Source organism: Poecilia mexicana, unplaced genomic scaffold (assembly GCF_051168715.1).
Source record: "Poecilia mexicana isolate PSO_F unplaced genomic scaffold, ASM5116871v1 scaffold_11, whole genome shotgun sequence".
In the NCBI taxonomy this organism is placed as follows: domain Eukaryota; kingdom Metazoa; phylum Chordata; class Actinopteri; order Cyprinodontiformes; family Poeciliidae; genus Poecilia; species Poecilia mexicana.
In genome coordinates this window covers 5,791,757-5,863,845 of record NW_028263380.1, presented here as the reverse complement: position 1 = coordinate 5,863,845, position 72,089 = coordinate 5,791,757, and positions in this window count along the sequence as shown.

The window sequence follows — 72,089 nt, the reverse complement described above, 5'->3', positions numbered from 1 at the left end:
CAAGTGTTGCGAAAAAGCAAAAAACAGAATAAAAGTTTAAGAGGGAAACATTTTTCAAAGCACTGCAGCCACAAATAACTGCCTATAATTTGCTCTTTTCTATATAAAAAGACAGAATAGTTATCTTACTGATCATGAGAGGCCAACACATGCTGCTGTAAAAGAACTAGAATAATTTTTTTTATTTTATTGGACATTTCTTTACTTTATTGGATATCCATGACAACAGGTTTTCTCCGAGTCTCTTTCAGTTTGGTCAAACCTTATTATGGAGCGTTGTTTCAAATCAATGTTATATATTATTCCTGTGATCATTTATGCTGTAAAAAGCAACATAAAATAATATTTCATCAATATAATCATAATACAACAAGTAATGACTTGAATATAAAAGTACATAATGGGAAAACCATCACAGATATGAAAATTCAATCAAACACATGAACTCACACCAGTCTGTGGGATTCATGTTTTATGTCAGCTGATTAAAAGCCATCATCTCATCTTATTTTATGACTTTTCTAAGTTATTACTCTTGTAAGAAGTATATAAATTGAATGCTAAATATCAAAGAGAATCATTTTCAAGGCAGATCTTGGAACCAAGCTCAGTATGAAGTGAAATTATACCTCAGTAAACACTGATGATATTATTCTGTACAGTTACAAGAAAGAGCTTGGAAGGAGAAATGATTGCATTACATATCAACATCTGTTAGATTAACCGCGATAAGATTTGTACAGAGATAGTCACAGCCAGTGCATCTTAATGAGCTTGGCGCTCAAATGGTGCCTGACATTTTGGGTTCTTGCTTTAGGGATCATGATGTATCCTAAAAGTAGTGTCATGACTTAAAGCTGCAGTATGTAACCTTTATGAAAAATGTTTTTTTTTACACATTTGTTCAAATTATCATTATGGTTTTAGTCTGTAGAAGCGGCTAATTGTACCAAAGGTGTCTCTACAAAGGATGGACATAGAGATGCTACAAACAAATGTGAATTAGATTTTTATTTTTTCATTTTTTAAAATAATGTTTCTTCCATCTTGCAATTATGCGCTACTTTGTGCCAGCCCGTCTCATTAAATCCCGACAAAATACCAAATACCTGGGAGCCCTTAAGATTTAATTAGAGCTGTACTTGAAGTTTGTGCAGGATAAGATGGGATGTTATCCTCATCAGTGAATTAGCGAATCACACCAACAGCCTCTTATCTCTAAAAATAATTTCACAGATGGTGACAAGATATACTCATCATGAAAGTGAAACAAACACGTTCGCAGAGTTGAAACAGAAATCTCTGGCTGATACTAATCGTGAGACGTTTTTTTTTTTTTTTAATCTCAGCACAAACAAACGTTGGTTGCTTTTTTTCTCCGTGTCGGTGCTGTGAGGCCTTCAGCAGCTGGCACGTACATGTAACAACTTGCCCTTTTAATGATGACTCTTCTCGATTAAAAGCGAGATTTTACATATCGGGCCCATGAAGCCTTCCCGTCTGAGAGTGGAACAGAAGCGCTTTGGAGCAAGCCAGCACGTGCCCTGCGCTGTGCCGCGCTCCTGCACACCTTTCCCGGTGGTGATCTGCTGAAGGTGATAATTCATTCCCTTCAAACCACCACCCCCTTTTTTTTTTTTTTTCCTCTTTTACCAAGTCTCTGCACTCCAGCTGGCAGGAATATCCACCTCTGGATGGTGTCGGATGGGTGGGACGCTACATTGTTATTGTTACATTACATTGTTAAGTTTCACTGCTGCCTGACGAGGAGCAATTGTCTTGTTGTTGCAGCCTGACGCTGACGGTGTTTTCAGATGCAGACAGTGCCAGCTGTCGACAAGAAGCTGAGCTGATATTTGTGTTGGGGGAATAAAAACAGGGGGCCCTGGCATGAGGCCAGGTAGTGTTTTAGACAGACAAACAGACAGGTGGGCAGGCTGCAAGAATGGGAATGCAATATTCATCAGGTGATAGCGCTGTATTATTTATTAAGTGTGAATCGGCTAACAGGCCGCGCCCTGGAGCACGCCCATAAGGCGGGCAATATATGGACGGATTTCCCAAATGGACCGGCTGCAATCTAGTAAGAGTGCGACAAATGAGAGGCCGAGTTTCATCTGCAATCCGCTGCCGCGGGGGGGGGGGGGGGTGTTGTGGAGGGATTACGCAGGTTTGAGTGCAAACATTTCATTTCTCGCCTGAGCTCTCCCCGTTATTTCTTTCAGGTGAGCGACACCGCGCTGCCTGTGTAATTTGTTTCCATTCCTGTGAATGGAGTTAATCAAATCATTTGTTCCCTCTAATGTACCGTCTGTACTCGGTGTGCTCAGGCTGCCCATTAACATGTGGAACCTCCTGTCCAAATTGTTAATAGCGCGGCTTTAAATAGCCGTGGAATGGATTAATGATGGAGGTAATCATTTACGGTATGCCTTATTAATTTGTGCCGCTGTTATCAGAGCGGTTATTTCATCTGTCAGTCTTTATGGGGGCTGATGGAGGTGCTGCTGGAGTCTAATTTTCACCGGAAGGATCAGTATTATTGATCCGCCTTACCTTTCATCCCTTTGCACTGTTCATTTTGACCGTACTGCCATTACCGACCATTAGTGACTGGCCTGAGATCTGATCATAGGCCTATTCAAATCTGCACAGCCTCAAGTATAAAAACACTAATAGTACCAGTAATAATTTCCCAATCACTTGTGATAATATGTTATATGGCCATGGGGTTGCTGAAAAATGAAGTACTTTGGAGTAGCTGAGGCTAACAAGCTAGCTAAAACTAAACTGAAAAATAGGCTAATTCTGAGTCCATCCAGATTATTTTCAAACTACTGTAAAACACTGAAGGCAGAACAATCAGGTAAGATGCTGTGCAGTTGATGAAAAATCAAAAAGTTGATTTTGTTCTTAGAAGAGCTTGAGAGCATCATCGAATCGCAGCTAATCTGGTGAGCTCAGCAAATGCGAACATGAACGTTGTTTAGCAGGACAGAATGTTTTCGCCAACAACTGTAACCAGCTGATATGAATGTTTTTAATGTTCAGTTGAGTCAAATTACTAAGTTAGCATAAAAAGACAAATATTAGAGCTGTGGCTCACTGTGAAGACGGTCTGCTCAGAGCCATGTGCATTCTTGAACAGTTCAGTTATGGTTTCATCCGACCAGAGAAACTTCTTCCACTTGTTTGCTGTGGCCGCTAAACAGCTTGAACCAACATATGAGATGTCTGATAGAGCAGTTGAAACAAGTGGAAACTTTGCCTGCCGTGGGTTCTGCTCTGCTTACCAACAGGCAGATGGAGGAAAGAAGAAGAAAAAGAAAAAAAAGGGCAACAGGATGAAACATGGACATAATTCAGAAAAATGTAGTTTTATGTCAGAAATGAACTGAAATACAAAGATTATGATATGAAAAAAAAGTTTTTAATTCTTAGGTTTGTATGTTCTTCTCAAACTAAATGCCTCTGAATGCAGATGTCTTCATTAATAAAATCCAAACAGTCATTTAAACACTGATAATGTGTCTAAATCATACTCCATAATCTGCAGGGATTTTACAAGGCTGGCAGAGTTTCACAGACTGACATCAGCGTGATTGCACGCTTTTTCCCAAAACTTAATAACTCAGCTTTTCGTGACCGCAAGATTAATCGCCTTTCGGAAACAAGGTGGAACCCTGACCGGGAACCAGCAGCTGTAAAAACCTCCGAAACAAAACCAGACTTGCAGCAAACTCTTTCATAAAACAACACACTCTCTCTCTCTCTTGCTGTAAACGATCATCTTGCCGGAAAGGTTGTGAGGTGCGTTCACCAACTGATTCATCTGAGATTTACAACCTTGAAGATAAGACAGAGGAGTTCTATACAATTAGTCGCTGACATGGAGTCTATGTGCTGTGAAAGCAGAGTGTAGAGGGTGTAGAAAATAAAATTCATGTATGATGATGTAAACTGAATAAAAGTGACATCCAATATACTAAATGAGACATAAAGAAATATTCACTTTAAGATTTCTGTGGTTTTTGCTTTTTTGTTGCACTTTCTACAGCCTTTGTGGTAGAAACAGCCATTTTCAAATGATGACTTCATTTTCTGCTGAAGCTTTTTTTTTTGTGTCACTTTAAAATCTTTTTATTTTTTATCCATCAGGATTTTCTGAAAGATATCCAGATTCTGAAGGAATAGAGCAGCCCCATAGCATCATACTGCCACCACCTTGATTCACTGTCAGTATGGAGTTTTTTTTTTTTTTTTTTTAAGTCCGAGATGCGAGCCTTCCAAAAAGTTCAATTTTGTCTCGTCAGTTCAAAAATATTTTTTCCAAAGGGATCATTAAGTTTCAAGAAAATGCAGATATGGCATTTTATCAAGTAACTGTTACCTTCAGTTGTTAAAAGATGATAGCTTAAAAGAAGTTTGACTTCACGACTCTGTCTCTTTAAGAAGCTCCTGCTCTCTCGGAAACTCCACATTCAGAACGTCATCATAGCAATGTTCGTCTTTATGCCATTTAGAATCGTTCTTATTAGCATTGTGTGACGAGCTCAGCAGACTCTCAGTTCCACCTGGTGATGGCTAATTGCTGCTGCCACTAGTGTGAAGGAGCTGAGCTGGGGAGGCGTGTGAGAGGGCTGAGCTGTGACGGTGCAGCTCAGAGAAGTTTTGTGCAAATAGACAGGGCTTTGTGTGAGCAAGCTTTTAGGCACCCCTGAATGGTTGCCATGGGAGATTTAAGGATTTCTCAAACATGCATGAAGGAATCACAGTAATCAAAGGTATGTTTTCATGAGAGAATAACGCTATAAAATGATATAAAGCTAAAAGAAAATAGCTGATTTTACGTGTTACTCCCCTTTAAGATGTTAGTCTGGGTTCTTTTGGGGCCTTCTGGATGAGTTGTTTATGCGGTCTTGGATCTTGGCTGACCAGTCCTGGGAAGCTTCACCATTGTTCAATGTTTTCTCCATTTCTGGACAAAGGTTGTCCAAGCAAAAGTTAATGACTTTGCAAATCCTCATTCTCAAATTTCTTAAGTCTGGGGTATGAGGTGTCGCCTTTTGAGATCTTTTTGCCCACTTCATGTTGTCCAACAGTAATTTCAAGAGGGTAAAAGACAAGCTAAATAAAAAAAAAACGATGGTGATATGTTCATATAGCTTCAGAGCCATTCGGATAGCTTTTACCCCTAATAAATGAAACCATAATTCAAAACTAAATTTGATATTTCTTGATGATATCCATTTCTGACATCAAAATTTGTGAGTTGAACTGAAACATTTAGCTATGACGAGTGTTGAATGAGCTATGAATGTCTTACAGTTACACTTTAATGCACATAAATCTGTTCTGGAGCTAACAAGGCCTTAGGAGATATCTAAAAATGTTCCTATGTTCGCTCGCCTTCCTATACATTTGTGCACAAAGCTGTTTTACATGTTCAGAACTGCAAAGAAAGCAAAGCATTGCGAGCTCATTTACTGCACTCATTAAGCCAATTTCTGCTTTTCATGCGTCCCTCCTGTTACTATATTTGCATTTTTCCATCAGCAGAGCCTGTGAAGCATGAGGAGCTATTAGAACATTCCTGTCTTGAAATAAAAAAATAATAATAATAAAAAAACATGTCTGAGTTTAAAGGGGAAAAACAACTCCTCTCTTATTATCACATGCATCATTACAGCTGAAGAGCATAAAAGTCAAACGATCGAGAGATGAAAACATTTGCTGGAGTTCACATCCGAGTTTTAAAAAGACGATACTTTCAGAGAGGAAAATAAATAAATGTAAGTGGACGCACACCCCTAAAAAAAATAAAAAACCCACACAAATACGGAGCGTCGGTGTCATAACTATTCCACATCGTCGGAGAGCCCTCCAACTTCACTTCAAAGCTCTCGGGCAGACAGTGGCTAATGATGAACACTCAGATGAAGAGCAAAGAGACAGCCATCCAGACTCCACATTAAAAAGGCCTCATCCCATCTTCTGTGTCGAGATAAAAGACAAGAACTCGTGCCCGGCTGCAGCTAATGTGCGTTTAAGCACTCATCCATACATACATAAATGCGCACAGTGGCAGACACACTTATCATGCAAATGTGGAATAATTACAGTCTTGTCTGCGCGGAGGGAAGTTGGGATGCCTTTTGAAGATAGCGATCCTCAAAAGATTCATTGATGTTGTGCTGGTTAATGGAGGAGAGAAGCCAAACTGGTATCTCTACTGTTTCTGTCTCTCTTTTTCCCCTAAAATAAAAAAGAGGAGGGGAAAAAATCTGCATATCCGGTATTGGTTTGGGACAACTGTGTCTACTTTGCTTTGCTGTGAAGAGGCCTAGAGCAGGTGCACAGCGAGGCATCCAAGTCACATCGGGTGGTGATTCAGAGCAAACTTCTCTTGTCTTAGATTGGTTAGAATTATCTAAATTATTTCTATTTGCTGAATGCCAAAAAAATCTAGTGAGAAATTTTTTTTTGTAACTTTCTTCAAATTGGGATAAAGCTTATGGTGAACTAAAGAGCTAGTTTAAAGATATCCTAGGTGCACAAAGGAGCGTTATCACACGTCCTTCCTCTCACCAGCCGTTAGCCAGAATCACTGCTCCTAACAAACTTTAAGTCAATACATTATTTACAATCCTGGTGTTATTTACAATTTTTACATTTGTTGTTTTTTTTAAGTCTTATTTTATTCTTTTCTATTCTTAAAAAAGACGTACTGCAACATTCACCTAATTTTGTAATCTTTCAGATGAGAGACGGGTCTTTGTGTTGATCATGTTCAGCACTAATCTGGAAAACTATTTTTTGCCCACTTTTTTTGTCTTTTTTTGAATCATGAGAACTGACCTGAACACTAGTTTAGATGTAATTCTTCATTCTTTTATGAACTCCTGGGTTGAGTTTCTGACGAACTCTTGGAGCAATTTTGTTCAGCTGGTCACTCCCTAGCATTCCAGTAGACATGATCTGTTCATCTCTGCGATCCTTTAGCCTTTCATGTTGTCTGACAGGCTTGATCTAAGTGAAATTGTGATTGTGCAGGTCAAGAGGTAACTGGGGCTGAGTCTGGCTCTTGGAACTAAAAAATATGGTTCTGCAGGGGGGAAAGCTGTTCATGATTTCACAAGGAGGGCAAAAACTATTCAACAAAGAGTCAGGCTGGTTTGGATAGTGTTTTGCCCTTAATTAATTCCTGTTCTTCCTGATTTATTTTGGTTATTTATCTTATTTAAGTAAATTCCTAAGTGGTACAGACCTCCAAGTGATAAATCTCAGTTTCAGGCATGTTAGTAGGTAATTCAGTTGTATTTTAGAAGCATTGCATTCATGGGTTCAATTCGGGAACAGAAGTGCAGCCTGCTTCGACGGTCGCCTTGCTCCGAGTTCATTGATTCGGCTGTAATGTAATCCAGGTGCAGCCTAATGTCTGAATCTGGGAGGGCCGGCCACACAGCAAGTCACCACCAGCCAGCTGCACCTATACAAGAAAAATAAACTGTAAGTGTTTCTTCCTTGGCTCTGATGTCACTCAGTTGCTGCTTGTTGGTCACTGTTGCATGTTTGATGGAAAAGTGTGCATGTCGTTCATCCATAAATGAAACCAACACTCCGGAGGGGGAGGGGGAGGGCTTCGGGGGGGGGGGGGGCAGGAGGGAGTTTATTTCTGGGGGCTTAAGAGAAGTTGCCTTGGAAAATGCAGCCACAGTCGGATTACTGCCAATCTCAGGACGGAAGAGGGCTGAGACATGCCAGCACATATATATGCATACAAATGACCATGGAGGAATTTAAAGTCAAACAGAAGCCACCACACAGGCTCTCAGTCCTGCACAGGAAAGCACACAAACTAATTGGCCAGCCCATTAGTAATTTATTAAGCTTGTCCTTGTAAATTTTATCAGGTGTCCAGCAAGGGAATAGATTTATTGATTCGCCCTGCATTCATCAGGCCCAGAAAGCGGAGCAAGCAAGAGACAGAGTGAGAAAGAGAGACGGCAGGTGAGACAGAGAGGGAGAGAGAGAGTATATTCATCAGCGTCGGGCTTCCAAGCAGCTTTGCATGAGATCAAGCTGGAGTGTGTTGTGATTCCCCCTGGGTCACCTCTATATTCCACTTCATTCACGATTCTGCCTCGCCTCAGCTCATCAGTGTGTGCCCACCGATCAATTGTTCTCATAAAACACCATCCAGGCTTTGGCTTAGGCTTTCACATGAGGGTGGAGGCAGAGAAGAAGGGAGGAGGAAGTCTTCCTGTCAAATTTTACCTTAACCCCAAGGAGCCGCAGACAAGCTGCAAGGCAATCAAGAGAGGGCAGGGTCACGGATACGTGGGAAGCTAATTCTGAGAAATTCAGCTGTAAAGGAAACACAGACTCTGTTGGGCAAGTTATGTACAATATGCATGAGGTTGTGCCCTCATTACTATACTTCCTTTGGCCCTCTTGTTGCCAGGGATTCCTTTCCTTTATAAGGTATGGCTTATCGACTGTAAGAGAAACGTACTGTATGTTCTTGATGAAACACAATCGTTTAGCCTCTGTGGACATTCTGTCTTGCCTTTTGCTAATCTCGCTTAGTTTCAGATTACAGTACTTTTAGCCTTGATAAGGGACACATGACAAAAGACAGAAGAGCAGAACAAATGTTCTACCAAATGACACACCAAGACCCCAACCTTTCCTTTAGCAGTCTCTTTCTGCGTGATTAGTAGTTTTCCAAAAGCAAAGGATCTCTAAGATTAAATCCGATGCTTTGTAAAGGTACTTATCCTCTTGACCCTTTTTATATTTTGTCACATTAGAATCAGTGTTTCAATAGGATCTTGTGTCAATGACCAATACAGAGCAGTGCAAAATGTACAATGTACAAAGTTTTATCTGAAAAGCATTCTTTTCAGTCTTGTCTAATTTAAAACGCTACCAGTTCCCTTCAAATATCGTTTTAAGTTATAAGCAGAGTAATTCTGTTTTATTCAACCAGTTGTTATTCAGTTGCGGGAAAAAGTAAAGCAGGTTGAGGTTATAAGCAACATTCTAAGTTTTGGACATTTTATGGAGAACTTTTTATTCCATCATCCAAAACTGGAAAGAGGCTGGCACAACCCAATCAGTGTCAAATGATTGGCAGATTGGCACTGATTGAATCAGTGACAAATCAATGACAAAGTTCAATCTTCAAGGTTCAGCCAAGATGTTGAAGGGATCTGTTTTGGTGATGTCAGAATTGGGTCTCTTCTTGTTGCAAATGATGTGGTTCTGTTGACTTCATCAGACCGTGATCTCCGTCTTTCATTGGAGCATTTCACAGCTGAGTGTGATGGGCATTAACACCTCCAAATCCGAGACTATGGAAAAGTTTAGAATGCCTTCTCTGGGTCGAGGATGGAACTGTTGGCCCTCTTGCCTCAAGTGGAAAAGTTCAAGTATCTTGTTCACCAATGACGGAAAGTGGAGAGGCATCTGCAGTAATGTGAGTGGTGCAATGGTGATCTGCTGTGGAGAGAGAAATGAGCCAAAAGGCTCAATCTATGGTAAATCCTTCTACTCTCATCACAAGCTCTGGGAAATGACCAAAAGAACAACATCACAGATACAAGTGGCTGAAATGAGTTTCCTCCGCAGGGTGTCTGGACTCTTCCTTAGAGATAAGTTGATAGGTTTGGTCATGTACAAGGGGCTTAGAATAGAGTTGCTGCTCCTTCACAGGAGGCTTGAGAATCTGATGAGGTTTTCTGGGCATATCTAATTGGGAGGAGAGCCAGAGGAAGACTTATGAACTATGTTTCTCAGATGGCCTGGGAAGGCCTTGGAATTCCCCCGGAGGATCTGGGTGAAGTCAATTTGGAAAGGGAAGTGTGGGTCTCCCCATCTAGACTGGTGCCTTCACAACCCAAACCTAGCAACATAATGGATTAAGTGGAAGATAATGGATCGACAACTTCAACCCTGCCCTGACATGGCTGTCCCCCTAAACTCAAAGGTCACAATAGGAAAACCTGTCAACAAGAGAGCTACTAGTCATGCAGTCCACTAAACCTGGCCACTTTCCAAGAGGAAAGCAGAGAATCATTGAATTGCAAATGGCTATAAGAAGCCCCACTCACATTTTGGTCCATCGTGAAATCTAGTGGCCTACTTTCAATTAGCCCACAAGATAATTGCGGTTCACCAACTTTCTCCACCCAATCTGAACTTGAGGTACTTTTCAGAATTGGATGGGTGAAAAATGATGTTTCTAGATCTGCAAAGCCGTGGTAGAAACACCCTACAAGACTTGCAGCTACGATTTCAATGGAAGCTAGTGCTACAAAATGATGACTCAAGTGAGCTGAATGTGATATTCACATCACACACAATCTCAATTTAATGTGATTAAGTTAGTGGTTATAGTGTGACAAAATGTGGAACAGCTTAAGTCATATGGGTACTTTAGCAAGGTCCAATAAGTAAGAGTTTGATAAGGATGCCAAGAAAATTTGAAGTTCCTGTTGGGATTAGAAGCAGTAATTCTATGATTCGTTGTGCTTGAGTACATTTATGCACCTTTGTGGTTGGATGGATAATTTTTCAGATGTTTGGGCCTGTAAGTTATAACATCATGACAGGGAAGCAGCTTGATAGTAAACAGTGGGCATCTGAACTGCTTTACAGGACAATGCAAACTCAAACCTTCCCTAGTTTTCTGACTTTAGATGTTTGGAAGGAATCTTTTCTGAGAAGAGGGGTAATCAGAAAGTCTTTGATCCAAGATTCCTGTCCCTCCAGGCATTGCCTTGACTAGCATTGTTTCAGAATTTCCCAGCATGGCTCACTTGGAGGTTTGGTAGACCGCTTGAAGTGAGATTGGCGAAGGAACCCTGCATCTGGGATTTGGGAATATAAATTCCTAATCCTCTGCAAGGCTGCCTCTGTCCCTGCTCAGGTTAAAACTTGCAGGTTGAGTGGTGCAAACATACATATGCTAAGACATATGGACAGAAGCGATAAGGCTTGTGGGTGCTTTAAGTCCATTACAGTACAGTCTGCAGCCATTTAGCCTCGGGCTTTTTGCTGCTGTATCCTTTTTTTTCCCCCTCAGCTCCACCAGTATTCATGATGTTTAAGAGAGAGTTACGCTACATGTTTGGCAGGATGTGAATGTTTCTTTTAAGCCCCAAAGACCTCTGTGCTTATTTCATCAAACTCCAGGAGGACTGCTTCCATAAAACATGTTCATTTTTATGAGGAACTGAAGCTTTATTTCTCAGAGACAAGATGCCATCTAAACTTTCTTCTTTATATATTGTCTTTCCTTTCTTAGTGGCATATTCGTTCACTTCCATTTGAGTTTCATCCAAGTTCAAAGTGTACATACAGTAAAAATTACTTTACCCTTGTACATCTTTCTCATTGTTGCTTTTATGAGGCACAGGTGAAATGTATAAGCAAAAATCTTTAAAGTAAATCCTTTTTGAATTTTGATTGCCACATTTGAAAAGGTGGCGTTAATTTCACTAACCGTGACATGTCCTGATTATTGCAAAATCTGTAGTATCAGAAAATTACTTTAATAGGACCAGTACAACATCATGAAGCAGACAAAAAGACCTGAAAAGGAGAAAATAATGTCGTAAACTAAAGAAACAGATAAAGTTATTGACATATAGCATTCTGGAAAGAGCTGGAGAGTCATTTGTTCATCCAGTAACAGCAGCAGGTACCCTTCCAAATAGCAAAGAGAAGATGAAGGTTTTGGAATGACCTAGTCAAAGTCTGGATTTAAATCAGAACAATATGCTCTGGTATGACCTTAAAGATGCCACAAAACTATTTCAGCCAATGTAGCGCTGGCAGCAACTAGCAACTTGTCAAGCGATACCAAATTGAGAGTTAATTTACAATTAGAAATGTTGATGTATTTTACTGGGATTTAATGTGACAAAACAACACAAAGTGGGGCTAATTTGTGAAGTGGAGGGAAAGTTTTTACATAACAAGGTGACATGTATATTCTATAGTCTGACACCATTTTAACAAAATCCAGTGCTAAAAAATGTCTTGATAAGTGAACTTAGTGTACCTGTAAAAAGCCTGGCTGTGTGTAATTTACTCTCAGTGTAAATCCAGCAGCTCAGCGAACGTCTTTAAAGCGCACTGAACCTGGACAGAGCCAATGGACACTTAAATAAATGGCAAATGGCTTGTACTTGTATAGCGACTTATCGACAATGCTATAGATCTTATTCGTGCGTTTGAAGGGTCTAGTTAAAGTACAGATCTAAATCTGTACTTGAAATTGATGGTCATTCATTCAGTCTAACTGAGCTTTAAATGTTTGGCAAAGAAGATCTACTAAGCACAATCAAATACAATGAAGTTTGTGGTTTAAACTGTAAAAAATGTCCAGTGGGGTTGAATAGTTTTGCAAAAACATTGACAGAAAGATGCATAGATTTTCGATCAGAGATGCAACAGTACCAAAATCTAAGAAATTTATGCTCAAGTCTGACATATTTTGAGAAATTAATTGATAAATTATTTGCTGTACCAAAAAAAAAAACATTGGAAAACGGCGTGGAAAATTTGTGTGGAGACAAAGTAGATGTTGGTGCGAATGCAGAACTGGAGGGAGAATGTAAATAACGAGAATAGAGGAGGAGGTGGAGGAATGGAGGAGTGTGTGGTGGTAAGCGTTCCTCTTGTTGACCCTGCAGTAGGGGCACCGCTCCTTCCATCTGCAAAAAATAATCCCTCGCAAACACACACTCAGCTATGCATGAACACAAACCTCACCAAAAAGCCAAAAAAAAGGATTAATGATATTCCAAACACACACAATCAGCCAGAATCCATCACTTCTGGTTTCTGCAGGAGTCCAGACGTGCCCGTGTGTGTGCGTGTCACTTTGAAGACCAAAAGTGCCTATGTGCAACTGCAAATCTCTGTTTGCTTCGTTCTGTCTGGGGCACCATATGTTACCCACAAATTTGTCTTCACCCCTTTAAAAAAAAAAAAAAGCTCATCCATATGCATGTTAAACAGTCTTAATTAATACCCCACATACATGCGTACAGTACGGATACACCCACACTTCCTGGGAGAGGTAGTGTGATTTCCAAACCGGCTCCTCACTAGGCAGAACACTTGAGGAGCAAGTTAATTGACATTGACTATTCATATATACACAGCGGGTTTGCTGGGCTGTGGGCAGATGGTCTTTGTAAGCTTCCATTTAAACCAGCAGTCAAAAATCACAAACCATGTTGCTGTATTCTTCTTCTATAAAGGATCCTCCGAGGAGCTGTTTTGGAAAGTGTGTGCAACCCACCAGATGGATGCAGAAGGATCTGCACGGCCTTACGAAAGGTGTTCGGTAACCTTGGAGCGTTTTTGTATTTTTGTGACATTGCAAATTTCAGTTTATTTTATGTGACTGGGTGACACAAAGCAGTGGATAGTGGTGATGGTTTTCAAAGTTTTTCCCCAATTAAGGTCCAAGAAATGTGGCGTGCATTTGTATTCAACCTCCACAAGCCCATATGCTGCAATTACAGCAACAAATTGCCCATTCTGTGTTGGAGAGAGTATTTCTGAACAGCAATTTTTAAGGGTGTTTTCACTCCTGGTAGTCCAGTAGACTCAATTTGATTGGTGACCAAAATTGCAACATTTTGTTGCATTTTCAGCTGGTGCAGTTTGCTTTCATACTGCACTGTATCAAACGAACCAAAATCTTTGAAAAACCTGTTCCCCTCCTCACCTGCGGTGGCGCTGCACCAAGAATTACTAAAGAAAGCCACATGAAAATCTCTGAAGAAGCACACCAAGCACAAGTTTGTTCTTCACAAAATGTAAACAAAAATGTAGTTGTGTCAAATTTCAGTCGTTTCAGGGTTTCTTTTTATCTTTGGTAAAAGACAGTTTTTGTTTTTTTTGTCATACATTTGCAATACATTTTGTCCACTAAGATTTAATCAACTGGAATTCTATGCACAATTCAATTCAATTAAAAAAAAAACTTTCATTATCCCAGAAGGGAATTGAAAATGCTAAAAATACTAATATAAGCAAAGATCATCAGAGCATATGGAAAGCACAGCATTCAGTAGAATTTGTATTTTAATTCAGCAGCGTATAACTTCTCAGACGAAACCAAAACCCGGATGACAACTGAGTCACTTCGCTCCATTTTTACTTCTGTTGAGCCTCAATAATCCATATTTCTATTTTAAACAGTACATTTTCAGACATGTTGAGATACCAAGTCAATACAGAACCAGTGTCGTGATACCAATAATAATACTAATACCAATATTGATAACCCAAATATGATAAGTCATCAAACTTCTCAGCATTTCTGTGTTTTTTCCTTTGAATTATTTTGTTAAAACCTAGATCAGAATTTAGAAAAAGTTTATAGAAAAAATCTACAAAATACTTAAACCATATGATGAACAGAAACAACAGAAAAACAAAGCATCTTTTTCTAAATAAAATGCAAAAGCAATAATTTGTGAGAAAAATCACAGGATTTTTTTTTATGTTAGAGATGAATAACTACAATACAAAAATGAAATAAAATTCCAAAAGGGAATCTGAATCTAAAGGATCAATCTTGTCACTCTAATATTGATCTGATACCGATATCAATATTTTGGATCGATCTGCCGCTCTCTGTTTTATGTTCATATTGCTGAAGTCAGGACACAGATGCCATGATGAGTCGTTCTGGGGCTGCATTTCAAATAGCTTTCTTCAATCTCCATCTCCACACTGACATGGCTGTTTCCCACTGATTGCCCATAGGACAGCTCCATGCATGTATAATTCACAAGCTTTGACTGGTCTTATTTACATGATTTTGTATTAGACTGTACAGTGGATGCCAGAGTCAAATTTTTTTTTTTTATGTGTTCAAAGTAAAAGAGCGCTCTGATAGTGTTCAGTAACTCCTGGCTGTGTCTGTTGATTAATAATCAGAGACAGACATGCAATAAACATGATGCAAAGAGGAGTTTCTGGTAAAAATGAAAGGATAATGGAGTATATAATATAGGATTTATGAACACTGGTGTCTATCAGCCGTAAAAATTGGCTGTGGTACCTTCAAGTCACACATTTTGTGTCTGATGGGTAGGCTGTCGCCATGGCAACCCAGATTTTGGGGGTTTGCAGGGTGATAACAAGGTGGGGACGTGTTTAAAGAGAAGGGGGGGTCTGAGGGAAGGATGGGATGGGTATGCTCAGAGGGAGTAAAAATTCTGCTAACAGAATTTGAAATGTCCCTCTGCCTTCAACAAAAGAGAAGATACTCATACAATTCTTGCATCCTCTCAATTTTTTTTAACACCTTGCTTTTTTACAGTATTTTTCACAACAAAATGGAATGATAAAAAAAAAAGGAATTCAAACAATGTCCAAAAAATAAGTCACACAAAAATGCATTATTCAGTTTAAAATAAAACGCAGCTGAATGAATAGAGTAAAATGTAAAGTGAATGCTTTTAGGAATCGCATACCGCATGAAGCCTCAAGCAATTCTTCTTTAAAAGCTTGTATAGGCTCAAATTTTGTCAACGCATGTACAGCGAGTGAGCATTACGCAGCAAATGGAAGCAAAGCACAACCACAAAAGGAAAACTAAATAAATTACATGACCTGCTAGCATGAAATTTGCCTGACAGACTACTTTAAAACGGATGCTTTTTAGCATTTTATTGATTTGCTCTTTGCTTTCTGTTTTCCGTCCTACTCTAATGTTGCTGGTGTGTTTGATTTAGCCATCACTTACACTTTATGAGAATTGGGGTGGGGGGGAGTACTTTGTTAGATATGAAATATTTCTGACAAAAGTGAAATCCACTATTCGGATTCTGTTAGGACAGGCCTTCGTCTTGTGAAGTGCTAGCTATTAATCCAAACTCCGAATACGAAGTTGAATGCTTTGAGTCTGTGTCCATGTTGACTCACACATGGACTTACACATGACACAATGAAACTCTTATTTTGGTGACACAAGATTGGTTGACCAGACACAACCAAAGCTTATGCTGATGTTCACCGTCTCTCAGTATTCAGCTTGTATGAACCACAAATCTGGAACAAACTCCCAGAAAACCGCAGAACTGCTGAAACACAGAGTTCCTTCAAATCAGTGCTAAAAACCAGCCAGTTGAACATGAATCAACGTGTCTGATTTGTATTTGATTGCTTTTGATTGTTTATGTCACAATTGGTGAGGGTATGATGCTTTATGGTGTAAAGCACTTTGAAGTGTCTTGATGCTTAAATGTGCCATCCAAATAAACTTAGCTTGATTCTACCTTAATTTGCAGGAAAAAACAAATGAAAAATATGAGTTGCACAAATGCCAACACAAGGCATGGTCAGCTTCTGAAAAGTAAGGTTGATTAAACTAGACATATCAACAATGACAACTCAATGAGGAAAGAACAAGTCCTGTGCAAAGCTTTAGCCTTTAACTGGTTCTGTGTAGTTTTCTGGACAAATACCCCTCAGTCCCCAATTTTGTCGAGACATTTGGTCTTCATTATGGTGCAAAGCACACAAACACACATACACACACACACACACACACACGGTTTTCTCAATCTTCTCTGAGTCAAGGCAGATACTATCTCAGTCTTGGTAATCAACTTGTCACCCCCGCCATCCTATGAACTCTGCATTGCTCACTCACACACACACACACACACACACACACGCACACAAAGAGGCCAGCTAATCAGGAAGAAGTCAGCGGTCCGGCGTGCCTGAAGCCTGCTCGACAGGAAGTTACAGCCATGTCACAGGAAATAGGATGTGTCTTTTCACCGGACTGCAGGATCCCTGCGATTAGGGCGAGCAGATGGAGCTGTCTCGACGCATTACACCTACGCCTGCGCGCGAAAACAGTAAACACTCACGCACGGGCCACATGCAAACAGACGCTTTAAGCGAAGTGGACAGCGGATGGAGTTACGACATGAATCCACCGACACACACAAGAAGGCGTGTTAAATGTTAGTTTTATTATGGAAGGTAACTCCCTCCTGTTGGTTTGTTTGGAGCAGCACTCAGGGTGAAGGTTTGGGAAAAGTGCAAGACAAAACCCCGTGGTTTATGACAGAGAGCTGGTGGAGCACGGCAAGCAAGCAGACAACACAAAATCCTGATTGAAGGGAAGAGAGACAAAAAAATGTTTCGTGAACAGATGAGTTATTATACTGGATTGTTTTCCTGCACAGATGTCTACCTTCATAATTAGGATTGTGACCTTTTGTTTCAGAAAAGTGGACATATTATGCTTTTATTAAGAGTTCATAAATAACACCTTGAATGGTGACCAAATGGATTCATGCCTCAATTGTTTGACAAAATGCAAGGTAGCACATAACGGTGATCTGGAATAAAACTGAAACATGGATTTGAAAATTTTGACAAATACAAATCTGACAGATGCGGTGTCCATTTGTGTTCATCCCACCTGAGTCAATAGTTTGTAAAACCAAACATTTTCTTACATTTAGCTTCGAACATCTAAAAGGCAACATTTTTGACCATTTTTAGCAAAATCATCCCATCAACTTTGACTCTGATTATCCTGCAATCGTCATGTTTTACTGTAGGAGATCTGTAAAGGTGATGTGCAGTTTTAGTTTTCCACCACACATTTAATCTATTTATTTTATGATGTTCTTTCAACAATGGCTTTCTTTTTGGCATTCTTCCATGGAGGCCAGAATTGTGGCATGCAAGACAAATTATAATATGTATTATTGGTGTTGAAAGATTACTTAATCTGAGTATTTGATCTTTTGCATTTTCTCCAGAGTCACCTTGAGCCTCTTGGCTGTTTTTCTTTTTGTGTGGTTTGTTTAAAGTTTGCAATATACAACATCTCCACTGGACTGTTTGTGTTCCTACATTCTCCTTATACTGTTTGTTCGCTAATGCTCTCTGACAGACGTCTGTGGTCTTCATAAAACATATATGTATCCATACTAAGAATAAGTTACAGGTAACAGAATTTCTCCAGGTTTCACCAACTCATATTTAAGACTTTGTAAGGCCATTAAATGAAATTTAATCTCATCTCCACAGAAATGTATGAACGTCGTCCAGTCAGCTGCCAATACATTTGCACTTACCCATGATAGATGCAAAACAGCTAGCTGGCTAGCTAGCAGGGGTATATTAGCAGCTAGTTATCGGTAGCCTCAAATGCCTCGAGTCACAGAACGCAAACATGTCTGAGTGTGACTTTTACTTGACAGAAAAGTGCTACAAGAAAAAAAATATATAAATAGATAAAATAGTCCTGCCAAAACAAAATTTAAAACCTGTGTTTAACATGTTTAAGGTCGTGTTTTTTCTAAGACATTTTAAGGCCTTAATTTTAAATACATGAATTTAAGACTTTTTAAAGATGCGGGGACTCCTTGGGTAGTGTCAGAAAGATAGATTTTATTAAGGGGTATCAGAGTAAAACTGGCTTAATTTTTCTTCTGTTTCACAGCTAGGCTATACTTTGTGTTGGTCGACTACAAACAATTCCAATAAAGTACATTAAGATTGTGGTTCAGATGTGATAAAATGTGAAACACTTCAAGGCGAATTAATACTTTTGCTTGTGTGACAGCAAGAGATGAGCACACTTTGTGATCTTAATCATCCACTTTTATCTTACTTTCAGGTTTTGAAAGAGACTATTAGTTTGCATTAGTAAAAACCCTTCTATATGGGACTCCGATTTAATTAAATGCCTTTGAACTACACCCTTAATCATATCAAAGCTGGACGACTCAGCTCGACAAATCCACAAACCAGTACGTTGGTTTGAGCCTACCTAGTGTACAAACAAGATACTCCCCTAAGAGCCATTTAGTAGCATTAGTGGAAATCTGATTAGCGCTCATCAGATTAGTATGCCAAAGATAATACCACATGCAGCCGTGTAAATCTAAACAAGCAGCAAGGTGGAAGCTGATGTAGGTTTTTTTAAAACGTCTCCAGGGTAGGCGATGGTAGAAGATAAACATCTAAGTAGAGGGGTTGTAGAAAGGTCAAGAAATCAGAGAGAAAGATAGGAAAACTGACAGAGACAAACAATCCAAAGAGAGAAAGTGATGCCATGCCATTGCAGCGTGTCCTGTTGACGTCCCTCCCGTCTCGTTGCAGGGCCTTGCTTCACTTGCTTTATTTAGACTCCGAGCAGTCTCTTCCTGTGACCCCTGGAGACCTCGACTCGCTCTGAACCATGACACAATGTCTTCTTGGAAGAGCGTGTGGGAATCGGGCGAGAAGTCCAGACTCTCCTGTATGAAACACTCATCTGCTCGACTTCGTCACCTGTGTCCACTGTGATTGAAAACCTCGTGACACAAGCAGCGTCCTCTGATTTGTACGCCCTCATGTTTACAGACAGACAAAAAAAAAAAAACTTTTGGTGTTTTACATTAGCGATACTTTTAGATTAAACCCACCATTTAGATTCATGTAGCGAGTTACATCAAAGGAGAGGAAGCTAATGATTAAGCTTATTAGCATGCTATGGCAAAGGAATGTCGAAGAGAAGAGATATGTTTATAATTGACCAACAGAAGTCAGACACATGGACAAATCGAGTCATCTGTACGATGAATCCCTGTACTGTCCTTGTATAATTAGTGTGTAGGTATCTGGTTGTAGCTGAGTGATAATGAAGGGAGCTTGTTACACGCTTGGAGAGACACTTAAGAGGTGCTAGGGCTTTCATTAGGCTTTGGTTAAAGGGATTCTTAGCCATGCTGGCAGCTGTTAATTGCTGCTCAGGAGGATTAAGACTGTATAAGACTACAGTGTAAACCCTTATGTGTGTGGGCGGCGAGCAACAAAATGTATTCAAGTTGAACCTACTGTCAAAGGGCCAAACAAACTTCTGGATCCCAGCTGTTCCTTATTTAAGGCAGCAGTCGGCCAAAGCTAAAAACATATGCAGCCTAATGATCCAGGCCCTTTTTAAATGACCATATAAAGTATAATAACACTGTGTTTGAGCAAATGTTTGCTTTAGGAACAGACGTCTGAAACCGTGTTATTTCTTCGTCTTCTTGAGACATCCACAGACAGTTATTCCCACTGTTTTCCCTAATATATAATACTTAGAAAATTATGTAAACACATACAGTGATGGAAAAATTTCCACATCTGTCAATGAGCTCACTGGGGAAAAAAATGAGCACATCTGTGCTGCTTCCATTGGATTTAAAGGGCAACTGTACTTGATTAGCAGTACATTAATTGATAATCAACTCCATGACATGGAAATGGCCTGTACCTGCATAGCCAAAAGCATTTCACACTACATTTAACCAGTCACACACACATTCATAGGTTGATGGTGGGAAGCTACTGGATAATAGCCAAAGCTGCCCTCCAGGCAAGAAGGGTGAAGTCTTACCCAAGGACACAACGACAGAGGCGGAGGAAGTGCAGATCAAACTGGCAACCCACCGACTGCAGAACAAACTCCTACCACCATCGCCGCAATGACAGCTGGAGTTCTGCCAGTTTGCTACAGCAATGCCAGGAAGGAAAGACATCGTCAGCGTTCTTGGACAAATGACTGATGTCGCCTATCAATCAAGTAAGGCTAACAACACCATTTGCAAAGTATTTGTGACTTGCATAAGATTACATAAAAGTGGAAAATATTTAAGGCAGTTGTCAATCTTCCCAGAAGTGGGCACCCAACTGAGTTCATAAGGTAAAGAAGTAAAGAGAATCTCCAAGGAGCACCGTCACAGAAAACTGCAAGCAAAACATATCAGTTTCTTTTCTGGATTCATTTCAGTCTCTATCTTGCATCGGCTTCAAAAGTCCAAAGTGTTCTCTGTTAGCTTTGATCAGCCATTGGCTCCAACACCTACTAGTTTGTCTCGTTGTTGTCCCAGTAACAAGTCCTGTAATAACCTAGAATGTTCTGTGGTAGTCTCTGGTCCGCTTGGTGTTCTTATATGCATTCGAAATGTGCTACAGTTCACTTCAGCCGAACTGAGACCTACGCATTTAGGCGGACCAATTAATTTTATGGTCCAAATCAGCTTGATTGCAGATTCACACTTCAAAAAAGAACCTGACTTTCTAGGCATACAAAGTAGAAGTTGATTACGGCAGACTAGACAGGTCTGTTCTTAATACGCCCTAAATATCTGTTTTAATTTTAGTTATCTTTGAAATTTGACTTTTTTCAACACAGTTTCAAGTATGGTCAGACATTAACAAGCTTCTGTGTGCAAAATACACCAAACTCTATTTTAGGGAAACCCAGTAAAATTATTTGAGATGAAATATTCAGCCAATGACATCACCAGTTACCTTTCACTGCTACCTTGTTGCATGTATCAATCCTCCTACGGTAGCCCTACAGGAACAAATCAAATACTCCAGACTTTGGGCATCAAATTTTCTGTTTTCTTTTGACACCTTAAAGAGAACAATGATATTTTTAGCGCAGGCAGTTAAAATCTACTGCATCCTACACATCTTGGAGCGACAATATGTAAAATGACACTTAATCAGAGGCATACAGCGCATCCAGGCATACATAAAGAGATATAAATACATATGCAGACTAGAGGAGTTCACACAAACACGTAATCTGTCAATGAGACGCAGTAACTGTGAATGTGCTGACTGTGCAGCGGAGCCGTGACCCAGTGCCTCTGACTCACAGCAGCACCGCATGAATACGCACACACACCAATGTGCGCTCGCTCTCATCGCGTCGTGGGGACAGCTGAGATAAGCCGGCGTGCGTTTGTGCAGCTTCAACAGCCACTTAATCCCCGTCAGCCACAGGAGGAGGGGTGCGGGTGAGGCGAGAAGGAACGAGGAACCGAGAGAGCCCCCCCGCTGATGATTTCAGCAGCAGCCTTATCTCACCGGGCTTTGTTTTGGACACAGAAGGTTTTATCAGCAGTAAACATTCAGGAAGACGAGTACGCAGCCCTGGTTCGCCCTCTGGGGAGCGACTTTGAGTGGATCCAGACGGTGCTTCTGTGAAGTAAACTATTTCTGTTACATCCCCCACAGTTCATCACCGTTCTCTCCCTCCGTCTCTCTCTCTCTCTTTCTCGAACACACATACAGATCATTAAGTGCCTCCCACTCCAGATTGTGCCCTCCCTCTGCCTCTTTCTAGATCCGTTTCTCTCACTGCTCTCCGTCTATGTCACCTCGGTTCACCTCAAACTCTGGCTCCATATCCTCATTTCAACTCATAGCAGCATTCAACTCCGGAGGAGGAAGAAAGGGAGGGAGAGGGTTAAAACAACAAGGAGTGGGGAGTCAAAAAAAAAAAATAGATGAGGGTAGGTAAGGGTGGGATGGGAAGAAGGAAGGAGGCAGGAAGAGGAGGGGAGGGGAAAAGGGAGAAGAGGGAAACGAGGACAGCAGGGTTCAAACTGGTCCAGAGTGACTGAATAGAGAGAAAGAGAGAGAGAGAGAGAAAAGCAGCGATGCAGACAGAGATAAGGAGATGTTTACACTGAGTGCTATGGTCAAACACTATTAATCAAGAAGCACACACAGTTTTACTTTGTGATTAAACAAAGAGGGCTGGTTGGAAAATTGAACAGCGTAGGGGAGAAGAGGAGAAGAGAGAGAAAATGGAGAGAGCCAAAAGATTTGCTGCTTGCGAACTGAAAGGGGTGACCTGAGGATACACTCCACAGTCACGTGGTTCTGCTGGCAGCTGCAGAGTCAGGCTGTTTTATATGCAGGACGCCCGCGAGAGTCACTGCAGCATGGCTGAGCGGCGCTGCGTCTCCCTGCGATCATAAAACGTCATGTACTTGCAGCGGGGTTTAGTTATCACAGGTGGAAGTTTCAGGTCAGGACAGAAGTTTACACACTCACAGTATATTATTATCGTAAGTGTTTTTTAATGGGTTTATATTGTCCTGTGTATTATCATTAAAATGATAAAAAGCTGGATTTTTCTCTAATTTCGCAAAACTAAACTAGCGTTCTTAGCCCTAAATTTCTGGAGAATAACTTACACTGCTCATCACCTAGGTAACAACATCATCCCTATTGTGAACCAACGTAGTGGCAGTATCATGCTGTGGGGATGCTATGGGACTATTTCACGTTAGAGATGCTAATCTTTCAGTATCTAGCGATTCGATTCAGAAACCAATCGTTCTATTCAAACGTTCTAGAGATTTTCTTTAAGTTATGTGACTAATAGCACTGTAAACAAATAGTAAATGTATTTAAAAGAATTCAATTCCACACTATATCAAATTTAATCTGTTAATACATGTTTCTGTATAAAACTCTGTAACTTAAATTACCAGTATTAGCTTAGCTTCCTGGCATTTCTTATGAAAAAAAAAAAAGAATTATTCAAAATGTAATGTTATAAAAAAAAAATGAAGCAGACTAAAAACCTGCTATTAACCATTTTCATTCAATTCAGAATTCCTAGAACTAGAAATTGTGATTCTCTATAAAATCGATTCCCCCCCTCCCCCCCGCATGCATTCAGTTCTTATGCTTCGGTAATCTGGAACAGACTTCCAGAAAACTGCAAAACATGGAGATCCTTTAAGTCAAGGCTAAAAATGCATCTGTTTAGAGCTGCCTTTGATTAACCATAAATGATTCATTCTACTCTGTGTTGAAGGTTTTCAGTACTTCTCTTTATTTTCCCACTGTAGTGTAACATTTCTTTGTTTATTGTGTTATGTTTTTATCATATAAAACACTTCAAGCTACCTTATGGCTGGATTATGTTATGCAAACACACTTGACCTCAGCCCTGAAGCTTGGTGGCTTAGACATTCATGGAGTGGGTGTCACTATATAGTATTTAAATAATTGTAGGTCAATAAACTCTACAACTTATTCTTAGTTTGACATATCAGCCTGGCTAAGACACAGATTTAACTTGATAGCTAGAGAAAGAGTACTGTTCAAGATAGATGGTATTATCAGCTTGTCAGGTGAGTAAACACCAGGAGTGGGACAGACTAAGTCGCTCTGATAAAACGTAGCTTCTGAATGTTTCTGCAACACTAGCTGCTGTCTTGTTTTTGTTACTACCAGATGGATAACTTCCCCACAGAGCAGCTGTCACCTGCTTTACTCTGTTTCTTTACACATAAGACTCTCTGGTGCTACTAGCTGGCAGCCCGAGTGGGGAGCACAAGTGTCTCAGCCAGAGAGACACTTTTGCAAGAAACAAGTAAGAAACAAGTTAAACCTCCCCTTGAACAAGAGAAATGGTGAGAAAAGAATTTGAACTACATTTTAGCCAATGATCATTGCAACAACAACAATCTGGCAGAAAATAAAAGTTCGTCTTGGTCTTAAAATGTTGGACATTTATTAGAAAATGGGAAACAGGTGTGTGGCGAAAGATAGGAGAAAAGTAAACTTGGAAACAAAAAATGGGAGAGGAAGAGAAAAGGTATCCAGATGCTGGTGGAACAGGTGGAGAAATGTGTCCGACCCAATCAAAACATGAGTTCAGTGCGTCTCTCAAAAACACTCATGGCGCTAAATAATCGTCTGCCGAATTGCGCCTCACAAACGCTGAATATCCGTTTGCCGTCACCGACGCAAAGCGTCATTTTGCACAAACACAGACATCCTCGTTCTGCTAATCTGTTTTCAGCTCCTCCGCGGTGGTCTCAGAAACACTTCTGTTGCACGTTCACTGTGACAGTGCGTACAAAGCGGTCTGGCTTCACAGAATCCCGTCCTTATTTTTAGCTGGCTGATGAAATGTTGATGCAACAACTCGCATTTGAGCGCTGAGGAGTGGGAGTGGTGTGAGTTGGCGCTGACTGGCCTTTCTGAAAGTCACAGCATCATCAGTGTTGCTTCAAAAAAAAAAATGTCTTCACTTGACAAGAAGCACACTTTCAACCCACTTTTAATACATGTGGGATGATGGTTGTGAGTCTTCCTTTGGATCAGAGACATGGGTAAAGCAAAAATGTCTTTGTAGAAGAGGATGAAGCAAAGGACTAAGAATAAAAACAACAGATAGAAACTAACTGGACCACTCAATAGGTTTCTTGAATTTCCAACTGCATGAGATTTTATCCAGACTTCATTTGTTGGTCATATTTCACACCGTTTGAAGACAAAAACAGAGACATTTGCTCCGTGCAACACAGCAGCGGTCACACAACCACAAACGGGTGCTTTATAAATGGGAGCAGCAGATGGTGTGGCATTTCTTGGAGGTTGACGTGGACACGATCTGCAGACATGTCAGAAATTTGAAAGCCGATTCAGAACAAACAGTGCAGAAAGAATGGAGGCTGGTCATCGCCAAGTAAGTTAGCATCACAGCTGACTTGGACTCGCTCTGTTGGGCAGAAACATGAGATGCTAGTAAACATACATTTAGCATTCAGAAGTGTTCAGATGATTTTCGTTCCTTTTGGCAATAGAAAGAGGCCAAGTGGATGGCAAAGTCTGAATACGTGTAGGATCTTTGGTTAAGCCTGAAATATCCAAGGAACTGTTTGGCAAATTGTTCTCTCAGATTATTGAGTATGGTATAAAAGGAATGCAGCAATTTGGCATAATTTGGTTTGTCCATACTTCCTAGAGCTGGGATTTGGCTGAAAAAAGTATCACAATAAAAGCATGTCACACAAGTCAAGATTGATAATTATTGATTAGTTTGCATTTGGCGTAATTCTGGTTTTTTGGACGTGTCCTTATGGCAAAATATTGCAACACTGAGCATCAACCTAAACATACCATCCAACCATGAAGCAACCTCAGCAGGGAGAGAGAAACTGGTCAGAGTTGCAAAGATTGTTCATCAAATCTGACCGAGCAGACTGACTATTTAGCCAAGATGAACAGGGAAACCGTTCAGCCTCTAAATGCTTACAGCAGTGGTTCCCAAACTTATCCAACAGCTTTACTCAACTCAGTCGGTTAGTTTGGAAGGAAAAACTGTGAAAAGTTATTTGCGTTTTGCTGGTTTGCTGCCGTGATTCTAACACAAACCTACGTAGCTCCGCCCAGCAGCAGCAGGTCTCCTTCACAGGTGTAAACCCAGCGCGAGCGTCGTAGCGCTCATGTTGCATTTAAAGGCGGCTCGGAAAAACAGGTTACAACATGTTAACAACGGATTAAACAGTTTTAACTGCTGATAAAAGTGATAGAGGACACAAATATGGGAAGTGTGGAAGCCTCTACTGTATTAAATTGACATAGGAATAACAGAGAGCTGGCCATTCTAAGGTAAAAACCCAGCGCATACAGTGTTCATGTTTTGTTTTTTTTTTCATCCAGACGCTTCCTGCGCCCCCCCTGCAATGACACGGCGCCCCCGCTTGGGGGCGCGCCCCACAGTTTGGGAACCTCTGGCTTACAGAAACTTCACTACAGTGAAGCGGGAACTGTAGTAAAAGATGGCTGTGCTAACTGAATGTGTGCGACACCCTTTTTTGGTTTTGTTTTGTGTAAATAATTACTGTTCCTTTCACTTTACAACAACGTGTTACGTTGTGTTAATCTGTCATATACTATCCCCTTTAAATTGTGGTGAAATGCAGAAAAAGCTCAAGGGTGTACGATCGGATTTGAACCGTAAATCTTCAACTATTGGTGGAAAAAATGGGCCTGGTAAATGTTGTTCTTTACAAAAAAATTAGCATGACTGCACAACACAGGGAGCGTTTCTGGCATGCTGATGCCAATTCTTTGCCTAAGTGCAGAATTACAGCCCCCTCCGGTGTTTGAAGGCAAACAGCAGCCAAACATTCAGCCTCAATTTGTCCATTTATGTACAGAGCTGAATCTGATCGCTATTTTTTATTATTATTATTATTAAAAAACACAGTAAATTTACCACATCCAACCATTTTGTGTCACCTGTTTAAATCTAAGACAGTAGATAAGTGTGCTGCTTGATTGGGGGTGTGTGTGTGTGTGCGTTTGTTTGTAATACCTTGTGGGGACGATTTTCCTGACATATGCTACGTTGTGGGGACCAGTCGCTCCTCGTGGGGACCTGAGCCTGGTCCCCACGAGGGGAAACCCTGTTTTTGGGTCAGGGGTCAGAGTTAGGGCTAAGGTATGAATTGAGTTTTGGTTAGGGTTAGGGTTAGGTATGTGATGGTTAGGGTTAGGAAAAGGGTAAAGGTAAGGTTTAGGCTGTAGAAATGAGTAGAAATGAATGGAAGTCAATGGAAAGTCCCCACAAAGATAGCAAAACAAACGTGTGTGTGTGTGTGTGTGTGTGCGTGTGTGTGTGTGGGCGTGGTTGCTGCTGTCTCATACTCACACACTTCTTTTCATTTTCACACACTCAGCAGTCGTCCCTCCCCACATCTCTGTCTGTCTGTCTGGAAGGAAAAAAAAAAGGGGCTGTTTCCACGGCGACTTGTTACCATGACGACAACCACCCCATCCTTATCCCCATTTCTTCTATTAAGCCTCCTGCCTCAATGATCCACCCCATCCACGCGAAGCCCCCACCTCCATTTCCTCATTCCACATCGTCTGTCATCTCACCCCATTTACACCCCACCAAGCCCATCATCCCCCCTTTCTGTTTCACACTCCATCTCCATGTCTCCTCCTGGATCCTCAAGAGGGCAAAAGCAGAGGAGGTAGAGTGGGTTGAGGGGACGGGGGGACCGTCCCTGACACCATCCTCCTCCTCTCAAACTCCTGAAGGTAATGAAGGAGGAGAGCGGAGGGGTTTGCAGGAGATGGATGGAAAAGATGGAGAGCGCAGCAAAGGGCGGAGGTCGGAATCCCCTCCTGGCGCCCCACTGTTACTGTGACCCTATTTTCCCGTCCGCCAAACAAGCCAGGAAAAAAGATGGGCCTTGTGCCTGAAAACACAGACACATACACACCCGGCAGTGAGAGACTCGTGGCGCAAAGGTAGCTGCGGGGCACACATCTGCTGGCGGACATGCGTTGGGGAAGGGAAGATGAATCAGGTCGCACAACACCGCCTAATGATCTCTGAGGGAATCGGATGGAGGGGTGGGGGGGACAGCAAATATCTTTCATGTCCGTGTCATTAACCTGGGGACTGAATGGGTGTGTGTGCGTGCGAGCATGTGTCGAAGGGAGTTAAAGCAACTTATCATCAGGCTCAGGTGCGACACCCCACCTCCCTAGTCGTCAGACGTGCACACATACGCGGGGAACCATGGGATTTTCCTCCTCTCAACCAGATGATGGGAGCAGATAAAGAGAAAGTGGGCCAAACAAACAACAGCCGCTGCTGAGTGTGGATATATTAGAAAGAAAGAAACTATATAAACACAGAAGAGCACAGGCGTTCCACATGACGCGGTCCCCAACACAATGACAGGATGGGATATCCTGTTTTTGTTGTTCTTTCAACTGCAGACCCCTCAAAAAAATGAAGGAATAACAAAATAAGACGTGGTTCTGGCTCTGAGCACACTCATTCGCACAGAATTAAGAAAAAGGAGCAGTTTAGAAAGAAACAAAAAAATAAAAAATACTCAAGACCACCGACTTCTGCCAAAGCACAACCCCCATCTGTCTGCATCCCGTCCCATCCATCCAAAGACAACAGAAAAGGGTTTTCCAAGAAACGGCAGAATGCGAAAGAGACGGGAGACGGAGTCGTGGAAAGAACAACACAGCGATGTGTGCTGAAACACCAGCGATTAAATATAGCTTCGGGGAACAGGTTGTCTTTGGGTGCATGAGTTGGGTTAGATTTTCTGTGACTGTAACTCCAGTCAGCTGCATCACCCCAGTGTAGCTGGGGCCAAGTCAAATTTGTAGCCAACTGACATCCAGACTCTCACAAGAGAAATGTTTGCCAAGTGAACTGCCCTCTGTAAAAGTATTCAAACAGCTGTCATGTCTCAATCCCAATATTCAATTAACTATTTGGATTTTAAGGGAGCATTCACACCAGCCTTGTTTTTTCTGCTTTAATCAAACTCTAATTACTGGAAAGTCCAGTTTGTTTTTGGAGGTGTGAATGTGCAATCGAACTCTTTGTAGACCAACAGAGTGAACTCTGGTCCGCCTAAAACGCTGGGTCTCAGTTCGATTGAAGTGTTTTTAATGTGTATGTGAATGCCAAGCGAGAAGGAGACCACTTCCAAAGTAGGAAGTGGACTAAAACAGAGGGTAGTCTGGGTAAATTTAACCAAAAGCAATGTGGGAGATTGATTTAGCCCCCCGACTGTAATTTAAGGAGGATACAAATCTGGTCCTGGAGGCCATTTAATTTTCTAAAAATAATTATTTTTAAAAAATCACAAAGGAAAACTTTAGGTACAAAACAGGTTTTGTTTTGTTTTCTTTTTTATCTCACAAGGACTTTTGACTGGTTGACTTTGGCCTTCATGTCACTTTCAACACCATTATATTAGAGGCTCCAACAAACTTATGAAAAGACAACATTACTAAAAATACAGACAGAAAAAAATGGTTTACATTTTAGAATATTTGTGTGGGAATCAGCAAAATAATTTGGATGCTTTAAGAAGACGGTTTCTAGATGTGCATAGCTAAGATAATGTCACTAAAGTTTGTCCTAATACGGCACCTTTAGCTGACTAAAACAACATGCCACATTTTTCACATTTTAATTTATAAGACATTTTTGAAAATTATATATCTAGTTTTGTTTTTGTGTCACAGTTTGTGGTTTTTGTTGGACTGCCACACAGAATCCCTCTGAAATACGGTGAGGTTTGTTGTTGTTCTGTGACAAAATGGAGAGAAAGCTGCACTTTTGCAGGACACTGTACATCTGAGACAGTCCAAACAGTCCACAGTAAAAAGGTAGCTTTTAAATTCTGAATTTTAACCCACATGACATATTTTTTCATTAATATAATAGTCCCTGATGTTTTCTTTTCTGGTTAGAACAAACACTGGATTGTAGGAATGGGAATGGTGAAAATCATCCATCTGTGGCCGAGAAAGGGAACGGCGCATTAGAGAGGCAAACGTGCCAGCACATGTGGATGAGATCAAGTTTTTTAAGCTAATTTACAGACATAACACACGCTTCATTGGTCCCATTTCCTTGCCTGACATAGCTCTGCCAAATCATTGTGTAAACTGACATATTTCTGTCATTTGTCAGCCACTTGAAAGCCTGAATCATACACCTATATATCAAACTGAATTCAAACAAAAACACAGTCTGCTTTCATCTCTACTGCTTTAAGATACTTATAAAATCTGATGTATGGGTTCAGAATTAGAAGCTGGAAAAAAGATGTAAGAGCTACTTTTATGCATATCTTCAGTGACGGCGATAAAGCAGGCCCCGAGGGATTCAAACTGCGATCTTTGCATTGACTCTGTGATTTAATGGCATGATGAGCAGAAGGAAGAATGGAAAGGTGCAGCTAAACCTGCTGCATAATATGCAAAGAAAATCTTGATTTTATGTTTTATTTTTCCCCATAATCTGACAATTTACTCTATTGATGATGTTTTAATGTCAAGATTACAATGCAAAGAATAAATTCAGGTGACATCTGATCAGGATGCCTTCTATGTTCCTCAATTTGAAGGTTTTCCAGGCATATTCCAATAGAAAATGATCCTGGGTAGACCCAGAGCTCGCTAAAGAGCCTGTAGCTCAGTTATATGCACTTAGTTACATTTACTGGAGTAACTTTTTGGGAAAACTCTTACAAGAGTAAAATTTCAGGCTTCTCTACTGGCTGAAGGACAAGTTTGTTTCAACTAAAAATTCAGCAGACAGACACACACCTGCAGGTTTTGTTAGTTTCACAAGTTTTGTACTGAATGAAATTGATTTGGAAAAAAATGTTTCTTTTGACTCATTTTGTTATTTATATGAATTATTTCTGTTTTGGTCTCTAATTTCCACCTAACATTATAGTTTGGTCCATCTGATACTGTAATTTGTAAATATTAAATGATTGATATTTTGATCTTACTTTAGTAATTTCTTGGACAGCTACTTTTTATTTTTACTTGAGTGAAAATATGTTGAAGTGTTACTCCTACCCAAGAACAAGTTTTGGTTAGTTTACCCACCGCTGCTGTAGTCTATATCCGTCCTACCTGAGAATACCTTAGGAAACTAGGGTTGTTTAGGTTTCCCTGCTGGACCCAATGATTTGTATTGCTCTGTAAGGATGGCTGGATGGAAAGAGAAGGGGATGGATACACTGAAGTTTAGTTAAAGTCAAACTGGAGCCCTCAGGTTGTTGTCAGAAGTTCTAAATTCAAACAATCCCTGGAGACCCAGTTTGCACCATCGCACCCGGCAATCCTCCGTTTCAAGGAGAAAGTCTGCTGGTAGTACTGGAGGACTGGGCAAGCACAGGTCATCCAATTTATGAGAATCAGGTGTTTTATTTATGTCCAAACCTTGACATAAATTAGGTATTTCTGCCTGAAAAATTTAAAACAATTCTCAAAGAAAACGCAATAAAGCTGCAGGAACTAAATTACCTGGATTACAGTGATCCTGAACCTCAGGCCATTTCCCTCCACCCCCATTTAGTAATCCCGCCGTGTGCTGCTTCCACATTCAGCACGCCGGAGAGAATATTATTCGTCCTTGTATCTGCGTGACGTGAATGTACAGTAAGGGCGAGTGTGATGTTTTAGAAGACGTTCACGCCGTCTGATGCTTTTCAGTTGTAAGGTTGTTGTGCGTTTCTGCTGGCACCCGAGGAAATGTCGGCACCTCAGGTCAGCTGAGGTGTGGACAGATCAGGCCGCAGCGTGAATCATCCTCCGGAGAGTTTGCTATGATCTGCTCCGCTCTCGTCCAGGCAATGTTTACATAATTATTTTCATGAATACATTAAAGCTGTCCTCCTTGTTCTCGCTCGGCACAGTCGTCCAGACTCTTCTCACCTCAAACCAAACAGCCTACAGGCTTGGCCAATAATGGACAGACCTTTTTCCTTTTTTTTACGCAAACAAGCATTAATTGGTGTTCAAATAAGAAATAAGCAGAATATATAAACACTTTATGAAGCTGGAAAAGTTTCTTTGATTAAATTTTTTTTCCTTATTTCCCACTAAATTCAGTAATCTCAGCTAGAAACTAGAGATCAGGAACAAAATATGGGTGTGGACTCAAACCTGAACCTTCAGAGTCACATAAAAACAGTTACAAAGTCAGTCTTTTATTACCTTAAGAACATCTCCAGGATTAGAGAACTGATGTCACAATAAGATCTAGAGAAACTTATCTTTAGTCACATTGATTACGGCAACAGCATCTTCACAGGTTTGCCTAAAAAAAGCAAAACAAAATCAGACATCTGCAGCTGCTGGCGTTCTCACTAAAACCAGGAAGATAAAGAACATCACCCAGTTCTAAAGTCCCAACACTGGCTCCCTGTAGCTTAGAGAAAAGACTTTAAAATACTGTTGTTAGTTTATAAACCAGCTTAGCACCACAACACATTAAAGATCTGCTGTTGTTGCACCAACCTTCCAGACCCCTCAGTTCTTCTAGTTCTGCTTGATGTAATTTATTATTTGTTTGATAATAGTGATGATATTTGACAAAATGTAATGTTTATTGCTTGTTTCATATTACAGGAAATTGCTGCACAAATAAACTTGACTTCATTTCTTCATCCTGACACAAACAGGGAGTGACAGACGGCTCTTGTGCAGTGACAAAGTAAAAAGCGGGAAGGGTTTAGGTTTCCTGTCACATCTAACCCCCTGTATCACTCACATGTAAACAGCTTTTCATGTGTTTAACAGCTGGTCACACAGACCCCCCGCCCCCAGTGACTTTGCAGCTTTAAAGACTTTTAAAGTGCGAGCAGGATGGCTGTAAGCATGACTCAACAGCCAGCCGTGAGATGGTAGTTAAACTCCGGGCCGTTTCTGAAAGGGAAATGGCTGGTTTTTTTCCACCCGTTCTGCTGCTTCAGCTGCCGACCAATCAGAGAGCAGCAGCAAACACCAGCGCCAGGGTCCAGGGGTCGGCGAGAGGCAAAGCATGCTGGGAGGGAAATGAGGGGCATTGTGGGATGGATGTTCCAGCAGGGCGGAGGGGTTGTTGGCGCTCCGCACCGACCTTGTACCCCGCTGAGAAACGCAGGTTATGGATTAGGCCTGATGGATGGCAATGGAGGCGGGGTGGAGGAGCCCTGCTGAGGCGGAGAGAGGGAGGACGGAGGAAACAGCTGGGACAGGCACAGGGGGGAGCAGTGGGGATAGAGGGAGGGAGGGGGGAGGAAGGAGAAGCGCGCCAGAATTCTGTCCGAACTTCCTGGAGATGCAAACACAAACAAACATGGTCGGACAGCTCTGGGGGCGGAGGTGAGGGGAAGTTGTTACATGGGAGGGGGGCGAGGTGAGGTGGGGAGGCAAAGTGTGATTCAATGTGGGAAAACAAGAAATACAGAGGGAGAAAAAAAGGAGAATACATACAAAATACGTGCAGTTTGGTAAGGTCCGACTTTCATAGCCAGAACTCCATCCTCCAAGCAAAGAAAATGGAAAATTGGATTTCTGAGTACAAAATGAACACAACATTAGCCTTTTAGCTAGGTAGTACAGATCTGTTCAATAAATTAGATTATTTAAAAGTCTATTTATTTGAGGAACTTATAACTTTAAGTGAAACACATTATATCGGTTCAAACATCTATTTATCCATAAAATAAAGCCTTTATTTATGTTAATTCTGATCATTTTCCTCTTACAGAAAATGAAAACATTTTAAACTTCAATATTTTTTGATGTAGTATTAGGGCCACACTAAGAAAATATGACTTTGATATCACAAAGTCAGAATGTGCAAAATCTGCTAAAGCGGCATGTATTGTGTGAGAATTTTGCATTTGAAATTCAGTTTGTTAATAAGTCCTGTTAGGCTGAAAGGAAGTTTTCATTCTGGTGTAATTCAGTTTTAAGGAGTCACACTTATTTTCCAGCAAGACAACGACCTGAAGAATCCTTCTAAAACTACACAGAAATGAATGAAGATAATAAGGTAGATGTTCTAAAGTGGACCAGTCAAAGGCCAGACCTCAATCCCACAGAGAATGTGTGGCGGAACCGTGGTAGAAAAAGGCAGTTCACAACCAATCCCCCCAACACAACCTGCCAGAGCTGGAACAGTTTTGCAAAGAAGAATTAAGAAGATGTGCAAACCTGACTCAGACTTAACCACACAGATTCCCTGCTGGGCCAAAAGTGCATCTGATAATTACTGACTTGAAGGGGGTGAATAATTAGTCACTAATTTAATGTTACATATTTGCATTTTTGTAGAAATCAATTTTCACTTTGACATTTTTTTTTCAGTTTTTTTTTTTGTCGAAATAAAGAAAAAACATCCAAACTATGCTGATTATAATTAATTTGTGAAAGTACTAAAAAGGATAAAACATCCAAAGAGGTAAATACTTTTTCATAAGCACTATACATCGCAGAGGAGTTTCAATCCAGTGCAAAGGTTTTATTCATGAGAGTCGGGAGAAATGGCTTGTGGTTTTCCACGAAAGACAAAAGAGAAACGCTACAACTGCTAAAATATGACGCCACTCTATTTTTGTTTACATTTTGTGAAGAAGGAAGTTGTGTTGAGTGTCTTCTTTTGGTGTTATGTGTCATTTCCTTCAGTAATTTTGATGCAGCGCCACAACAGGCGAGGGAGGGAACAGGTTCCTCAAAGGGTTTGTTCTGTTTGATGGAGTGCGGGTAAAAATGTAACAAACGTTGCAACTTTGGTCCCCAATTAAACAGTCGACCTACCGGACTACCTTGGCCTGTCGTGATAAACGATAAATCAATTAATCGCACGATAAATTAAACCTATCGACCTCATTTTAATTATCGGCCTTATTGTCTGTTCCTGCCTTCTTTTTTTTTTCTTTCTCTTGATGACACTGAATGAAAAAAGGCTCAGCTCCAGTGTTCTCCACTGACCTTACCTTCCTATTTCCTTAGTGTAATGTCCAGTGCACACAACACGAGTTGTCGGCCCATTTTCAAAACCTGAGAGACACATTAGCCAACAGAAATCCTAGATATAACGGTGTGGTGTCCAGCCACACAGCCATTATTTTGGACTTGTAGCCCAAAATAATGGCTATAAGTCCAGTTAACTAATTTTAATATCAGGCATTAATCAATGCTTTATTAGAATCTACCTGTGATGCATGTGGCTAGAGTCAGCGTAAAGTCCTGACTGAATGAAAATCATTATAACCTATTTATGTCACGTTAACGAAGAACAGCTGAAAACTTACCGGGTTTATCAACTGCGGTAGCGATTTGGCTCCAACTCCTCTCCTTGTCATTTCTATATTCTTTGCACGAAATGTTGAATAAATATTAATGTTTCCACATATCATCTCTGATGTCCGCTGGACTTCGGTTGCGCTGAGTCAGCTGTTTGGGATTCCCCTCCGTAATTTCCCCTCAGAAAGCACGGAGGAGAGTCCCGCTTTCTGATTGGCTACCTGTCACATTCAGCGTTAAGCTCCCAGTCAGGGAAAACCCCTGATTTAGATCGGAGCGGCCGTAACCAACCACATACTGCAGGATGATGGGTTACGAAATCACCAGCGACAATCTTAGATTGGCCAACGATCTAAGATTGTCTACGGGGAGAATAGGGGCAAAATATCGTGTAGTGTGAACGACTGCATTAGGTAGTCGGATGTGCCCATCGTTCTCTATTTAAATATAGTGATTACTGAAGGGCAATATACAGACTTCATAATCTGCACTCTTTTGGTTGAATGCAGAATTTATTTCCACTTTGGCTTTATGTTGTTTACTTTTATTCAAGTACGTTTTTTGTTAATGGAGACTGAGAGTCCATTTTATTTTTATTTTTGGTTGTTTTGTTTTAGTTTATCAGTTCCAGTGTTATGTGTTCTTTTGAAAATAAAGTGTAAAATAAAGTGTAAGTAGCGTGCATTTCCATTAAATAAGTGTCAAATAGTCTTGAAACAATATTATCGTTTATCGCAATAATTTTTCAGACAATCGCTCAGCAAAATTTGTTATCGTGACAGGCCTAGGACTAACAAGTGTGAAAACACTTCAAATCAGCTGATGAAAATAAAAATATCTTCTTGAAGGTTTAATAATTTTAAATGGTTGTACTGCAGATCTGCAGACAGAGACGCACAAGAGGCATGAGAAGAGCTGGAAGTCGGAAAAGGAGTCAAAAGAACTTTTTTTTTACCGTTTATTTGGAAACCTAAACAGAACCTAACCAACAAGGAGGCACTGCTTTTTTCTCATACATAAATAATACCGTCATAACTGTTCAACTAAATATTCTATGTTCATATGTACAGATTAAATCCACATCATGTCAATAGGGCCAGATTCCATTTTATATATGCACATATATTCATCCACCATAATTTATCATTCCCTGCCTCCCAACCCATTTACCAGACTGATCCCTCTAAAGCAAAGACTCATCAGCTGGATGCTCCGGCTTCATCCGCTAAGATAAATATATACAATGTGTTTAGCAGCTTAACAGGGCCAGCGAGCGTGCATGAAATTATGCATAGACAAACAGCACACTCGGAGCTGTCTGTGTGTACATTCAGCAGTGCTGACTGGAGACAGCAGGAGACGGTAAACAAGGCAAAAAGAACAAGCTGACCTCTATTCGTGCAGATTCGTTGACCGCTCTGGACCCCCGCCTAATGTACGCAATAAAACACTGATCAGGTTAAAACACGGTTAATTTTAAACGGTTCTTATTCTGCACGTTCAATACCCGGGCTGGTAAAGTGAATTCATCAAGTTGTACTCTGTGGTTTCTACAGTTGAATATGCAAATTTGGTAGAAACAAATATGAGCAGGAGAGAATAAATAGTGTACAATTGGAGAGCTTTTGCCTGTTTTCCCTTAACTGTGTATTTGTGAAAAGGCAAAGAGTGAAACCCCTTGCTAGAAGACCTTTCATAAATGTTAAGATCTCCCCCTGCTAGTCTTGAAAATGCGCTACAGAAAACAAGTCTAACTAGAAATATCTGATACCAAAGCAGGAGATATTAATGTTGAATAAAACATGAATCTTTCCTTGTTCAACAGGAGTGGTTCCACGGTCAAGCCCATAATTTCAGTGAACAGCCTAATGAAACGATTTAGAGCCAAAGAAAACTAGTCTGAGTCTACAATTTCAATAACAAGTGGGTTTTAACTCTCGGCTTTGTTACGGTGCCAGATTCGCTCGACGTTTTCACAATGACCCACACGTCAAAAGGGGCTGCAACTGTGTGGGAGACAGAAGTACAGAGGAAACAATGCAGGAAAACATGACCTCGAATGTGAGCAGCAATAACTCAGACCAAAGTAACATAGCGTACAATGAGCAGACACTCTTCTCTACAAGTGCAAAACAAAGGTTGCTTGTGTAAGCGTCTACTGCAAAGCTTATTAAGGCTAGCAAAATGTGCTAGCCCCAAAAAGTTCAAACTAAATTCACAGAGGTGTACAGGAGAAGAATTTCCTTGCATTTAGAACAGAAGCCTAGCAATGATGCAATGTCAAGTAGATCTGCCTGTTACCTACTGGCCACTGGCCAGAGGAGAAATTATGCTAATTTCCTTAGCAGTTTAGCTAAATTCATACAAATTTATTGTCCTGATTTAGATTCTGGTCGATATTAAAACAGATTTACAGAACTATCAATCCAAAAAAATATTTTTTTTCTATGGTTTTCATCTTTTTTCTTGAAATTATAAAAGATTATGTCTTGCTACAAACTAACTGATGACATGTACAGGGTGTACTCCGCCTCTCACCTAATGACCACCGGAGATGAGCACCAGCTCAATGTTGGTACCAGGCAGGTACGGACAATGAATAGATGGATTGTTGCAAACTAGTGGCTTTGCTAAGAGATGCTAGCATCTGTATAGAATACATTCATTCATTAAGGATGTTTTCTATAGGGGGCTGTTTGTAGAGTTACAGTCAAAACTTAACATGAATAATTTTGGTCTGTCGTAGATTTAGTTTTGAAAGACATATTTTCACCTTGTCACTGAAAGAATAACATAGTGAAACTTTGAGAAATCTTTAAGTTTTAAGCTAACTGTTTACTTAGCAAGTTATATTTAGTTCATCAACTAAATATTAAATATCTAGTTAGAGATGTAACTCAGTACAAACTAACTCAGTACTTAATTCGAAGCCAAGTACCGAGTTAGCAAGTTAATATTTACCTCCGACCTTAATATTTAGCATTGAGCTAGCTAAATAGTTATCTTACAAACTAAATATTTAGCTAGCTCAGAGCATGAAGCCATTTGAAAGCAGGACTTAATAAACAGGTCCAGAAGACAATGCTTTTATTTCGGTAGTCCAAGAAAATGTGTCTGTTATCATAATATTTAGCTTTGTAACTAAATAGCAATATTTAGCTTGCTAACTATTTGGGTGAAAATGAGACTTTGAAAATGAGTCCCTATTTGTTTCTCTTATGAAATTCTAAATAATCCAAATTATTGTTAATTTCTTACTAACTTTTACAATCACCCCATACTGTTCAATGGTTGTAAAACCAACTTTCGCTACAATCCTTTCTGTTGTATGTCTCTACATTACACCTAAAAACTATAACTGTAATTTTCAATACCAGAGAGTCATAAAATGTAATTAGTTCTGGAATTTAACAAATCTAAAAGTTTTGGCCTAAACTACGTTACCTTGAACCCTTCACCTCAGTTTTGGATATTTTTATGCAGCATTTGTAAGGTTTTCTTTCAATAATAAACATGTGTAGCAGATCTGGTTGCCTGGATAAGGTCGGTGTCTTGGTGGGAGGTAAACAGGACTGCTTTGAGCTCATCTGCTGGAACACCTTATTCCACTTGTTAGCAAAGCCTCCAAAATGTCTCGAGGCAAACTGCATGTTCTTATGGCTTTCTTTGTACCACGCTTCCATAAAGGCCAGATGTGTGGAGCAAATAATTAACAGTTGTCTTGTCAAGAGATTTACTCAACTAAGCTGTAGAGCTTTCGGCTGCTTCTCCAACTAATGTTCTCGTTGTCGGTGGGAGGATAGCTATTTCTTTTGCAGTTTTGCCACGCTCATAATTTTTGGATGGTAGATTGAAAAACGACCTCGAGAAAAGTTCCAAGCTTGGGATAAAACCTGTTTTAAAGCCTCCCCACAAATTTATTCCTTCACTATCTGTGTTCTTTGCTCTTCAATAAACAACTTCACTAAAGAGTACTCACAATTCATATTGTGATTAAATTCTATAAAAGCAGAGTGATTATATAGGATTTTATTTAGGGGTATTGGAAGAAAGGAGGCTGAATGCGCATGCACAGATTTTTATTTATGAAAAATTGTTGCATTTTTGCAGGAGTATGATGACATTAGAAAGGGAACCAAGAAGTGCTTAATGCAACACCAGGCTTTTAGGATACAGCACCGTATTTTCAAAAAGTTTAGATTCAGAACGGCGACGATGGAGAGTTGCCATTTATGGAACGATCTTGACGGCGAGATAAAACAATCTAAATCTCTTTCTGCATTTAAAAGAAATTAGAAAATATTATGACGAAGCGATATGGCTGATGTTTTGTTGTGTTTTTTTAGATATATTTAGATATATATTTAGATATATTTATTTAGATATATATTTGAAATATGTCTATCTGCTGAATAGCTTATTTTTGTTTTGTGTGAACTAGGGGCGATATAAATTTAGACTTCTTCCTGCTCCTTTTCATTCATTTCTTTTAGTTGCGACATGAACAACTCCTATTTATTATTGAGTGAATGAAACAAAAAATTAAATGAAAAATGTAGCCCTGTGTGACTTGTGTAAGTCCCAAAAAAATAAAAAATAGGAGAGAAATGAAGCATCTCGATGGAGTGACCAGGAAGATAAATCAGTCAGTCACTGTGTGCATGTCTGAATTGTCTGATTGTGCCTGAGTGTGCGCTGCCTGCTTCCATCTCGCAAATCTCCGTGTGCTTCTAATTCGTAGTGACCTCTCCATTGTCGGGGAGCAGATGAGCCGGCTGCAGTGCTGCGCTGATTGAATGGAGTCCACTGACGCTGCCTCTCCGTTTTCTCCACTATTCCCCTGGCTGTCTCCCCTCATTCCCATCCCAGTGTGTTGCTACAGCAGAGGTAGCCTGGGTAACTCACACTCCAGCGCGAGGCACACACTTACAGCCCAGGGCAACGAAAAAGGGGGCAGGAAGAGGGGGTGGGGGGGGGCTGATTTCTCTTTATTGCTCTGATCAAAACATTAATCCACCCCATCCGTCCTTCTCTCCCTCCTTCCATTACACTCACCTTATTAAATCACTCCTCTCCCTTTTTCAGATGGATTTATCCGCAGGTATTAGCTCGCCTCCATTTTGAGTTTAGTATTTGAAATCAATCACATACAAATCTTGATTCAAAGGATTTTTCTTTCTCACTTTGGTTCCCAATAGTTTGATATTACTTTATTGTTAAAGACACTGCAGTGAATTTGGCAATGAAATGTCATTGCTTGGCTACCAGGATACACAGAGAAATTACAGAAAACTACAAGTGTGATTATGAATATGTATTCATAAAAGTGTTACTGGTGCAGGGAGGGGAAAAAAACAATATAAAATACATATACAATCAATAAAGTATCTCAGATTGTCTTAACGGGGGAATTATTGGTCAGAGACGCACCAATCAGATGTTAATATCAGCATCGGTCCAGATAGTGAAAGAAATTCTAGATCAGTTTTCGCAGGCAGAATGGCATATCTACTCAGTCTAATTCTATGATTTGTGCTCTAAGTGATGTCATGCTTTATTATTTGTTTTAAATGATATTTAGAATGACTAATTTCACTTTCTGAACCATTTGAAGGAAGGTGGTAGCCTATTGTCTTTATCAGTTTCAGTTTATCATTTATTTTACATTGGCTCTAATTACACTGACAGAACAAATTTAAGTTGTGTTGTTTTTGCATGATTCACCAAGCTTGTGAAGCTATTGTTGTATCTAAGTGTGCTGTACTGGTTATCAAATAAATTTGTAGTTCAGTATATTTGTGTCTGTGTTGAAAAAACTAACATTTTAAGTCAATTCAGCTGTTTCTCTATCAGATTGGTATATCAGTATCGGAAGTAAAAAAGAAAAACGAATTGGATCGGCGCATTACTAATCATAATGCATTAAACAGCTAACATTGTCTCATTTTAAACCCATTCAGTAAATTAACTCTCTGCGTTCAGCAGGTCAGCTCAGGATGATGAAACAACCCTGAAAAGTTGAAAGCAGAAATATTTTTGCTTCCTTTGGTTTTGCTTTTGGAAATGGGTCAGATAGCTCGAATTAGACTCCTACAGAGTGACTGCCAGAAGAACTTGTGTTTCCTGCAAATCAAAAGGGCCTCTATTGTTAATGTTTGAGGGAAGTAGCAATAAAAGCCAGGGAATAAGCGCTGGATTTGCTGAGAAAGCATAAAATATTACTCAAGGGTTTGAGTCTGTGTGTTTTAGGAATTCAGTAGTCTAATTACCCAGTAGAGAAGATATACTACTTTAGGGTATTTCCTGCACAGATGTTTGTGAACACACGCACGCACGCGCACGTACACACACACAAACGTGCACACACACGCACGCACGCACACGTACACACACGTGCACACACACGCACGTACGCGCGCGCGCACACACACACACACACACACACACACTTCAAAGACACTTGTTCCAAGCAGGAGCTGATGTTTTAAATGCAATGTGTTATCTGTGCTCAGAGACACACACGCAAACATAAAAAATTTAATCTGTGATCCAAAATTGCTCTGGATGGCTTCAAATGAGAAATTAAGTAGCTTTTCAAGGGGGCAACTAATCCATCTGAAGGGGGCAATTCTCACTAAGAAAACCTTTGTGAAAACTTTACACTCACAGAGAAACTATTAGATTACCAGTTATTTTATCTGAACACCAATTTAAATAACTCTAAATTTCCTAGATGCGTTTTGAAAAAAATAGCTTTGTTATGTAACAATAATCCGCCTTTCGGTTCTGCTGTTCTTTTTCTTAGCTGTTTTTTCTTAAAGACATTAACTGGCTTTTATTAGTTGAGAGTGAGATGAAGTGACAAAATAATGTAGACCTTTGCACTGCAGTTGAATGAATGAGTTCCTAATCTAAAAAACAAGAACATGAAAAACTAGCAGGAATAAAGTGACAAAGTTTGAGGCAAAATCTTAATTTGACAAAATGTACTTGGTTGTATTTTATAGGATATGATTTTGTTAAGCTACATAAATGGCCACAGTTGCAGGTCTTTGAATTTAAGCCGCGTAAAACAGCTCAGATGTCTTGAAACAGAAGTTCCTATCAGACTTTGTTGTATGTTTTGATATCCAAAGGTTGTTAAACATTATGAAATAAGGCAGATTTTCATAATATCCCGTCATATCTGTGACGAGGCGTCACTACGTTATGGACAAACAGTAAAATTCACTCTGCTCTGCTTACAGAAAGGGGTATAAATAAAGTCATATATATATAAATATATAAATGTGATATACCTTTTACATTGGTTTATATTTTGAGAGATGTAAATAAAAGAAATCTAAATATGACATTTGCATGAATAATTTTAGCTGTGGCTAATGTATCCACCACAAGCTAAGATTTATCACTGAATGTCAAATGTTTATGTAGATTTTTTTTTTATTGAATCCATCTTTAATGATTCTGTTTGATTCAGTAAGACAAAAATTTTTCGCATTGGAAATTTCTGGTTGAGTAAGTAAAACATGATACAAAGTAAAATCATTTAAGATGGTTGCAGAATGTCATTTTCTACTTTTCCAATGTATAGTAATATATAAATAGCCCATAATCTGATTACACTCAAATGATCATATCTGTTTAATCTTAAACAATATTTGCAAAGCAGTGTTGAATTTCCTCCTTTCATTCTTATTAGAATTTTTTTTTTTTTAAATTAAATTAAGATAGTTAGTAAAGAAACCACAAAAACGGATATTTGTATGCGCAGTAATGTTTTACCTGTAACGGCTCATGCATTCTTCTAATGAGGTCAGTGAAACAACAATGCAGCCTGGCTCAAAACTCTGGGAAATACAATCTAATATTATGGTCATCCCCAATAAGTCATTAAGCACTTTATCCATCAAATAATCATTGCAACTTCAGCCCTAATCACCATTTATTCACTACCAGCAAATGGAGGTCAGAAAACCATACGACTTCTGTAAGCTCAGAGCAGCTCTGCAGGCTGAAACACAGCTGCTCTCCAGGATTATCTAGCTGTCTGCAAACACACGAGAACACACCTCTTTATCTCACCACACACACAGGTGTCAGGTTTGACTGATCTTATCACACTACACAGATTTGTATGCGGTAGACACACATCTCTTAGGCCTATATAAATCATTCCCACATAGTTTCCCTGAGTCACACAGACTGAGCAGCGCTCAGACGTAGAGCGATAGCGCCATTATGTAAAGATATGTACAAGTCGTAGATCACATAAGTATCCGTTTTCATTCAGATGATAGACAATAGATCTAAAAAAGCTTAGCGATTGTTTTAGTCTCGTACAATTAAATTAAATATATTCTAAGCCTGATTCATCCATGACATTGTCAGAGGTTAGGCTAGCTGTTGAATTGTTCCTATTCCAAATTACAATATAATCCTACGTTACAATAACGTTAAGAAATAAACTAATAAAATCTTGATATAATTCAGCCAATGACAAAATACAGATTTTTTTATTTCAAATAAAGTGGAAAAAAGCTATCGATAGCAACGTGGCTCTATGTGAAAAAATAATTACCTGAATTTATGAATTAAAGCGGCAGTATTATGTAAAATTGACTTGAGTGAGCTATACATCATGTTATAATTTTATTCCCTCATCAAGTGTTGCCTCGATTTTTACATTCATGACTGAGAAATCCTTTAATCTCCCATGGCAACCATTCAGCTGTGGAAAACATATGGGTGGACTTAGCTCCGCCCTCCTCAGAGATGCAGCTTCCAAGCTTCCACTTCACAGAGCACCACCCCAATCCCCCACAATCACCCTGAAGTTCCTTCAGACTAGCCAGCAGCAATTAGCAAACACCTGGTAGAACTGCGCATTTGCTGAACTCATTACAGGAGCTACTTCTCAGTGAAACACTGGTAACAATGTTGTTAAAGGGTTAATATGTTGTTAAAGGGTTAATGTTGTGATGATTTCCTGAAGGCAGAGATCCAGAATGAGCAGGATTTTTTAAAGAGACAGAGGGCCAATTTCAAAGTGTTCAATCAGGAAGTAAAATTTCTTTCAAGTCATATTTTATATGAATAGCATTTTTATAATAACTGAGGGTGACAGTTAGTTGACTGTGATATGAAACGGGAAGACACATAATACTGCCCCTTTAGTGCAGTTAACTAACCTCAATTTTTTTAAATGTTGAGAATTAAATTTCACTAGCACCGCTCAGGACTGAAAACTGATGCGTAGAATCAAGAAATTACTTAAACAGAAAAGATAAAATGTCTTACAAGGCAACACATCGTTCCCCAATTTAATGACATTTCTAAGAACGCCTTATTCAGAAAGTTAAAGAAATCCCTTTTCTTTCTCTAATGAGAAAGAAAAGGGTTCAAATTGCCCTCGACATGAGAAGTCTAAGGCCAAAACCACTGCTGACGGCCATTTCACATATCGTCACCTCCCTACTATTCACAGGAGCAGCTTTAACTATCAATTTAAAGGTTTCTTGGCATAGTTCATTTCAAATATTTTGTTTGTGATGCTTCATTTCTAGAAGACTCATTAAAGTCATTATACCCTGAACCCATCATATCCTGGTTGATTATCATTTTGACATGTCACAAAATTCAACACGGTCCACTGATTCCAGATCAGAAGCTTCAGAGGTAGACTTTGAATGGGGGTCATGGGATCTGTCCCATATGGTGCAGATGGGGCACTCTATACCCCCTAGTCTAAACAGACCCTGTATCACCCCAACGTGACCTTTTTGATGTGACTCTGAACCCTTGATATTGGTATCCCATCGGAAAAAAATATAACAAGGTTTTCTTGGAATACCAAAACCAATTTCATTACATAGAAAATAGAAAAACAACCTAAAACTACCATCAACAGATAAGAATTTAAGAAGCATCAAAATGAAAATGAGAACATTCATTTTCTTGTTTGTACCAGTATATATAATCCAACATAATTTTGTTTTCTAATCAGAGCAAATCTCGACGTTTCAGCCCACAGTGCCGCAAAAAATAAATCAACGCCTTCTTTTTCTTCAAACATTGCATCATTTCCAGGGTTTTATATACAAAACTGTAAACTTTGATACCAAATGACAAGTTTTATTTTCCCTTGACAGGCAGTTTCAATTTTTTTAATTACAGCCAGGAGCCTGGAGGCAGCAAATATTCATTACTTGACAGCTAAAACTCTTATTGCCGTGATTAAAAACAGAACACTTTTTGCACGTTTGGGGATATATTTTTCCAGGTTCAATAAATCATCTCGCGGATGCTTGAAAATCATGCTGTTCACTCCCCTGCAGTCATGTTTGATTTGAAGGCAGTCACAAATCTAAATGGGTTGGCAACACAATATGGATATAACAACTTCTAGGAGCTCTTTCCATGTGAATGAACTTGGCTGTTCATCATTCTGTAGACCGCATCTGTTCCTATTGGCAGATTTGCAGAGCTGGTTTCTCAGGAGTTCATCGCCTCGTTTTATCTCTCAGCAGCCAATCAACTATCCTTTAAGGCTTACCCAGAAACTTTCTCGTGTTGGGGTGTAAAAAGTTGAGATCTTGGAATGTTAACAACAGCACTAGGTACAAGTGTGGCTCACAGTGTTTTTAAAATCAGAGCAAGTCCAAACTGTTATGAATGGGCCTTTATAGGGCTTAGAGATTCGCCCCTTGTATTAATGTTTAAGACTCTTATTTTGAAGTAACAAAGGAAGCAGTGGTTTTGAGTGGCCCTGTTGTTCTGACAAAGGCATTGACAATACTCAAAAATAAAAATATTAAAGCTTCAAGCACTTTCAGTAATAAAAAGAAAATGAGGACAAGCACTGTGAGTCAGTAATGCTAGCATCCGCTCCAGAGGTTTGTGCTGGTAAACTTCCTACCAATATTTTTTCCTCTCCTATGTTGGGATTGAACAAAGTGAAAGAAAACAAATTTGATTTTTAGAACAGAAAGTGATAAAAGAAAAATAAAACATTCTTAATCTGGGTTTCGCCATCGTTAGCTATGTTTCCATCGAATTGTCAATCAAATTTTGAATGAAAGAAAAAAAACAAAACGCAAATTAGATTTTGGAGTGAATCAACCAGGCTACGCAAAGCAGAACTTTGTCAGATCCTGACGTTACGTGTGGCTGTAATAAGCTCAGAAAAATGGAGACTGTTGAAAGTGTGCAGCTATCGGGCAGTTTGTATTTGTTCTGTCATGTCATCTAGCATTAGAGATGTTGCACGCTGACCAGAGATGCAGATCAATACATGCATCAATACATGCATGTCAGGTAAATGATTGCTACGTGAGAACTTACTCGGTAGATGTTTCCCTCTCTGCTTTAGCCCTCTCAAAAGTCAAAAATCACCCATAGCAAGACTAAAAATTTTGCAAAATTGAGTAAATTATTTTGAATTTTGTCGTTTCGATAAACATTTTCTAAAGCTAATTTTCAAAATGTGCATAAAAAATTTATGGAAACATTGCTATTGTTTATCATCTTTATATATTAAGTCCACCACATAAAACTTTAATCCAAAAATATTGCCTCTTCCAATCTAAAGCCTCGTCTGCATGGGGACAGAATGCACAAACGCAGCAGAAAATATCCACTTTGCTTAGCATCTGTCTTAATTTAGAGAGGGACTTATAGAATAAGATGGCATATAGAATAGGTTTATGATCGTAGTCAACACGTTTTTTGTGACCTGTTCTAAATTTGCATGAGAAGGACCAAAATTTAACTTTCACAATGAAATATAAGGGATAATTTGATTATAAATTGTGTGAAAGTTTAAAGTAAAACCATCAATGAGAAACCGTTTACCGTCAAAGCTGATTTCGTTTTAGAAAAAACGCCTCTGGGAGTTTCCACATCTGTAGGTGACTTACTAAGACCATGCTGGTGTACAAACACAGGTGCATACGATTCTTTTCCAACAACAAAATCAGTGTACCAACTGCAGCGAAAATACAAACACTGCATAGAAGCAGGTTTGCTAACGGTCTGGGGTCTGTTTTTACCAGCAACACAGGTGCAGCTTGAATCCTGTAGCTATAACACAGGCTTTATAAGCATGAAACCGATAACCTGCTTGGGTAGTCACAACACATTTGAAAATGGTCAACTAATTCATTTTAACTTGGACTGTGTCCGGAAAGTATTCACAGCGATTCACTTTTTCCACATTTTATCTTGCGGGCCTATTCCAAATTGTAATTAAATGAATCCATTTCCTCAAAATTCCACACACAAATACCTCATTATGACAATGTGGATGGAAGTCTGAGTGTTTTGCACATTTTTTAAAACAGAAAACCAAGAAATCGCATTACATTTACATTTATTGAGGCACTTTGGACAGCAATTACAGCCTCAAGCCTTTTTGAATAATGATGGCACAAGCTTAGCTCACCTAAGTTTGACCCATCTTTCTTTGCAGATCCTCTTCAATTCCATCAGGTTGGATGGGAGATATCTATGCAGCCATTTTTAGATCTCTCTAGAAATGTTCAAACAAATTCAAATCTGAACTCTGGCCTGATAGTAGGATTGCTGCAGAGATGGTTGTCCTTCTGGAAGGTTCTTCTCTGTCCACAGAGGAATGCTGGGGAGTGACAGAGTGACCATCAGGTATCCTCCCTGACTGAAGCTCTACTTTCCCAATCCAATCATTCAGTTTAGATGGCCGGTCTGGGATGAGTGCTGATTGTTCCAAACTTCCTCCATTGACCAATGGAAGGGTACTGAGGTACTGAGCTCATTGGGACTTTCAAAGCAGCAGGAATGTTTCTGTACGGTTCCCCAGATTTGTGCCTCAAGACAATCCCATCTCTGAGGTCTACAGACAGTTCATTTCATTTAACACTCTGGTATTTGTGCTCTGCGCTGATGTTATATGTGAAACCTTCTGCAGACAGGTGTGTGTCTTTCCAAATCAAGACCAGTGAACTGAATTTACCAAAGGTGGTTTCTATTTAAGTTGTATCAACATCTCAAGGATGATCAGAGAAAATTTCAGCTTCATGGCAAAGGCTGTGAATATTTATATATATGTGATTTCTGGGTGTTCTTTTTTTTAAAAAAAAAGCCTGCAAAACTCTCATTGTCTCCATGTTTTCATAACGGAGTATTTGTGTGTTGAGTCTTGAGGAAAGTGATCAATTTAATGCAATTTGATTTAAGGCTGTAACCTAACAAAATGTACTTTCCAAATGCACTACAAGATAACGGATCAGTGCATAATGGATAATGGACATGTCCTTTGACCAAATAGATACTTTAATCACAGTGATATTCATTTAGAGATTTTTTCAAATTATTGTAAAAGGTATCTTAGCTTAACAGAAGAACCTGCAAGAGAAAAATCACTTTGGTGATAATGATGCTTTTTACCACAAATATGAACTAAAATAAGCAAGACCACCAGTACATTTAGAAAACAATGATCCATAATAAAAAATAACCAAAATTTTATTATGGATAAAATTTTGGTTATTTTTATCAATTATAAAAATAACCAAAATTGCATACAAAGTAAAAAAAATACCTCACCTAAAAAAATCCAAACTAACCCTTTAAAAAGTGTTTCTCTTGGTTAACAAATACAGAAGTAGTAGTAGTATTAAACACAAAGATTGTGATTAATCTAACTAATACTTATTTGTTTTCTAAATATTAAATAATACCTGCTATGTGAAATAGTACGATACCAGCTGAGTAATCCAGAGATGGTAAGGCAGTTTGCCACAGATGCAGCTCAATGATGAATCTAAAAATAAATTCTTCAAAACAAGGATTTCTGTTTATTATTGTGTCATTATTATAGTTTATTTCATTACATCACAAGGAACATTACACTATCTCCACCTTTTCACTCCCCATTTCCTGTATTGAAAATTTGGAAAATGTTTGTTTCTTTACATGTTTATATAAAAAGTAACATTTTACTTGCTGTTAATCAGTTCTCTTCATTTCTCCTGTCTGTTGACCTCTTTTCTATTGATAGTGATTCATCCTACAATGTGGGGTCTTACTTTTAAAATAATCAAAATATATCAGTGACATTTTATACAATTGTGAAACAAAGACATTCATTAAGCCAATAACTCTGTTTCCTCCCAACATTTTTATCTATTAAGGCGTCTCAAGATCAAGCCATCAGAGAAGCAGAATCAATAATGTGAGGTGACAGATCGACACGAGCAGTTTGATAAATTCATCTGATACAACTTTCCCCACCCTCACACCATTCATTCCCAACCAATTTTAAAGCTCTGCTGCCCCCTTCCACCAACACCACCCAGCACAGCATCCCACTCTCCTCCAGGCTCCCCCCAATACAAAACTTCAAACCTCATCGCCACTGCTGTCCGCTGCGCCACGCCCCTTCGTCCCACCCCGCCGACCTCTTTCCCGTTTCTATCTTTATTGAAAAATGTTGATCTGATTATGGCGTTTGATCTGTCCCAAACAAACAAGTGCGGCAGCAAGGCTGTACACACTTTTCTCATCAAGCAAAGTGCTATTCAGAAGCAGAATGAATAACATTCGGATGTCGCCTGCTTATTGTAAAGGATAAGAACCTTACCAGGAAACATAACCTCTCTAACATCTAAATTCAGGGACTTGATAAGTCTCTAATCCTTTGTTTAGGTATGTGGCTCCAATCAGGTCGCAGTGGTATGAGAGGTTGTGTGTGTGTGAGTGCATGTGCTTGTGTCTGTTATGTAGCGCTGCATCTGCCAGAAAAATGAGTCATGTTGCCTGAACATGGTGAATATTTACAGGAAAACACGAAGAGTCAGAAGCAGAATCGCAAACAAGTTTTACGCTCAACAGCTTCCTTTGCTTGCAAAATCTGAGTCAGGAAGGGGCGGGAGAAAAAAAAATAGCAAGGGAACGGGAAAATGAAGTCCTGGACAAACAACAAACGGCCAACCAATGCTGATTCGGTTATAGTTTGGATTGGGGACAGATTAGTGGGAATATTAGGATGGGATTTACTGGCCAGGTTAAGCCTTTTGATCGTCAAGTAAATATGGCTTAGTGGCTGCAGACAAGCTGATGTCACATGGAAATAATCCGGCCATGATTTCGGTATGATTTAGAAACTGTTTGGTAATCCACTCATGATTTTAATATGCTGTCAACATAGTACAGGCTATGGAATGACTGTCTGGGTGTAAGTGGCTGATGTCTTAACATGTGTGATAAAAATCGTTGTTTTACAGGAGTAGGTGTAAGATGGGCCTCTTTAGGGTGTACAGACCGCTGGTCATAGCCTTTTTAGACCGCATCAGCATCAGAAAGGGAAACATCTTGTTTCAAAACGGCTATAAAGGGTAAATATAATCATGTCCAATAGAAACCTATTTCAAATCGATCTTTAAGGTGCAGTGCAAAATGTAGTGTAAAATCAGGTTACAAAGCCGTAATTTTAGTTTCTTTGAGTCATTCAGAGGTGGACATGCTGGTCTTCCAGAGATCATTGGCTGACTGAAAAACCCAAGTGTGCTTGAGTTTTAGGACCCAAACTCATGGCCGAACCAGTCTGAATCAGGATTTTCTGATGACTATCACACTACTAATTTACGGTTTTCAATTAATCCCAGATATAACAGGACGAACACCTTCCAAACTGCTCAACTAAGAAAATCTTCCCAAAAGTCTTGAGGATCTGGTCAAATAAAGCATAGTGTGAAGTGTACTGAAGATTTCATTCTTTCATAAAATAAGCAAAAGTAACTTGTTCATTAAAAGAGAAACTTTTTAGAGAGAGCAACAATCTAATTAGTAGTAAAGAGCTCCAGCTTATTTCATAGTTTCTATTGGAGGAAAAATAAATACATTGTCTTTTTAGGTAGCAAAAATCCCAAGTGCTTTTTGTGACCATTATTTTTATTTTCTCATGAGTTTTAAATGGTAACCAATGGTAACCAATCTGTAATTGTAACACCACAGAGCAGTGAGTGAAAATAAATACTGTTTACATGGGTGTAAGTAATGACAAGGTGTGTGTAAGAGTGTAGAGGGGCACTGACAGAGGGGTAAAGCTCTGTGTGAGAAATGCTTGTGCTTATAGCAGTACATAATTAAGTATAGCATATGTATCAGTATGGTTGGTCCGTGTGCTGTTTTTGTTTTTCCACATTCACATCTGTGTCAAAATCCCCAAGCCCCCCTTCCACTTTAAACACACACACACGCACACACACACACACACACACACACACACACACACACGCTGACACTTACAGTACACACAAACACAAACACCAGCTCCAAAAAAATCCCCTGAAAGCTTTTGATCTGTGGAAAGTGTGGAACTCCCCGAGTAAAGGGATAACTCGCTTTTTTGTCTATTAGACACGCACATGTTCCTGCTCGCTAATTCAAATCAACATAATCTTTTCTGTAAGAAAAGATGAAAAAGCAAAACTTTTTTTTAGGTCTGATTTAGGTGGACAAGTGTGGCCGGGATGGAGGATGCACACACATATATGTGACAATCTGTAGAATAGGCGCCAGAGCATGTTTGTGACAGCAGCCTCCACTAACTACAGCGTTCCCAGTCTTCAAAAGGCACCCAGCGGGAAGTGTGTGCGGGAATGCCGGGAGATGATCGTTCCCCTCATGTTCCCCTGAGGGATTTATCCTGCATCCCCCTCTACCGCCCCAACCTCCTCCTATACATCCCACCGGCTTCACCTCGCATGGATCCGAGCTGCGGATGCGAGCACGTGCTACGCGCTGCGGTGGAGATGATGAAAGTAAGTGAGGGATGACCTAAAAATGTCACCATGAGGAAAAAGGGGAAGCAGCACAAAGTCGGTGGTGGCAAGAAGGAAACAAAAGAGGCTCAATATTAAGGGGAGATGAAGGGAAAATATTAAATTTGGTGGCATTAGATTTTTTTTTTATCTCACTTTCATGCACATAGGACCTCATACATACATAACACTTTTGGCAGAGAGACTTTCTTTTGCTGACTTTACATTTAAATGAGAAGAGGGGATTATCCTAATGTCTCGTGCTTTAGAGGACGAGTGGCACACACATCCTTCGCATGTGGGACAAGCGGAGGGGGGGTTCATTTCGTTACCATGGTGACAGACGGCCAAGGCGAGCCGCAGAGGGGGTAAATCTCGAGTCAAAACATTTGCAGCATGGGGTGTGCCATTAGGATGTTCATCACACACACATAAAACCCGGCCCAGCCTTATCTCCTCCTCGGCTCCCCGCCTTCGCCTTCCTCCACTCCTCGCCATCGTTTCTTCCCTCTTTCCTCTCTCGGGCAGAGGGATGGAGCAGAAAGTGGCGTGTAATTACATCCTAATCTTTGGCTGCTATCTCTTCTGCTACAGGGGCCGCTGGTACAGTGAGCTGGCGGGGCGGGAAGGGGAGGGAGAGGGTGATGCGCGAGCGCACAGAAGCTCGCACATCTCCCTCAATTTCATCCAGAAGTCGACACGTTCAGTCTGAGAGGCTCGCGCGGCTCTGTGAATTCCCCTCTTGACTGACAGAAGAAAATGTTCTGAGAGACAGATGGGCGTCTGATTTTTTTCTTTTCCTTTTTTGCTTGAGAGCATATATGTGCCTTTGATTCTGTAATTGCGCTTTACGACATAAAGCAGCTCTGACACAAATTAGTGAAGAGAACATCGTCTGAGTGTTAGAGCTGATCGTTCGAAACGCGGGCTGTTGTCGGCCTGTTTTCAACCCATTCAAGCTAATGCAGTGTGTAAGTGTCTACACCTGCCACCTCTGCACCGTAAAACATAAAAAGTATAAATTAAAGATGTGATGTGATTCAACTATGAGCAAAAAGTAAAGGGACAACTCGCTTTGCTCTGATATCTCAACATAAAATTGCAAACAATTGCTTTCAAAGGTCACCTAAAAAGTTTCACAAAGTCCATATAGTACAACAGACAGGTCAGGAAAAAAAGTTGGGGAGAAGTTTAAAAGCAAAGTTAAGTTATAAAAGAGTATCCCAAGCTAAGGCTATATCATGTATAAATCATGGTTGTATGGAAAGCCATTGCTGGAAAAAGTTGGAATAAGTTCCCATTTAAAGTTTGTCACAAGGACACAGCAGTGGAGGTCAAAACTAAACAAGGGTTGAATGATGGGAAAAACTAAAACTCTACATCAGTCCAAACACCCTTCCCCCACTGTTAATGATAGTGGGGGCTTTTCTTCCTTGTACACCTGTACTTCAAAAATTGATCTGATGTGACACTCTAAAAGACTATTATTTTGTGCACATTGTACGAAAAGAAGTGTAGAACATATTGCAAATGCTAATATCAGTTTCCACAGTCCAAACCCCTGAATTCTTAAAGAGACTGGGTACTTTGGAGTCCTTAAACTATTCACCCCGTGCGTAGGGTCGAACCGACGCCACGAGCGCTTTTACAAGGTTTTTCTTATTGTGTGTGGTTTCGGGAACTGACAGTCTGATGGAACAACCCCTGAACCCTTCCCCACTGTCCGTCCGTGACATTTGCTGCACTCCTCCTGAGAATCATGCCAAGTCCATAGGAGGGCTAAAGAAGTATTTTTTCAAAGTAGTTTCATGAATGAGCAGGGATACGTTAAACACTTTAAAGCTGACTGGGTGCAATAGCACTTTACACTAATCTGATGGTTGGATCGCCTAAATAGATTAAAAACAAATATATTTGTTGTTGAACTCATTCAATAGTTTAACAGCAAAAAGGGGTTTTTGAAGTGAAGATGTGATTAATTCATTCCAAGCTCTGCAACTAACTCAATTAAATTTAATCGAGTCCCACCACTAGTTTTTACATGTCCTAACATGGTTAAAACACAGCCCAAATGACTTGAAGCTGCATCCGCAGCAAAAGGGGGTTCCAAAATGTTTTACTCCACTGTGGTAAAACAGACGCTTACCACACCTTTCAGATGTTTATCCATAAAACATTTTGAAAACCATGCATCTTATTCTTAACATTGAGTCATGGTGAATGTTCTGAGACCCTATAGAGGCCACACAGCGAGCTTCCATGCATCTTCCGCACAGATGAGCAAATGTAACCAGTCTCTTCCTTCCAGCACAGACTGGCTGTGGGGCCGGGCAGCTAAAGATATCTCACCCCCTCCACGGCTGACAATATATGGATCTGAGCAGCCCTACATCACGGAGGCAGAGCTAATTTGTTGAGTGCGCACACACACGTATACACAACAAGCTGTCAGATGCACAAAAAACAAACGCATGCGAGCACACACTTGACTCCGTTTAAAGTGCACTGAGGTTGTTAAAAGTAGGCCAGGGCTTGCTGGGGCCAGAGAGCGTAAACAAGTCCTGATCAGTTTGGTTCCATTCCAGTGGAAGGAGAGTAAATTAAACATAACATAGTCTGGATCTGTTTATGCAAAGGGCCCGGTGCAGACCTGAGGCTATGTTCAATCAATTTGGCTGCGGATTAAATCAAAGGATTGCTCTGCATAAGCAGCCCTGCTGGGTATATACTGGCAGGTGAATTACCATGGGGGGAATCTTATCTCCCAATACAGTGGGATGTCAACATGTGTACATTTGGAATCAGCGTTCTCATGTGCCGCTGAGTTTACGGAAAACCTACACACAGACTTGGACACGTTTATGTGGTATTTAAGTTACAGTGAGCTGTGTGCCAACATTTCCTATTTTGATCAGTAATTTGTGCAGCTTTGTACATTTTGGTGCTTCATTAAACATATAAGAGGACAATTAAGGCCAGTTAAAGATACAGCTTATCATTTAATCTGGAATAATTAGGATTAATGCCTGTATTTGTGAAGTTCAGAGTTTGAATTCATGCTACAATAAATAAAATAGAAGGTTTTAACAGTACTTTATGAAAATATGCAAATATTTCAGTCTGTAGTAAATAAAACTACAGTTAAACGGATATGATCCATAGCGCTAGTGTTTAATTACAGGACTTTCTTTAACTTAAATATGGTCCCTTTTTAGGTTGCCTGTGGTTAAGGATGTACATATTAGGACTGATTAAGCAACAACTGAGATATTCCACTTTTTAAAACACAGTTTGCAACTTTTAACTTGCGATTTGTGAAAAAATAGGGATTCCATTTTCCTGATTATGTTGACAAACTCTCATATCTTGTTTCTGTGAACCCAAAATAAGTAAACTTTTTTGTTAAACCCTGGTATTGCACTCTATAGAGGTCAACCGTTAAAGGAAAAGGCCGTCCTGGAGAAGGGTGAAGAGAAGTCAAGAAGGTTGGACTGGACACGGATAAGAGTCAGGGGTTATTTGTAACAGAAGGATAGGGCATGTGCAGAGGAGGCATAGTGGCTTTGTTGGACAAAGGAAGGTGAATATGCCAGAGAGAAGATAAAGAGGATGACCATAGATGTTGGACAGAGGAGGTGTTGTGGATGGGGGTGAGATGATCCACTCTGGCATCCCCTTGAGATCTTAACAAGGCCACAGCTGGGGTCCTGACTCCCACTGTGTAACATTTCTAAAGCAAGACTTTTAGAGTTCATTGCTCCGGAGTTAGCATGTTGTGTAAGTCTGAGAAAACATCAGACAAAGAAAGGCTCAAAGGTGATAAAAATCGTCATTACCAGCAAGTATTTGAACACTTTGCCGATAAAGATTTGTGTAGCTGTGTAAGCTTTCTTCAAAGTTTCTTTTGAATCACAAATTCCAACATTAAATCAGTATTTGGTGTATTTTATTTTACCCTGAAGTAACTGATATGTTGCATAGCATACAGTCTTTAGCTATGCGCTGGTCATAAAGATTTTCTTCTATTGCATTTGGATGTGAGTATTGATTACATTGTCACAGTGGAACATTGGGTTTTTTGATTGGAATCTTAGAGACTGTGAACGTGTAACTCTTTTTCAAAAACAAGGCAAAAGTGTGTAGGAGGGGCTGTTATATTGGGAGATATTTCACACTAGCATGTGATATAAATATTCAAAGTATTCACTGGAGGTTTCCTGGATAAGATTTTATACCTAACCTAAAAAAACAGCAACTGCCTGTAGGAATGCCTCAAGTTGCCATGTGGCTTTTAGACAACTTCATCTGAAAGTAAATTAGCTTGACTAAGTTTCAAGCATCTGGCATCCTGAGTGGAGTGAATGTTTATCAACACAGATGTAGTTTTTGCAGTGAGATTAAGTTAGTGGAAGGCCACTATTTCCACATTTCAGTAGCAGTTCTGGAAATGATGCAGTAGTAGTACAAGTATCCAGAGTGTTTGATCTGTGACTGTGTGTGTTCATGCTGGAGAATTTTTTGACATAATTCTGCCTTAGCTGCTACTTTTGGAGCTGGTGTGTTAATTGTCTTAAGCAAAATTAGAAAAAAAAAAAAAGATTTGTTCCCATTATTCTGGCAAACAGACAATTTTCTTAACTGACCTTAAAACAGAAAAAGTTCAGTTTATAGTTATTACTTAGTAACTAAATATGTATATAAAACTACATATGGTTTAGGTGAGGTTAAATTTTAAAAAATGTCTGAAAGAAATCGAGCTGTTAACTTACATTTTGCACGTTTGCATATTAGTATTTAACAAAAAAGGAAAGTTGGCTTTCAGTGAATTTCTTTGTGTAAGTCACATGTGTCAAACTCAAGGCCCGCGGGCCACATGTGGCCCGCCATGTCATTTTATGTGGCCCCCCAGCGTTTTATAGGTCCATGACTGACTTAAAATAGGTTTTGAGCACGAATTGACGACAAACTACATCTCCCATAATGCATTCCGATTGTTACCAGCCAACATTACGGCTTCTGGCCACTGGAGAGCAGCAGAGTCACCTTAAGCTGCTTATTGATTTTACCAGCGAATAAAACTGAGACTTCGACAAGCTAACATCAAAACGTCCAAGAAAAGAAAAATCGATTTACAAGTAAGACTGTGAATGAAGATGTGTGTGAGTTGGTGTCAGGGCGGCAGGTGGCGCTAGACTTTTTTTGTTACCCGTTATCTTGACCGACAACATAAAAAACAAAAATAAAAATAAAAATTGGCCCTGTACTATTTTTATCCGTGAAATTATAATCATATTAACATCGGCTATTTAGCCGCATTTTATGCGGTTTAGTTAATATTCACCGTGAATCCTGATCCCATCACAAATTAAACAGATAAATGCATCTACATTTTTCTCCGTAGTGAAAAAAACCACTGACTGAGGCCCCAATAACTTTTAATAAATTAAATTAAGCGACTTCATTTAAATTAGCATCACTTCACCCGCTGGGATCTGAACGCACTTCCTCCTGGTTCCCATCTGCAGAAAAATCTGCGCTAATTCATCAGTCAGTTGGATCTGTCTGATCCAAACAGATCAACTGGACTCTGAGTGTTTTACCCTGTGAGGTCCGGTGTGCGCTTTAAGGATTATTATTTTTATTTTTTTTTCGCTTCTCCGAAACGGACAGATGTCACGTCTGCAGCTCCTCCAGAGCGCCGCTCTCCTGGGTAACGTGAACCCAGAAGGCTCCATTTGCTAAATCCGCTGGATGAGTTACTCCCAGCGGTTTTTAATTCTTCGCAGTGGCGTAACGTAACTGCCCCCGCAGTGGTTGAGCAGCGCACTGCGCATGTTACAGTCTAATTAACTTTTGCATCGTCATTTATTTCCTCAAGATAAACTGCCGGCTCCTCAAATGGATTAACACAAAGTTGCATTCTCTTTAGTTTTCTCTGGTCTGTAATGGAGACTTGAATTTAACGCGCCATTTCAAACAAAGGTTTCGAATGCGCTTCCTAACCAGAAGCTCCAAAGAGTTGTTTAACAATATGAGGTGTTCAATTTATTTTTAACATTGTATTTTCATACATTTTATGCTAGGGGTGCCCAAGTCTAGTTTGCCAGAGCTACCATCTGCAACTTTAGATGCGTTCCTTCTCTAACACACCTGGATCATTTACTCATTATAAGGCTCTACAGAACTGAGTTGCTGCTAATGAGGGAAGTCAACCTTTTGCCTGGGGTGTGTTTTAGCAGGGATGCATCTAAAAGTTGCAGTCTGAAGGACTGCAGCTGGGCACTCCTGATTTGTACCGTCAATGTGGCCCTTTGAGGGTGGCCAATATGCTGAAGTGGCCCTCGGTGAAATTGAGTTTGACACCCCTGGTGTAAGTCATCAAGGGAACGTGTGTTTGTCCTTGTTCCTTCACCCATTCAGACTCGGCTCACATGTCAACACAGCAATCATAGAAATTGGTTCACCAGAAATTATTAAAATTAGTTGAACAATCAGTTGTTGGACTTCATTTGAATGTCAAAATGTCATAGAGTTGAGCCACTTACTTAAAATCAGGTTTTACCATGACAACAGCAGTGGATACACGTGCAGTAGGCAGTGGCTCCCTTTTGGTTTGATTTATTTTCGTGAGGTTTTTCTTTTTTTTAATGAACCATGCAAAAAGAGAAACAGGAGACTAGGGATAAGTTAAACCAGTTTTGACCCCAAGCTATTGCTTTATTTATAGGGGAAAAACTGAGAGCTAGAAGAGGGGAGGGGAAGAAAGACACATAGATTTACATGCGATCAAGACACAAGAAGGTACTTCTGCTTAGAGACAGATGTTAAGAACTCAAAAATAGATTGTCATTTTATCTTATTTATTGTATTTGAAAGAAATAAACTGTACCTAAGGAAGTAATTCTAACATGTGGTAGAGGTATTACCTTATTTATAGAAAATGTTATTCTTCCCCTCATACAAAGCAGGCTTTGATAAAAATGTATTCACTCAGTATTTGCCAAACCAAAGTCTAATAAAGTCTTTCTGGAAAAAGCCATCACAGGCTATCATCATATTGTATGCTTCTTTGTTGGCCATCACATGATCTTTGGGTAAAAACATAAGATGATCAACGGAAATATCAATTTAAATCAGTTTGCCTTTACTCCTCACAACATAGTTCGGTACAGTCTATTTTGCTTATCGTAAGAATAAAATTCAGGAAAGTTTTTTAATAAGTTTAAACCTTTAGTTTGTTAAGCTATGCTATTGAAACAGGTACAAAAAGACAGGAGTGTGTAACATAAATGAATACAGCCTATGCCCAACTTCTGATTACTAAGACATGTGTCTAATACTTGTCACATTGAATTAGGTATATAATATTTAGTACAGATTTATATTACAACCTATTCCTACAATTAAGGAAATATGGCCAACGACAACCCTCACAAAATTACAATGGTTGTCATCTTGCCTAAAGGTAATATTTTCTGGAGTCATATCACATTTTCTGAGCAGATTTTAATTAGTGGTTATCAAATAAGAACGGAACAGCTTGTGGTAGACAAATGCTTTATTTACTATATGCAGTACGACCAAACTAGAAAATAAAAAAATGATAGCGGGGAAAGATAACCTCACTCATATTAATGCACTGACTTCAAAGCATTTGTCCATCAAAAAATAAGGTCTTAACTCCAGATTAGTTATCTTCTGTTAAAGTTACTATCTGGCTCTCTGGGGATATATTTTTCCTACCAACAAATCTACATTTACAATAAAAAAATCCAAATAATTTGGAATTACGTTCCAAGGAATAATCCGTGAAAAGGCGGGGGAGCTTTACACTTATTGTGATGTCATGTGTGCACAGAAAGCTTTTCTTTAAGTGGGTACTGTCTCATTATAAAATAGTTTTACACTGAATGAAAAAAGAAACACAGAAAAACAGACATGTTGTTCTAGGCAACAGATTATATCCAACAAGATTTCAATTGAATTTTACAGACAAGTCTGGTTATCTGCTTTAATGTACACTTGATTTGAAGCACACTTGATTGTTGTGAAAATCAAACTGAATTAAACCAAAGTTTAGTTAGAAATGCCAAAGTCAGAGAAAACTCCATCTAGTCAGTAGCCCCACTTTATCTTGGATAGTGAACATCTGCTGCTGACAGATGGATAAATATGCTTCAGGAGTCAGGATGCAAACTTTATGTACTTTACCATTTTTTCTTCTCTAACATGACAGATTAAAGAAATATCATCCCCCAGTGGTGTTAGCCCTATTGTTTTACCATTTTTGCAGTGAAATATATAACTTTGACCCAAAAAAGAAGCATTAAAACTCACAAGAGCACATTATTTTACATCCAACTGTGTCTGAAGCCAAGTTTTTTTTCTTCCTTTATACAGAAGAAAAACCTCCCAGTCATACATAAACACAGCCAGTCAGAGCAAGTACAGTTTGTACTGAACAACACACACAAACACACATTTCCCCCCCCTTCAGGCAATGGAACTCAAGGGGGTCAGTGTAAGGTCACCCTGGCTGGGTCACGGACCTCTTGATGAGCGCGTATCCTGAGCGGACCTTGGCTTGGCCCCGCGTGCTTCTGCCCAGGGCCTCGTCCGATCTGCGCAGAATGGCAATGAGCCCAGCTCTTTCTGAGCTTTGTTCTGCGTTTGCAGGCAGACCTGAAGACCCCTGCTCTTTTTCACACAGGCCGGACATTGTTCTTCACTAAAAAGAGCTTCTGACAATTATGAGCGCGTCTTTATCAAGTGTATTAAAAAAAAAGAAAAGCAGAGGGGAGGAAGTAGGAGCTTTAAGAGGAGTGAGAGGGAACTGACAGAGTTCATTTATGCAGCTCTAACTGCGGTTCAGGCAAGGCCAAGCGTTGATTTAAAAACACAGTGGAAAATAAAATGGGAATAAAAGACAAAGCAGATAAGAACCCTCCAAATACAACAACATAGAGCCAGTTCCATGTATTTCACAAGGACAGGAGCAGATCAGACAATCCGTAGCAGTACCAAGGATGACATACCAAGAAAAAACAAATTGGACCTATTTAACTCTCAGGGTTAGCCAGAGTCCTGGTTGTGTTGAGGAAGGTGATCCAGAAAGTGGAAAGGCTGAGTCTTTACCTTGAGCTTCATTGGTTCTTTGTATCATCTCTTAAACAAAAGAGCACTCATTGAAAAATATTAATTTAAATACATGCTTAACAAAGTAGGCATATGAAAGAGAGTTCAAATCCCTTGATCTTGCCCATATTTTCATAGGTTAAAACCACAAACTTAAATGTTTTGTAGCATTAGTAGACCTCGGAAATCTGACTTTTGAGTTCACCATGACATTACTTTGAGCTAAAATAAATGTTTTTATCCCAGAATTATTCCGCTCGGATATAAAGTTGTACTAATCTAAAAGTTGTACTATTATTATAGTCTAGATAGAGGAGTAGATAGTTTACCCTGTTAAGAAAATGAAGAAAGACAGTAAGGTGCAGAAGTTAAAACTGTAACAAGCGCACTGTATGTGCGGCTCTGCCCTGCTCCGCTCCCATCAATCACATCCCAGATGATTTGCACTTTACTCACCCTGCGGTTACAACAAGCGACAAGACGGAGCTGACAGACGTTAAACAAAAGCTAAAAACAAGAGAAGTTGCACTACCTACTTAAATCATAGTCTAAAAACAAAAGCAGTAAAATCTTAAGTAAAATATATCAGGTTTACCTATATCAGGCCTAAAATTAAAGCTAATTAGTCGGGTCTGGCTCAGACACAATGCATATGGGCTTGGGCCAGGTCAGATTGATCTAAACACTGGTATGACATGCGTTTCTATTCAAATGCATTTAGTCCCTTATCCCTAAACCCAGTACACCCAAAAGGCTTCAGAAGTTATTTAATTAGTAAGTAATTAACATTTTTCACTTTCATCGTCCTTTCTTAAAAGAACACTGTTGCATTTGGTGGAGCAAATAAAATCCCAGTAAACCACATCTGCGTTTGTGGCTGTTGCAAAATAGAGACAAGTTCACAGGTTATGGAAACTTTGGCTAGAAACTAGATCTTTGCAGACATTTCTCTCGCATTGCTACGCTTTTTCTAAGAATCCTTGAACAGAACTTATGACCATTGGGTCTGTTTGTCCATGAACCACAGGAGCGGCTCCCACAATGCTCGCCTGTGTAGACCTGACAAATGCTCTATGCTTCTCTTAAAATATGGCATGCGAGAGCGTCAGCGCTGACGCCCGGAGCAGCGTTCCTAGAAACTGCGGAGCATTCCACAGGAGCCGCCCGGGGTCAGTGTGTGCTCAGCGCTTCTCTGCACGCCGTCCTCCCCCTCGAGGGCGGCGGAGCTGGGGCTCGTATATTTACAGTTTAAGACAGTTTAAGCTTCTGCTCGTAAATTTGAGTGACGGGAAAAGCTGCGAAGTAAGTAATCAAGGTGACACTGGTTAAATCACTTGAAACGACCGAAGCCATCAAAGCCTCTCATGTAGAAGCTAATGTGATTGGACAATCGTACAAGCACAATGGCTCTGCTGAGACGTTTTTGGTGCATAAAGCATTCAGGCAGAGTTCTGGCTTTTAGGTTACCTGCAGTTGGAGTGGAAAACAAAGCGGGAGATTGGAGTAAAAATACACTCTGAGGGTCATGTCTGTGGGTGTATAGTGGCAGTAAAGTGCAAGCTGCAGTGTGGCCTCTGCAGACAGATGGATTGATTGGAACAGTTTGGACCCAGCTTTAGAGAGGTTAGAAAGGGCATTTTTGACTTGGAAGTAGCTGGTTTCAGGATTCAGACTCTGGCAGAAAGGAAGGAAATCAATAAACACAGCTGAGCAGTTCTGAGGCAAAGCAGTGGAGGAAATTATAAAACACTCTCCATTTCGACACTGAGCACTGTATATTGAGTTAGAAAGTTCATTTCTCTTTGTCAAGATATATTTTATTATGGGATGAAATACTATACATCATGTACTGTTTTTATTAGCTTATTTTCCTAAGATAAATAACCTTTTATCGGTTACTGTGAAATAAATTACTAAAATGAACTGCTTGGTGTTACATTGGTGTTAAAAAGTATGCACCCCCTTACAAATTTATTAATAGTTTTGGGGTTTTTTTTTTTTAAAGTGCCAAAGTGGAAGGTGGCTGGTCTTCTTGTTTCTCAAAGACGTTTTGCCTTTCATCCAAAAAAGCTTCTTCACTTCTGAACAGCCTTATGAGACACACTACTAAGACCAATAAAGCCACTAATGGGGTAATTAGAACAAGTGAGTCATTGACCCTACCCTCTATCTAGCTCAACATTTGCTTTGGATTTGCTTGGCAAATCCAAAGCAAAAAAACACCTGGTCAAACAAACCAGGGCTGGTTAGGTGTTAGAAAGATGAAATCTGAGGCCACCTTTTCTGTTTTAGTGTTGGTTTTTCATGTTTAACAAAAATGTCTTTTATCACTTCTCTCTAAAACCTTTCTTGGGAAAAAAAAAGTCCACATTGCTGTCCTCATACAAGGGTGCCATTTTGTATCTTTTTTTTTCCATTTTTCTGGAATTCGATGGTATGAATCATCAATAGTTGCAATAACAGGGTTGTGTAAATCTAAAAGAAAAAGTAATGCCATTCAGATGCATAAAAAGTATTAATCTGGGGTCTGTAGCCAACAAGATTTTTTAATCTGTAAGTTAAGAAAACACTGAGGTCTGAGGACTTTTTTAAGTCTTCTTATCATCAGCAATAAATACAGATTGTTCTGTTAAATATCAATATTGGCATGAGTGATTTTTGATAAATCTGCATGTGAGGCTCCAAGAACCATCCCACTCAGACTTTACTGTCATTGAAGAAGTAAAAAGAAAAAGGTTAGGCTAAATGCTAGGCAAACTGAAGTTTGTTATTGTAATGTGACAAAATGGGGGAAAAGCTACTGAGATGGAAAGCTTAAGGAACTACTGTAGTGGATAAACATGATCAAAAACACATCATATGTTCAGATTCAGCAATAATGTGTAGATTTTTGAATTAGGGCCAGTGAGAAATTTGACTTTTAAATTAATACTGGAACTTCTTGATCTGTCCTGAAAGAGATATGTCACCCAGAGGAGAGGAGATCTGCTGTCTGTAAGATCAACACAAGCTATTGAGTCTCAAAGCAGGCAGCATTTTCCTTGACCAACGACATTTAACTAAGGCCTAATCCTGATAACGCTGCTATTTAAACGGACTGAAGGGGACACATGTGGCCTTGGAAGAGTTAATTAACTGCTAGCATCTGAAGTAGTTAACACGCTCGGTGTGGAGGAAACAGCTGCTGCCTGAGCAGAGTTACGCAGGGCGACTCAGAGGTGTTGATGAAAGTGCGAATGCCACGTTGATACGATTATGGGAGATAAGTGAAGTGTGTGGGTTTTTATTTTTCCTCCAAAGATTAGGATAGCGTAAGATTTGAGATGACAATGAAAAGAGAAACTGATTCTGGTGATGGTACATCGACAAAAAAAAAAAAAAGATAAGGTGTTTTTTTCTTGTTATTACTCCAAAACAATCAGTTGGCACTTGAATTTCATTTTCCATGAGTTTGAAGATTACGCTTCAAGTTATGATTCTCTTGGTAACACACAATTGTCAGGTTTGTTATTGACTAAAGATGTACTGTAGCGATAGTGGATCAAATATTTGTCTGTTTACTACCTACAATGAATAAAATATTCTGTAAGTCAATAGCTGAATAAGATACACAAGAATGGGCTCCACTGAGCCAGAAGAAACTTGGACTAAAAACCAAAGATAACCTTTTTGGTTGTAGTCAGTCATGAATCAACAAATCAATGTTCAGGATGCAGAAACTTTCAAGATTAAATTTTTTTTATCAATCTCTGCAGAAAGTGTTAGCATAGCCGCTTATGACAAAAAGCATAGTAAAGCAAAACGAAGACGAATTCCCAGTCCAGACTGACTATTTTAGGAGGGCAAATATCAGACAGTGGTAATCAAATATCCATATAAAATCATCAGCAGCCATTGTAAGCAGTGGAAAAGCAGATGTTTTGGGAGTTCTCCTTCAAGCTATGTTGACACAACGCCAAGCAGGAAGTAATTCATGACCATCGAGGGAAGAACAGATGAACTGAATCCTTCTGGCTTCGAAGAAAGTTACCACTGTTAATTAATGATATGGCACGAGCATGTGCGTGTATACTCATAATGTTTTCCAGACAGAGCTCCATTGTACAGAAGCATAAAGCTGTCCTTTTTTAAAATAAGGAACATTCTGGATCTGCAGAGACATAGCACTGATCTTAACCATTACTGGTTTCCACTTTCCGTCCAAAAGACAAACCAAAGGCAGAACAATCTCCCAAAAATAATAAAATGCGGCCATTAACAGCCTTGCAGTTCTTGGTTCATGGCCATATTCCATATGCTTTGTGCATGTCGGCTTCAGTTCTCCGTGGTTAGCGCTGTTGCCTCACAACTACAGGGCTGCCAATTCAAATCCTGGCTGAAGCTTTTCTGTGCAAACATTGCGTGTCCTATCCATTTCCTCCAGGTACTCAGTTTCTCTCCACTAGTCCGAAAAAACCTTCACATACCAGAACTCCCTTCTCATCATGAACCAAGTTCTAAAAATTTCACCTGATTGTTTCAGCAGTGACAAAGCAGAGACACTTCTACATAGAACAGGACTGACTTACATCTACCTCACCAGATGAAGTCACATCCTGAAGCTGCAGTAAAGAACTCTGCAGGACAAACTTCATTTTGACAAAAAAATCGATACGTTAGTATTGCGCGAACTCATTCCAACTCTCTTCATTACCCAAAGAAAAGTCCTCTTGTGCGTTCACACATGCTTTCTCTGGATAGACCATGGTTTCCCATCTGAACTCTAGTCTGCCTAATAATAACATGGGTCATTTGCCAGTCAACTCTAATGTGGTTTGCTTACATTGGGAAAATAAACATTCTACTAACAGTACCAAAGAAACCATATTTTGTCCATACTGTTGTATTCCCATCGTATATGGAGACCAATACATTAATAGCTCACTGACTCACTTATGGGAAGGCATATTAGCATGTAATAGCCGACCGAGACGTTTAAACCAAGAAGACACTCTTCTTCTCAACAAAAATTGTTTGAGCTATCTGAAACATCCTCCTTTTAGTGGCTTCACATTTACTTCACACCGATCCACAAATACATTTGTTTTACTCAGAACGCTGTGGCTTTAAGAAAAAACGTTCATTTCAGATATAATTCAAATGAAAAGTTACATAAAGTGCCTATAAACAAGCTCATCGTCTGTCCTAAAGGGATATTGTACCCTTTTATTGCTTTCAGGAATCGATCGTGACTGATACAATTCAGCTTTTCTGACAATGAAATTAAAACCTTGAATGTCAATTTGAAAACTGATATCTACAAAACAATGACAATTAAATAAAAATATATACCATATAGTACAATATTCCTTCCATTTATTGATGATGAATTTATACGATCTGCATGTTCAGTGCCTTAGAGATTTTTTTTGTATCCATCCCCTGACATCTACTTTTCTTTAACCTTTTCTCTGATTTGCTTGGAGTGTTCTTTTGTCTTCATGTTGAAGTACTGATGAAACGGTGAATGGACCTTCAGACACAGGTGTCTTTACGCTTCAGTCACTTGAGACAAAGTTACTGCACCCATTCCACTTATTCCGAGACTGTAGACAACAATTGGCTGGACCTCTGTTGGATTAGGTTAATCACTTTAAAGGAGCTATTACGTGCTAAGTATTTCTATTTCATCGTCATTTTGTAAAACTTTGTTTACCCTCTTTTTGACATTAAATGTTTATTTCTTGTTTTTGTCAAAAACAGGGGTTTCTTATAGACACTATATAGGTTTGTTGTCCTTATTCATTAAAAGTGAAAACAGGTTGCCATACACACCTGTTACTTATACTGGACAGGTCTTGATGATAGCGCCCCAAAATGGCTGCCACTGTAACAACCCGACTGTGTCCAGGCAGTTTGGTCCACTTTCAAGGAGCAGTGGGAAAGTGAATTGAGTCACAAGAGGTTGTGAATTTTTTCAGCATTCCTGTCTCATTCCAATCCCCTGTAGCTGGTGTGACAGAACCCTTAGACAAGCCCTGTATAGGATGGACATTGCGGTTCAGAATAAACACAAATGCTACATTCTGAAACAAAGGTAAGTAAATGTTTCTCTATCACTTTTTGTCAGCCACAGACATTTTTTTACAGAGTTGGACTCAGGATGTATTTGTGCAACTGACGACTACACCGACTACACACAGTCTGGCAGATTACAAACCATCTAAATGAGAGCGTAAACCATAGACTGTTTCTTAATCCCTGCGACACATTGAGATGGAAAACAGTGATAACAGAGGCAGACAAATAAAAGATTAATCTAATAAGTCTGGGCCACCACACACAGCAGAGCGCGAACAGGCTGAGGTAATCGTTTGTGCGTGTGCGTGCGTGTGTGTCACGGCCTGACAGGCAGAGAGAGAGAAGCCGTGCAGCACCAAAGCTGCCCTCACCATCTGGCCTTGGCAAAATGAACACAGAGTCTCTCCATGGTCTCTCTCTCTCCCTCTGTCTGTCTGTCTGTCTCTACCTCAGCCATCCGACTGGGGATTTGATATCAATCCACCCAGGGAGATTAAGTGTTTCCATATTCTGGTCATATTCCCCCCACGTTGTTTTGCTTTCGAAAAACACTACTTGTATGCCAACATGTTTACTGGGCGGGTGGGTGGGTAGTTGATTGAGTAGCCGAGCAGAGGGAGATTAAACGGGAAATGGAAAGAAAAACACTTTGGATCCGGTGAAGAGCCAAAACCAGAACCGCATGATGAAGGTGAAAAAGGAGCACCGCTACATGTCATGTTGGCAGAATAAGCAATTGGGACGAGGCGGGGGCATAAATATAGAAAATGTATGCAAAGTCAGTTCCATACCATCCACATCGACCCCAACTTAAACAGAGACTTATTTATTACAGAGGTCAGGTTTGAAATTATGGCTCGCGTTGCTAACTGTAGTCTGGATTCTATCTATGCTCCCTAAAGGAGTCGTTAGCAAACATTTTGGAACAAGTACGACCTCACAAAATACTATTTCTTTTTTCTTCAAAAAAAGAAAAAAACATCCAACAAAGTCTGGCTTTCTCGTGGGTATTTTTTTGTTAGTTTTTTTGCAAAGAATAATTTGCTTATCTTGTAAATTATTGAATGATACTTGTCTCAGTTTGAGAAGTATGGCACAACTGAATGTAGACCCTCATCTTAACTCTTATACTCCCAAAAGACTTCCAAATACATAACAGACACATTAAACCCGAAAAGGACATAGCAGTGTATTCCTGTTATCTTTCCGGACATGTTGTCTTTTAAATAGCTTCTTAGATCTCTGTGATTCTTCAATTTTTTTTAATACCTCATTATTTTTGAATACCTCACTATTCATTTGACTAAGTAACACTATCCAGACTGAAGAGTTTTGTTGTAAGCCCAATGTGATCAGGAAAAAAAAAAGATTTTTGAGCTTGGCCAGTATCAAGGTGGATCAAGCTGAAAACCATCCAAACCATTTCTAAGTGGTTCTCTGGTAGTAATGTTTCTTCAGGTCAAAGTTCAGGGTTACAGTCCACAACATCAGCAATTTGAATGAAGATGAAAGCTGATACATTTATTATTTTTTAATCTAGAAGCCTAAATATGTACTAAACCAAATCTGTAAGGCTAAATCAGATTTTCAACCCATAAAACGATGCATGTATATATATATTTCCACATTAGGGGATTTTTTTTCATCTCTGCATTCTTGTGAGGTCATTTCAAAGTGAATAAAGCACACACACTCTAAATCACTTGACAAGAGTGTAAATCCACAGAGCTCTAAGAGGCTTTACTAGGAAAGATCACCTCTGCCCCCACCCAACGGTATCTGCTCCCCCCCCTCTCCTCTTTACTTGTTTGTTGTTCTGTCAGATTCAGAGAAATTGGAAACGGCGTCAGGCAGTGTGAAGTGATTGTGGTCAGTCTCGCAGAAGTCAGTCCTGGGCCATGTGCTTTTGGTAAACGGTGACACATAAAGACAGCCCAGCTGCACCATCTGTACCTCTACTCAGTATGAAAACACATACACACTTACGCAAACAGGAGGCTGCACTCCGCTGTCTCCCATTTTAACTGGGGTTAGCATTCACTCACATGCTCTCCAGTGTGCTAAATAATGCAGCTGACATGGACCCTATCTCAGGTTTTAACCTCCTGCTCACCTTCATCCCTGAAAAATACACAAGTTCGAATTTCTGCCCATATTGAGACATTTTAGTAACTCCATATACACTTAATCCATGTATTTTCCCAAACCCAAACCCCTACTAGTCTTTTCCTAACACTAATCTTAAAGCTGCAGTATGTAACTCCTTTTACATATTTGTTAAAACTCTCACTTTGTTATGACATTATGATTGAGATAATCATTGGGTGGGGAGGGAATCAAGCTCCTCTGCCTTCTCCCTATAGACCTACTGTCATCTGAACGAATACACCGATCAGTCAGAAACAACCAATGAGAGCCAGGAGGAGGGTCTTACCGTTGTCTATCATCCTTCTGTATGCGCTTCTCACAACCTCCCCGTTTCTCTTTGCTATCCTACTACTAGTTCACCATGACATAGCCTACCATGAACGCTCAGGTTTGTGGGCATGGCCAATGATGATCGTGCATAAACAGTTTTTCTACAACAGTATCTTGTTTCTCCGCCATTAGTACATTGAGCAGCACATACATAAAACTGATTGACAGCGTTAAGACTCTCTTCCTGGCTTTGATTGGTTGTTTTTGACCAATTTTGCATTGTTGCATGATAGGTGTGCACAAATACGAATGGTCCGCAGCCATTTGACCAAATGTCGATTGTCCGGTTTCGGATGAAGTATGTGGGAGACTAAATCTAAAAAAAAAAAAAAAATAGATAAAATACCAGAAGAGGTCACATTAACGAGTCCAAACACTTCTCAATCCAACCTCTCCAGCAATAGGATGAAGAATTAATCTGATGTCATGGAACACTGTTAAATCTCCTATGGAAGGTGGTTCCTTATTCAGAAGAATGAAAAATGAAAAAACTGTAATGACGGTTAAAATAGCAGATTGGCAGGCATATGGGAATAGACATTTACATCAAAGGGCTGCAAAACAGAAATTCGTAAAATAGATTTAAAAAAAAGTAACACTCACACACCAAACAGTTGAAGTGTGTGTGTTTGTTCCCAACACTCTTTCAAGCTCCATTTTTAATAAGAATCCTCATCAACAAATTGTATATTTAGACACAGAGTCATTTTCAGTGCTTCTACATATCGAGACAGATCTTATATTTAATTACCTTCAGTCGGTAACTGCAACCAGAATGAACTTGGAAATTGGCTTGGTACTGAAATTGGACTACTTCAGCTAGGTCCAGTTAGAAAGTTGGAAATTTAAAAAAACATCCAAAATTTTTCCAGTCCATCAATTCATCATACTTTAGGACGTATGATGCTTGCTTGGGCAACTTGGACTAATAAGTTGTAGTCATTCTGATTATTATGGCACGTGAGATGAACTGTTGTGTAGCCGCTGAGCAGAGAAATTCATATGCTACTGTGCCTCTATGTTTTGATGGACTTCATTTTAATGTAAATTCATCGTTTACATTTACCAACGCGTGTTAATGTAAACACACTGCATCGGGTGGGCGGAGAAGGTGTCACACTGCTAGCATAAATCTGTAGGCTGCTAAACATTTATTGCTACAAACCTAATAAGGCTGGGCTAAGAATGATCATGGATATTTGTAGTTTACAAGCTGGATAATAAGAGTGAATGCAATGACTGTAAACACATTTACTGGATAACACAGCCATTAGTCTGGTGCAGATCAACAACAGTACAGCTTTTTCCTATTAATGTTGCTACAGGTCAGCTTCATCCCTTCCTATCTAAATGTTCAGCAAGTATACTTGGAGCAGGTGCAGTCACGTCCAAATTAAATTATACTTTTAGTAGATTTAAGCTTACAATAATCTTTTAATTTTATTAACCTATATCTTTTGACTGATAATATCAAAGAGTTATTAATAATTAGCTGTGATATGAAAGAGTATGTGACTGACAGGTGCAGACATGCAGCAAACTGCAAAACGACCCCAAACATATGGATGATGCAAACTCTAAAAACAAACGCAACAGAAAAACGACGCAAAAAAAAGGTGCAATCATGGAAAACAGAAGCAAAGAACTACAATCAGAAAAACTAATGCAATCCAAAGTGCCACAACCACAGACAAAATGCTGCAATCACAAGATAATACAAGCAAAAGAGAGAGAAAGGCCACAAATAGCAAAAACAACTGCAAGTATGAAAAGATGCACATAAAACGGTTTTCCCATCACTGTTCCTAAACCTTGCAATGCCAAGGTCAACTAAATAGATGTTTCAGTTTTTGAAACATCTGCATGAATCACATCTGGACCAAATCTTAAATATTTCACCTGATCAAACCTGAACTGTATAGAAACTTTAAAACTCTGTTTAAAATTTACAAAACTTTAATTCCATTGGTGAAAACACAAACGAATTCTGCATCAGGACCACTTTAGATTAGAAGTATGGAGAAAACGGCAATATCTGGATGGCTTAAGCCTGCTAAGAAGCATTTAAAATATATATTTCTTAAACTAAGTTTGTGATTAGATTATTTCTGTATATGGTCAAAATGTCACTTGGTCTCAGTTGTGCATCATCTAATCTTAAGAGATCAATGTGGAGATATACCTTTGAACACAGTATAGACCTCACAGTCAGGGTCAATGACTGAACTGAAGACGGGTAGAAAGATCTCAATTTCCAAAGAGAAACTATAAAATGCCTTTAGCTGCTTTGTTGAGGCAAAAGGGAGACGGAGAGAAAATAGCAATTGATGAAAGAAATTCGGTCTACACCGAGGCAATTATCAGCAGGGAAGCCTAACAGACCAGGAG